General features: G+C 35.8%; 1 protein-coding gene across 4 annotated transcripts; it reads right to left on the bottom strand.

Annotated features, from left to right (window-relative positions):
* Positions 1-18,998: 18,998 nt before the first annotated feature.
* On the bottom strand, positions 18,999-71,415 carry RBM26 (RNA binding motif protein 26). Of its 4 annotated transcripts, none has more exons than XM_040539138.1 (22): positions 70,895-71,415; positions 57,244-57,362; positions 56,571-56,707; positions 55,640-55,728; positions 54,859-55,070; positions 53,064-53,324; positions 51,444-51,683; positions 49,983-50,150; positions 49,497-49,637; positions 48,368-48,479; positions 47,478-47,637; positions 45,985-46,149; positions 43,131-43,262; positions 41,984-42,055; positions 38,734-38,862; positions 36,552-36,626; positions 35,737-35,907; positions 30,431-30,535; positions 28,676-28,885; positions 26,821-26,907; positions 23,241-23,354; positions 18,999-19,818 (listed from the first exon to the last, which is right to left on the bottom strand). In XM_040539138.1, exons 1-22 carry the CDS (start codon positions 70,963-70,965, stop codon positions 19,729-19,731), a joined length of 3,060 nt encoding a protein of 1,019 aa, XP_040395072.1. In that variant the 5' UTR covers positions 70,966-71,415; the 3' UTR covers positions 18,999-19,728. The 4 variants fall into 4 exon arrangements, with proteins under 4 accessions (XP_040395072.1, XP_040395079.1, XP_040395090.1 ...); XM_040539145.1 differs by having other exon boundaries at positions 50,010-50,150; XM_040539156.1 differs by lacking the exon at positions 38,734-38,862 and having other exon boundaries at positions 70,895-71,414.
* Between the last annotated feature and the right edge of the window lie 674 nt (positions 71,416-72,089).

Here is a 72,089-nt window from a genome sequence, read left to right as displayed (position 1 = left end):
TGCCTACTGGGTTGTACGGAAGTAAGAGGCTAGCAAAAATCTGAATCCCCATCCATCAGTATTAATCTCACACTTTACTGAGGCCCCATCCATTTATCTTTCCGACACAAATTAGAAATTCAAGAGTTTTAACAAATGAGCCTGCAAATGTAAACTTATTAGGCCATATATTTTTACTACACACTGTGCAGTGCCCTCCACAAAGCTGTCCCTTCAGAGAGTGTTTTCCTATTTTGTGTTATTGATGGCAGCTAACTAATCACATTTTTAATGTTGTCTTTGGGGAGGGCTGTTTGAGTGAATGTGGAAACTAAACTACCCAGAATAAATCTACCTTATTAAATGCTTGAAATTATGTGTCTTTTACAATAAAGAAACTCTCGAGCATTGTTACATTTGCTAACCTTTTTGCAGAAATCAAAAGACTGGGATTAATTAAAATAATACATCAAAACAGGGTTTTGTACAGTATGTGTCTGCATGTGAGAGAAAGGCCAAGAAAAACTGGTTAATAGGTCTCTTCATCCCTTCTCGCTTTCCCCCCCATCAAAATATCATTTAAAATTGCTTTTAAACTAACCTTTTTTTAGCTAAATATTGTAATTGTTTAGGCTCTCAGAAAATTTGCTAGTGAGTGGATCAAAATGCAAGCCTTGAGACACAGCCCTCCTCCTGCACTCATCACACAAGTTTGTCAAAGCTCCTCTGTGTCTGGAAGATTCCCTGAACAAAGCATTTCAGATTTTACAAAATTAACTTATTTTACTGATAACAAATTCCTGAGAGTTTCTGTTAAGTGTCATATTCAGTTTCCTATCTGTTGTGTTTTTTTTTTTTTTTTCAGGCATAGTTGTTCAAATAAATGTCTTTAAATTTCTAAAATTTTACAGATGACTGAGGAAAGAAGGGACTGATCTGAATGGCATAGGCTTTTCTACAAGATCACATTTAAAACCTTTTAACATGCACAGATAAACATCTTTGACCAATGATATCCATCCTGTTTTATCTCATCTTTCTCAATGTTTAACAAAATGATGTAATTACTTCAAGGATCTTTATTACTTTGCTAAAAGGTGGGCTAAATCATTTTAACCAATGATCAGTAGAAATGCTAATTGTCCTTTTATTGCTCCCTTCCCAGCAGCAAATACAAACATGGGCAGCATCTAGATTCTCATTTTCAAAAATCAGGCATATTATCTCTTTTCAGTATCTGAGCAGTGAAGGACAGCAGTTTGGTTGGATTAGGACCTTTAGAACTGCTCAAAGTAATACATTTCACTAGTGACTCCTCTAGAAAAAGCAGAGATCATTTTCTGGTTTTCAGATATGTTGGAAACGAAAGTTGAGAACTAAATATTGTATTCTTTCCTAAATGGAAGCATGAATTTTAAACCTAGTACCTTATATAAAGAAACGGTGGTAGTTTTGAAAACAAGGCCTGAGATGCCATTCATTTTGCTTTACGTGTGTGACAGCACAGATGTCTACTTCTACACAAGTCACAAATCAAAATCATTTTCCATTTATAGCAGTCACATTAGTTCCATGAAAATCTTTTTATCCTCCAGGCTAACTCGCTACCAGCCCTAAGAGAAAAGAAGCTTTAGCACAGGACAAGAGTGAGCAGTGTGACTTTTATTTCAGTTTTCTTTATTCTTGCTCAAATATTTTAGTTAGTACAATGGACCAGTTAGTCATCACTTTTCTTAAGTAGACTTTAGATTCTACAGGGCTTATTAATTAATAAATTACTTGGGATTATTTTGTATCATCTGTATTTTCATTTTAAACATATGGTTCTGCAGCTGTTGTCCCAAGCAAATTTACTACGTATAGTCATTTTTTTTTAGCTAATTATTTGAAACTGTTTGAATAATTTTTTTTAACACTAATATGTACCAACTGAGAATGCTAGAGATGCCATTATAGTAGAAAAAATATCTAGCAGAATTTCAGAGCAATGTGTATTCTGCCCCTACAATACAACATATATCCTATAAATAGCACTCTAATGCATATGAAATTACAGATACTGTTATGTTGTTGAAACCCTATGTCTTGTGCTATAGAGGAGGTCAGGCAGGATGATCATAATGGTCCCATTTGGCCTTACGATCTATGAATTTCCAAGAGTTATATGTATACTTTAAGTGTACCCTCAGCATGAGTTTCCTTATTATTTAGCAGAAAGGGGGGAAAAGTAACCTTATCCACAGTTATAATGTAATACAGGGGGTCAACACACTTTTTACCCAGAGGATAAATGTTTTCTTTTTATATGTATAAAAAGAGCAGACAATTTAACATCCCTTTCTTTACATATACCCACAGACTATGGACATATGCATGTGTATGCATAACCTGCTAATCCCTTCTGTATGTGCTTATCCATTTGCATTTTGTATTTACCTATAATCAAGAGCTAAATTTATGGGAAGTGGGTCACCTTTGTTTAATAGAACATATAGGGAAGGATGGAACAATTGTCTCTCTTACATGCTGATGAAGTCAGTTGCAATCTAAAGCAAAATAAAAAGCAAGTTAATGGAAGTTTGTTTATTCTAACATCCAACCTAAGAGACTGAACTGAGGAGAAACCTTTATTTACCCAAGCAGACCTGGGAAAATGAGAAAATCCCCATGAATTACATGAAGGTACTTACAGAAGCAGGGGAGATTGTTTTTAATCAAACATCAATAGATATCTAGTTGAAGGATAAATGGAAAGTGTACATTTTATTAGAGCTGAGGGAATATAGCAAAACATTTTCCATTAATACTTGTTCAAAATTTTAAAACACATTTCTTGCCCTTGCTCTGTTGTGTTTCTCTGACATACCTAGCAAAACATTTTATGGGTAAGGATATTGAAGGATACAGAACTTGAAGAAATTTTGCAATATATTTTCTGAAATTATATATCAGGCATTTACAACAATGAAGCATAAGATTTGAGAATGTAATAATAGAATTTCCATGTTCCAATACCATTAAATCAGAAACAAAGCAAGAAACCGCCATCTTGCATTCTTGTTGAAATCTGAGAAAAAGCACAAAATGGAATGGTAACTTCATTTATCTGTAAGCTTAGATCTTCCTATATAAGTGCAGATCACATCAATATGGTGTGAGTCTAAATATTTAACTCAGTTCTACCAGTTCTACCATATCTGTGAGATTTCCAGATCAAATCATTGTATAGTAAGTAGAGATAACAGTTTATCAGTAGATATTAACCTCACTGTTGAATAACAGGGTAACTGAGGAATTTTGATTACTCTCTTAATATGAAGAAAATGGTTTTTGAAAATAGTACTTTCTTTCTTGAATAGATAAAACTTCTGCCTCTTTAGTCACAAAGATAGTTCAGGACATTCCAGCTACCAGGATGTATTCTAAAATTGGGAGAAGCTGGGAAAGAATATTAGATACAATATGGACCATCTAGTTGAAGGTTACTCAGAGTAATCTAAAATTTGTAACAACAACAGTCTGGAAATCTGCTAGCCCTCTTTTTGGTCTGGGTCTTCCTACAGTGATTGTAAGAGCTGCTACTTCATTGACATTTAGAATCAAATCTGTTGGCAATGTGGCTGTAGTTTGTCAAGTAGACAGGGAAGTTTCTTTGTTAGCTAATTTCTTGGATTTTCATTGCTCTTCAGTTTGATGTTGTGGGCCTGACATGCTAATGAACAGTCTCTTTCAAACACTTCTGACTCCGTTGTTTCCAAAACCTTTATTTTGCAAATGTTATTTGTGTATTTAACATAATTCGTTAATAAACTTGAGAAAGAGGGCAGGAGAAGAGGTCAACTTCTGAAAGCTGTTAATGAGGAAGGACATGAAGTAGTATGATGAGAAGGAAAGATGTGAAGAAGAAAAGTGATACTATTTTAGTAATCACAAACAAGGAAAATACATTGAGCATAGAGTACAGCATGAGTTGTTTCTCCAGTTGCATTTTTAAGGACAGTAGAAATCATTGTTAAAAACTGGAAAAAGAACAAAATAATGAGGAAGTAAAGGGCAGTGATCTCCAACACAGTGAGCTGTGAATGTTAATAACTTAAATTTCTTCTGTTAAATACATCAGACCTTGTCTGCCAAAGATCTTCCACAGTTCAGCCTGTTTAGCCTAGTAAAATGAAAGATGCAATGATATATAACAGCTGTTTATGAATGCATCATGGAAGTAAACATAGCGAAGGAAGAAAAACTATTTAAAACACAGGATAGCTAACCAAAGTTAACCTGGATGTGAGTAAGTCTAGGCTACAAATTAGATCCTTATCATCAGCAAAATATGTGCATTTTTTGTGATATCATACTGGAGAAACAGATTAAAATATCCTGCAGTTTTAAGAGGCCTCAATCACTTTTTGAAAGGCATTATGCCACAACTACCACTGCTACCCTGTGAATAGTGCATGACATGAACGTCACTTCAAGGACTTTTCCCCCTTCAACAGATGAAATGAAACTTAAATGCATTTTAAGCAAAATGATCTCATACTTATTTTTAAACAATATTTCAGACATATGTTTAATTTGGTGACTAACCCTTCTATTCATTCCAAAACAATTATTTTGACATCTTAGTTCAGCCAGGAGAAAATGTCAAATATTTGTATATTTGTAAATACCAGCTTTTCTTATCAGGTTGTTTTCAGAGGCTTTCCATGGTCTTTATAGATTTGTATCTATACTATGTTCATGTTACTGTCCAGCTTCTTAAATGTTGACAGTTATGGACATTCAGAGTATAACTAACACAGACACAAAAGGATGATTTGGATATGTAGATGAATTTTTTTTTCCTTTTATTTTTGTTTCTTTTTTCTTTTTTTTTTTTTTCATTTTTGTATAGATAATCACGTGGCTGAACCTCCTCTACCCTCACAATTAAAAAAAAATTAAAAAAAAAAAAAGCAACATGACTTTCAACTGTTTTAATTGGTGACCTTCTGTTATATATTATAAGAAGCAACATGTAAATTATACAGGTAAGTTAAGAGAAGATGATTTGAAATAGAAGCATGGTAGCATTTAAAAGCACGTTTCAAAAGCTATGTCAAAACCCAGAGATTTGAAAAAAAAAAAAAAAAAACATTAATTTGAAGAGTACTTCATTCATAAGATTTCACACTAGTTCAAAACCAGGTATTAATTTGAAATAAATATGGCACATCTGTAATAGGCTGCCACAAATTACCAGAAATTGCCAGAAATAAGAATGTGTTATTTATTATTCCTTCTCAAGAAGAAAATCTTAAGTCTTAATTTTGAAATAATATAAATTCTACCTATATCAAAAGCAAAGACATTTTCAGGGTTTATAGGAGGACAAGATAAAATAGCAAAATGCAAAGGCATGTACCAGTAATAGACTGCAAAATCAATTTAAGAAGTGCAACTGCAGTTGTCTTTCCCAGGTTTTTAATTATGTGTTTGTTTGCCATGGTGGCCTAATTTAGTCAAGTAGATGAGCCAACATTAAAAGCTGGTAGAAGAGGTAAGTAATCCCTAGGGTGGGCTGCTTGTATAGAGAGTTTAAAAGCTACATGTACAGAAGCAGAAGCCAACACAAATTTGAGAAGGGGGTCCACATGATAAACAGTGAAAAGCCAGCAAATCAAATTTTTCACAATTAGTTGAACAACAACTGTGACAGGTTCAGCGCTTAGCATTTTCATTTGTGTGCTCAAATTTGGTTATCCGTCCTCTTTTATGCAAATGTGATGTGACAGGAGAAGCTGGGAGCACTCAAGCAGGCCGATCACTCACAACAGGAGCTAGGTCTGCACAGCTGAGAGGCCTGGATTAAATGGACTGAGTGCTGATGGATAAATGACATAAGCCCCACTGAAAGCCTCATGAAGTGATTTAGAACTTCTTGAAGACGATGCCCAGAACATATATTTTATCCTCAAATTTAAAAATAGAGAGGAGAAAAAACACCAGCTTCTACCAGTAAATAACCACGTTTATAATCTCACTAAATCCAACATAAGTTACAAAAACTATAATAATTGGTTATGCACCACCATCTAACTATATAACTCACTGCAGTGCCTAAAGACCCAAAGACCCAAAAAGCTGATTAAGCAATTAAAGCATTCACTTGACTTTGACAGATGGGAGCATGGCTGAACACATGTTCATGTACGAACACAGAAAATACTTTCACATTGTACGTGCAGGTGATTTGGAAACAAAAAATATCCAGTAAGAGAATTCTATCCTGCTGCAGAAGGTATAATAATCAAGGCGACGAATTGAACTAGAAAGCATACTTACACATGAAAGGCTAAAGGACAATTTAACCACGTATAGCTCCCCCTTGGTCAGTTTATAGGAAACTGCAATTCTGTAAGTAGGTTTTCCAGAAAAAAATATCACAGCTTACTTCTTTGATTACAGCATTGCATTCCTCGCTAGGTTAATTTTCAAGATGGTTGATAATATTGGAGAGTTCAAGAGACCTCCAAACCTTACTAATGATAGGATATTTTAAATATAATGGCCTATTTGCATTTCAACTTTAAGACTTTATTCATTTTCTTTAATGAGACAATAAGGTTTCTTTCAACTCTTTATCTCACAACACCATCCATCATTTATTTTACACTTCCATTAAATCCAATAACTGCCATGGTCTATAAATTTCTGATAGCTAATTGCCATTTATTTGCATGCTGGCAACAGTACGAACAATTGTTTTTTAAAAGTGCTCTTTTTCTCTTTTAGATAGTGACATTGCTAGGGAGGATGGATTCCTTGCAGAATAGTGTTGTTAATTGTCACTGAAGAACAGATCTTCTGCAAGACCTTGGTCTGCCAATGATCCCATTAGCTGCTACTGGTGGAAAAGCTTGTCTTTTAAATGTATTGCACAACTGAGACAACATCTGAATTACTAAAACAAACAAGTCCAGCATATATCATACACACTCGAACTTTATTGTCAGTACTATTAAATTGCCACAGCAGAGAGCTGGATCAGCTATCCCAAGCCAGACACCACTCCCAGTAGTGAAAGAATCATAGAATATCCGAAGTTGGAAGGGACCCATAAGGATCATCAAGTCCAACTTCTGGCACCGCACAGGTCTACCCAAAAGTTTAGACCACGTGACTAAGTGCACAGTCCAAATGCTTCTTAAACTCCAACAGGCTTGGTGCAGTGACTACTTCACTGGGGAGCCTGTTCCAGTGTGCAACCACCCTCTCGGTGAAGAACCTCTTCCTGATGTCCAGCCTAAACTTCCCCTGCCTCAGCCTAACACCATTCCCACAGGTCCTATCACTGGTGATTACAGAGAATAGGTCACCTGCCTCTCCATTCCCCCTCGCGAGGAAGTTGTAGACTGCAATGAGGTCCCCCCTCAGCCTCCTCTTCTCCAGGCTGAACAGGCCCAGTGACCTCAGCCGCCCCTCACGTCTTCCCCTCTAGGCCCTGCACCATCTTCGTCGCCCTCCTCTTGAGGCTCTCCAACAGTTTAATGTCCTTTTCGTACTGTGGTGCCCAGAACTGCACACAGTACTCGAGGTGAGGCTGCACCAGCGCAGAGTAGAGCAGGACAATCACTTCCCTCAACCGACTAGCAATGCCGTGCTTGATGCACCCCAGGATACGGTTGGCCCTCCTTGCTGCCAGGGCACACTGCTGGCTCATATTCAGCTTGCTGTCAACCACAACCCCCAGATCCCTTTCTGCGGGGCTGCTCTCCAGCGTCCCACCACCCAGTCTGTACATATAGCCAGGGTTGCCCCATCCCAGGTGCAGGCTGTTCTGTTTGAAGTGTGTATGAGTTGTTCCATGCCAGTTGCCTTCAGTATCAGCAAAGAGTCCCAGCCATGTTTAATTTACTAATATTAATGTAGACTAAGAGGATGAGTACCAACATTGAGACCTGGAACAAGACACTGAAATAACCTACATCTCCAGTGAGTTCTGCTAAAAGCAGAAGCTCCAAAGTCATGCTGAAATGTGATAACGCAGGATGGGCAGCAGACTAAGCCCCAGCATGACTGGATGACATCAAGGTATTTAGAAGTCACCACAGTCTACCACCTTGCAAAAGCTTCAGACAACGTGCTGCAGGCAGGAACAGTTTGCCTTATAAGAACAGTGATGGACTTTTCTCACTGCTTGTTTGATTGTTGGGGTAGAAGTGGGAGTTGTAAGCAATCATTTGTCCTTTGTTCCATAAACCGTTGGTGTAAAGTTCAGAAGGACCTGAGAGTCCTTCCTCATTTAAAATTTCATTCAGTATCTTTGTAAACATAATTACAGAATTCATGCTCAGGATTCTTAACACATTGTTTTAACCACTAAAAATACTAAACAGAGGGGCTAGAGAAGTCTAGTCATTTTTTGTTTGTACATTTGGAAGGAAATAAACCGTTGAGTTCTTCAAAAGGCAGTGCATACTTTAGCAAACAACACAATACATGACATTTGGGTACATTTTAGAAATTTATATGTGTGTTACAGCAAGCTCTGAGATCTCTGTGAATTGATCACTGGATTCATGCAGATAAAAGAAAATTACTTCTCATTATGACTTTTGGATTCCAACAAAGATGTAAGATTACAATGTACCTTTCCTTTTATTATAATATTTTCATTTTATTCATTTTGATTTTTTTTTAATTACCTGATTTTAGAAAGCAATCATCAAAGCATACGCAATTTCTCTCAGATAAAGATAATACTTGGTATGGCTCCTAAACCGTTAAGTGTTCAAGATCTCTTGCCAATCTTTTCAGAGAGTGAAGGGCAAGACAGGACCATTGATTCTTTGGACACTTGGAGGGATATCTGAAAAGAGTCAGGCAGTGAAATGCTTTGCACAGCAAAAGCGTCCACTTCTAAAGGTTCAGTTGACACAAACTCCTAATAACATGACCCACACCTTTCAGCTTATTCTGCAGCCATGATGACCAAAGAGGACCCTGTACTCCTGTACTACAACAGCTCATCATTATCATTCATTTTTCCATCTGAAATTATGATCTACCTGTTAAGTTGCTAGTGCAACTGCTTCCTAACTTGCTTAATCAGGAAAAAGGGTTAAACGGTTTAAATAACAGCAAAGATCTATTACTTGGCCTGTTTAAAGTAATAGATCTAACTCGGGCAAACAGGTTTGCTAGTATTTTGAAACAGCAAGTGACTGACTGCACAACACACTCCATAGGGTTTCATTATAAACAACAATGAACTTAGAGATCCCTAAGCCATCCAGAAGGAAACATCAAAGTGCGGTTTATCTAAACTGTTAGGTATCTTGGATGTTATTTTAACATTCCAGCTGGAAGCCTCTGTGAAATCACAACTCAGAAAAGCAGTATTTCTTTGCCCCATTTTGTGGATTTAGCAGTATTTCCCAAATCTTTTACAGTTGTTTCTTCTGCAAGAAACTGGGCTGCCTCACAGGTGTGGCAGACAGCAGGTGGATTGCAAGAAATGGAATATGTACATTATGGGTCGTTTGGCCTGCTTCAGAACTTGAAACCTCAGCTTCCATCTCAGCACCTCTTTCTAGCAATACAATATTGGTAGTTTATTGCACCTGCACCCAACAAGCTTCAACAATACCAGCCTTGATGCTGTCTAACCTAATCACAAGTCTTATATATCATTGTACATCCCTGTCCTCACTCAGCGCTCTTCCCACCTGCTTGATTCCCTGACTGGCTCAGGTCCCTAAATGCCACCAGGATTGCCTGTGTTCCCTTCCAGGTTGTCTACGCAGGTCCATTTGTGGAAACAATGTCTTCCTGCTGCAGCCTAGCCTCAAGATAGTTTTACTCAGATGGAAATTTAGGAAGCAAAGTGCAGACACACTGGCTCATTCCTTCAGCTCAGCTTTCCACTGTACCACAGCGAGAAGGAAGAGGAAGCAGCAGCTCGTAAGTACGTTGCTGCTACTGCATTAGCATAGTACTGATGTAAGTCACACAGCCTTTGACTCAAAACCAGTATAAAATCTAAAGTGTCTGACAAAATTCTTCCAAGGCTTCTTACACTTCCTTTGGAAGCAATCCTTAACCATCTGAGAGGCTGCCTTTCACCCACCAGTACTACTGAGGTATATGCTGAAAAGAGCCAGAGTTACCACAGCAGAATCCCCATTTATATAGCTATGAAGGCTACTTTTTACTGACTTCCAACTGGTTACAGAAGGTCAGCTCAAATGCAGGGCAGTGCAGCTTTCAATTGAGGAGGTCATCGTTGAACCACAGCATTGCCTCATGTTTCTGAGGAGCCTCTGCTAGTGCAGTGTTCTCAATGGCCCTTCTCAGCAATTACTCTTCCAATCTTTTGTTTGCTAAAAGCTTTGTTAAATGTTTTATTCTGGATCCTGAAAATCAGGGGTAGAAATGAGTAGGTAGAAAAAAAAAAAAAAGAGTTGAAGCCAAACACATACAATAGAGAACAGCACAGTGGTGCTGCCTTTTTTTTTTTTCCCCCAGTGGAAGTAACTCAGGTTGAATCAAAACTGGGGGAAGAAGAGCTCTACTCATCCCAGCTACTCACTCCCACACCAGTATCCCCCACCACAAATACCTTTTCAGCCACATGGTGAAATAGATTAGGAAGACAATTCACTTATACTACCACATTTTTAAAAGCTCAGCTCCTTGGACACTAATATTAATCACAGAAATACCTATGTCAAGCACAAAAGACAGACAGGAGAAACCAACCAGACTTTTCTTTAATACTGGCATAGAAAAAGAGAACATTTTGTGCAACTTAGTCCTGGCCATGAAAGAGTTACTTCTGCTTTATACTAGAAAATGAGTTTTTGAAAAACACTATAAAGTTCAGCAGTGGGCAGAAATTATTTAACAAAAGAGATTCAAAAGCTAAAAGATAGCTTAGTGTTTGTTAATTCAGGGTGACTCCAGAGAGTAATTCATAAGCTTCTAAATTAATATTTTTAAGGAGGTCATAAAATGTGAACTTTAGTAACTGCTATAGCCAATCAAGATCCCATCAATCCTGCCGTAGACTACTAAAACACTAGTAATTACCTACTCAAATTACTTTAAAAGTTTAACAAAAGCTTATCTACAGATAGTACGTAGCATGATAAATGGTCATCTTAATGGCATTGTAGTGAATGCTACTGGTTAATCTTTTTATTGCTTTAGATTCCAGTTTCTGGAATTTATTCCTCTAATGCAAAGATATCTCTTCAGCGTTTTCCTGGTAAGCTTTCTTCCAAAAAAAATTAGCATTTAGTAAATGTGAAGGAATTAATGAATTTGAAGGGAAAGGCTAGCACAAGAGTAAACACGTCAGTATTTTCCCTACATGTAGCATTACAGTAAATGAGGATGGAAAAGAAAAGGCACTTATCTTAAACATACTTGAAAGGGTTCTTCAACACAGAAACAGAAAAAATAATTTTTAATGATTTTAATGTTATCAAAACATAAATGGAGTGAATAAATATAAGTAATACTGTGGGAAGTTCACCAATACAAAATTACAAGTATGGACAGCATTAACCTGTTACAAGTTCATGTCATTGTTACACTTGTTCTGTGATTTTTCACTATATACCAACAGAAAAAAAAGTGTTCAATTTCACTCTGTTCAACATGGTCAACATGCTTATTTAATTTCTTATAAAAAAATAATTTTATAATTCAGGCCAGGAAGTAAATCTGCTAACCAGCAGCTCATATGTTAACCATCTCTCAGCTTCTTCCACCATAAAGGTTCTTTGCTACTTGATCTCGCATTTTTCATCAATACAATACCCCCACACACAAATTTGGCTATATCACAATGATACATCTAAGTACGCAACATACAGGCTGTTGGTTCTGGGAATGAAGGAGTCCAAACTCTAAAACCAAAGAATGCACATTTTTCAGATTCAAACAGGAACTTTGCAAACTGATAAAATTTTACCATAGCAGCAAAGGAAGAGAAATAGCCTGTAGGACTACCAGGGGTCAGATGCTTGAATATTGGAAACAGATATTCACCAATTATTGACTTAGCAATTTAAACGTAGATAGATTTATTATTTTTTTTCTGAAAGATACTGAATAAAATACTCCTAGTTATAGCAGCAAAAGAACTCTCTGTAAAAAGATTAACCCATTTTAAAGGCTAATTAGTAGATAAGTAGTTATGGTTCCATATCCATCCCATTTAATCACTGGAATAATGTATGGAAGCAAGGTTTTTAGATATGAGCAGGTAACATTTCCCATCACTGCAAGAATTAGTTTGAAAGATGCTCATGACTTCATTACTTAGGTATGAAGTCCACCTTTGAGCATATCTACAGTGCACAGTTCTATACTGCAACAAAGTTTTCTAAACCTGCTCACTTGCAGCCTACTTGGGTATTTCTTTTTTTGTGTTCTCAATAAAACTTGCATTTTAATCTTACAAAACTTTGCTTTATATGTGAATGTTATTGCACATGAGGAAGTTTTGAAAACTGCAGCAATGAGAAAGGTTAAGACTATAGAACTTTGTAAACCAAAAAAATAGTATCTTACCATTTTTCTCTGTTTTCTAGAGTAAAGTATTACCATGGAAAAATATAACTAAAAATTGTATCAAAATATGTATGAACATAGTATGTCTCTCCTACTTGCTGTCAAAGTGTTAGAACTGTCCCATGGAAGATACATTATCTTAAACATTATCTAACACCTCTCTGAGAACAGCAGTGAGTAAATATTAAGCATCTATCAAATCTGAATGCAAACAGGGGATTGTGATGATTGAAACCAAAGTATTCTTTCAATAAGATTTTCTCCTCTGACAATAACTTCTGGTAAGCAAGGCTCCCATCTTTACATGGGCTCAGAGATACGGACTTGGAAGTTTTCCAGGACTTTGTAATGTATACTCCACAGGTGACGATCCAGCTGCCATCTCTTTAGAAAAAATGCAGATGGTGATGTCCACATAGCTGAATTTGTGCATTACTAAGAACATAACAAAATTAGTGATATTAGTACTTTCTAGTACTGTGCTTATCACTGCAATGGAAAAGAAAACACCACATAATAATTCAAATGTGCATCCTGCATATCTTTGGCCTAAATATGATTTCTGTGCATGGGTGTTGCACGTTCCATATTCCAGGTGTAGAGGTGCATGGGGAACAAGCAGCTTCCCAGTTCACCCAGGCATGACAGTGGAGGATATAAGAACTCTCAGGATGAACAAGTATTCCATATTATACGTGAAAAATTGCTTTGTGCAGTTGCACTGCACCAGTTGGTGGAGCTACAGTAGTAATTCTTTGATATATTTACCGTGAGTCTACCATAAAACAAAGATAACTGGTTACAGTGGTGAAATTACTTCACATCATTTTAGACTAGTAATTGCTTTTGCAGTTTATGTAAAAAATGTAATACCATCCCGCCCTGCCCCACCCCTTTGTAACAATTAACTTCTCTGTTCACTTCAGATGCCTTACTCTAGATATAAACCCCAAAGATTTTTATGAAAAGCTTTGACAAACAGAATGTAGCTACCCAAAGTTTTCTATAACTTCAGTTGTAATCTATTAAAAACTAATTCAACTCCCAGAGAAGAATATATGCCTCTTGTAACACAGAAATGTGCCTCTATTTTATCCAGATTTAAACACCTGGAGTCATCTTTTATCATTAGTACCTAAACCCAAAGAGAGATAACTTGTTTCAGTTCACACAAATAGAATTTCTGCTGACATGGTACAGATGGATACAGGTTTCTGCAAGAAATGCAAATATTAGCATGAGAACTGAAACAGGAAAGATATTACAGAAGTGCTGAAATGGGAGCAAATTACTTCGAGTCATTGCCAGTTTCACTTGTGTAGCCATAGTGCCCTCTAGCATTCAAAAGAGGAAATACAGCACGTTATCTCAAGGAAAAGAAAATCCACAAAAGCAGAACTGTCCTTTTTTGAGCAGAGGACAGTTTGCAAACGTGAGAAAGAACATTTCTTCATGTTAAAAACAAGGTGCTTTTAAGGGAAAGGACAATCCTCTCAGATTTTATTCATCAGAGTCCTGCAGAGCTAAGAAGCTCTGTAAAATGTGAGTTCTTGTACCCTACAGGCATTTCTGTGCTTCACAGATCTCACCTACGCTGTATATGCATTAGCAACATGCACATGGTTTTGGCAAAAGTATATGTATTTTTACATGCATAGATCAACATACATATTTGTGAAGTCTTCGTTTTCTCTACAAAGAGAAAACAACTTAGTGCAAACATCTTTATTGCACAAAAGTCTGTGCAAGATGAAGAATAAATTATGACCTTTAAAACCTAAAAAAAACTTTTTTCATTTCCCTAGAGAACAAATTATTTCATGGACAGAAGACAGTCTGCCTTACAGTAAAAATAAAAAAAATAAAAAAATATGAAAAACAAAAAGATCTATTTAGCTGCAGATCATTAGGAAAACATTTTGGAGAAGTTTGTGATTCCCTTTTCCTTTGCATTTAGAAGAACACTAAGCCTAAAAAAGCAGAAATTATGCTGTATTAACTGTGAAATGGTCATCTACACCATTCACATTCTGAGGCCTGTAAATAAAAGTGTGTATTTCAAATAATCTCCATAGCTTATCATGAGGAACTGTAAATACTGGTTTGCTTTTTTTCTTTCCTTTTTAAGAAAAATATATGCTAGGTCATATGAAAATATCTTTTTTGAAGAAAATATTTACCCATCATGTGCACATTACTTAAAATAAAATCTTGAACAAATTGTGTTCGTAACTTTAAAGATGATTTTACCCTCTCTGCATATGAAAGGCCAAAATAAAAGTAAACAACAACAAAAACTCTACTGTAGATGTTTATCACAAAAGGGAGTTTTGAAGAGTACATGCCCCCATTTTTTTTTCTCCCAGTTGCTGACAAAAGGTAAAATCCAGTTCATCAACTCACATAGACAGATTGTTGAAAGGTAAGAAACTGAGTTAGCCTACTGTGCTAACAGAAATTCCACAGATGATCCTGGAATTTAAAATATGTAAATTCTATGATCAGAAACATTAAATAACAACCAGGGTCAGATGAGATAATATTCAAAGACATCTACTGGTCTCAGCATTACAAGCTTACTGTAAGAAGAAAAGAAAATTAATCTTCAACTCATATGGACAAAGAAAAAAGTATTAACACTCAGGTAAACTTCAACAATAACACACACAGGAGGAATTTACAAATAACGATCCATAAGGAAAAAAAAAGAAAAAAAATCTTATGTAGTATGTTCTTGAAATCCTTCTCATTAGCAATCTAAAGGGAATTCAAATAAAGACCAAAATCAGTCTATTTTTGTTACAAGTGTTTTTGATGTCTACAGATTCAAAAAGGTTCAGAATGAAACATGCAAATACATTAAAATAAAAAGTGAAAATTATTTTTAAAACAACCAGTATTCAGACAACAGTATGACAAGCACACTAGGGGATTTACCATGGTCTACATGAATCAACAAAAAACAGCAGTTTGTTTTCAATCGAGAATCAGTTTACAACTATATTGGCTGAATGGAAAAACAGATTTTTATTTTTCTTTGTGAAAACTTGACCAAGAATGCCTTGTTTGTCTGACTTAATGGATTTATTGGAAAGTAATCAAGTGCTGTAATGTTAGTACAGTAAGGAACACCTCAACTCAGGATAGAATGATAAAGAACCATCAAAATTATTCACTTTCATAACTCCATTTCTTTTTTCACTAAAATATCAAATTTCTGCTATTTGTTTCAGTTGTTCTAGTCTTAATTTGTTAACTGTAACTTCATTTTTTAATTGCTATAAAATTTAAGCAGTATAGGATTAAATCCAACCATACCACCTTTAGTTGCAACGCTAGAACAACGCTGAATTACAGTAAATTAGGTGCATAACTGAAGGTCTACACCCCTTTATGTTACTTCGTGTATTGGTACAAAAGTAGTGTAAGACAGTTGGAAAAAAAACCCACAACCCTGCCCCTCCCCACATCTATATTTGGCGACACAACCTAGGTTCAAGATATATCAGTTAAAATATATAGGGGACATAGGAAACTTCCGTTAGAACTACTCTGAGTCAAAAATTCCTGTGCATCTTTTGGTGTTCTTTTATGCTCATGAGACAACTGACAATTACAAATGTGTCCATTCCACCTAAAAAAAAATCCAGTTACCTGGATAATATTTTGGACTCCTTGTCTAGTTAAAGAAAAGAGACTGTTTTCAGAGAATCATTTAGGAAAGAAACCTATTTTAAACGCCTGAAGTTATATGAATATTTTTCCATGGGTGCTTTTTCTATTTACAGAATCACAGAATCATCTAGGTTGGAAGAGACCTCCAAGATCACCTAGTCCAACCTTTTTCTATTTAAGAAAGACTTCCTGTTACTTGGCTGTAAAGTCAGTCATGCACCTTTGTGCTTCAGTAAGAGATAACTTGTATTGCTTCTGTGGGTTTTCCAATTTGAAATAAGTGGTTTTTAAGAGATGGAAAAATAACTACAACACGGCCTATGCATAACGCTTGAAAGAGGCATTCTTGCTGTTTTACTGTTGACAGCCTGAATTACTGACTCCCATTACTTAACATTTTCTGTAATTTACCAAATGTGGTTCACTACTATATTGTCGTTGAACTACATATCAGATCACATCTTATTCAAGTACTTCACACCATCTAGTTGGAAAAGAAAATACCTTCTTAAGTGTTTACCTTTTTTCCAAAGAAATTTGGAAAAGCTTTCTGGGGAAAACCAGGGTAACCCATTCTTGGTGTTTCAGACTAGGAAAATCCATTTGCAGAACTGTTAAAAAGAATACAATGATTTAGCTAAGTACAGTGGAGGCATACTTAAGAATGCATTCAGAAAGATCAACTAAGTAAAGAAAAGAATGAAAATCAGCAGGATGCTTGGTTTGTTCGGTTAAACAAGGGAGGATGCAGCTCCACATAACAAGAGATTTCACTGAATGCTGAACTAATAAAGGTCTGACTGGACTGAATGGAAATGATAAGAGTTGGTTAAGTTAGTAGCAAAAAACGGGAGAGCAAAGCTAGGCTTGGAATACAAGGACAAAGCAAGCCAAAAGGAAAAAAATCAAGGAAATTATAAGGACAGAAATACATACAGCATCAATTTCTATTGCAACCAGGAAACCATTACTTCATGCTGAATGGCATCCTGTCAGATTAGTTTCAACTGAAACAAGCATATAGGTTTGTTTTTAAAGTGGCAGTAAACCAAACTAATATGATCCCGGTGGTTTTCAGTCATTCAAAATGACATAAGATAACAGCAGGGGATAAAACATGACAGCAAGACTTTCCCTAACATCTTTCTTTAGTGGAAGTTTGGGTAAGGAAGGTGCTGAAGACTTTTTCCCCTTACAGGTAGACCAGGTTGCAAACAATTGTTAAGAAAGGAATCTTCCATGCATGCTGAATTGAAAACAAGCAAGGAAGCAAAGAAACAAGGAAGCAAGGAAACAAGGAATAATCATCTTAAAAGTACATGATATAGCAATTTCATATGTTTCATAATAAGCATCCATCTAAAGAATACACTAATATTTATCATTAGCCTGTGCTAGGACTTACTGCCAGTAAAAACGCAAGTTTGAGCAGCAAAGCACACCACACAACCTTTCGGTAGCATGCACAGTTTTTTCCCAGACTGTACCTGTTCTGCAAGACAACACATTAAAAACTTCCACCTTCTGGACTGTCAATCTGGCAGCCTTCAAATGTACTAAATTATTAAAAAAGAAAAGTAGAAAAGCTTGTATTTAATTCAGTGAACTAGAAGTGCTCATTGGATAAAAAGGTTCTTAAAATATTTTATTTTGCCTTAAATTCAGTGTAAAAGGAAATCAATTTCCCAAATACAATTCATTATGGCAAGATTTAGAACTTACTTTAACAAGCATGGCAGTCAATTGTGGTATTTCAATGTGAAACTAAACCTGTACAAAAGTTTTAAGTGCATATTTTTTTCAAGCATGCACATAGGGACACAGAAAAAAGAGCCAGGTTCTAGGCTTCAGAAAACCCTCAAACAACTGAAAAGCAGAGGACAAAAAGTCTACAGTGGAAGGTCTTCTGTCTAGGATACTGCTATTTCTACTGTCCTCTGCTTGTATTATGGAATTAAGAAAAAAAAGGAGGGAGGGATGGGGGAAAGAAGTGCAGGAGAGCAGCTCTCTCTTCTCCCAATAGACAAAACACAAGAACTACAGCAAATATACTGTTAAATGAAATACTATCCCTCTGCATCTATTTGATAGATGTGATAGTGGTATTACAGTGCACTCATTAATGAGTTGATAAAAAAAAAGAACTAATATTTAATAAAGGGCTTTCAAAAAAATACACAACAGCAGAACACCGAGGGGAAAAAGAAACAAGTCCTTTAATGTGAAGAGCTAGGGAGTTCCCCTTCCTAAGTAAAGGAGAAACTTCAGAACTCACACAGCAGAATGCCCTATTACAGCTAATTAAGTATTTCTGCAAAGTAGGAATTCTATTTACATTTCATGTATGTACATTTTCACATAATGAAAACAAACTATAGTATGAATGTAGTATCTGCCAAATACTACTTCTGAAATAGAAAAAAATGTAATTCTAGAAATCAAGGAATAAAAAAAATGCATTAATGTGCATGGTCAAAATTGTTAGTTAATACCTACCAAATATTCCGCTTCTCCTAGTGTGTAAATTACATTCCAGTAGCACATATTTTTGTGGGACCAAGTTTTCTTCTACAGTTGTACAGTGCAAAGGTAGAGAATAAATTCCTAACTGTTGAATCATTGACTTAAACCATTTTTAAAATTCGGAAAACACCCAAAAGCTTTTAGGTGACAGAGTACAGCTGTGTATTAAATGGAACTTCATTTTGAAATATATATATATTTTTTATATTCAACAGTATTTTGAGGTGGTAGTGATTACAGCTCCTTTTGTGAATATGGGGGTGGGGTTGCCATTTGGAATGGTCTTTTTTCTTTTTTTTTTTTTCTTTTTTTTTTCTCATTATGAAGGACCATTGCCTCAGCTTTTTTTGGTTATTGCTTTTTTTTCTTTTTTTTTCTTTTTTTTTTGAAGACCATTCCATTTATTTATTTTTTAACATCTTAAAGTCATAAGGACTTATATGCAAAGCAGTCATACACTTTATCATTAAAACCCATAGGTAAAATACGTACACAAATCCAACAAAAGGCTAGTACATAGTAAAGCCTAAGCATACTACTATGCAATATTATGAATACATAACTTTAGAGACTTCAGTTTAGTACTGTTATCTATTCATTTCTGAAAACATTCACAAAGATTTTAAATGCAAATTTTCGTTCCGTATCTGGAATAGAACAAAAATTATCTATGTTATAACAACTTTTGGTCATTTGTGCTTGACCAATTCGGTAAATTACAAAGAACCCAAAGAATTCTGTAACTTTCTGTAGAACTATGTAATAAAAACATTGCATATGTTCCTAATATGATGTCTTTAGCAATCATTTACTGAAATGTAACTCAAACATCAATCTCTCAAAACGTGTAACTGATCAGCTGCTTTTTAGTCTATATCCGAATTCAACTTCATCACAAAACCCCTTTTAATACAAAGATGCAGAAGTACATTAGGTAATACTAATGCAACACAGGTGCAGTTCTAGCATTGTCATTGATGAGTTGAATCATCTTCTCCATGAACGAGACTCATTGTCCTCCTCCTCTTCATCATCATCTTGAAGCAGCGAGTCATCCACCAAAGACTCTTCCTGAAACTTCAAGAGAAAAATGTGATAACCTCTGTTATGTCAGAAAGTAAGAGATCAAAAGGCAACATACAATCCTCTGCTCCTCTAAGATATAAGAGCAAGCAAATTCATTTTTAATAGTTAAATGGTAATGCTTTCAAAAATATATACTGTATATGTGTATATTTAATATGCATATATTAATATATGGCAAATACACCTTGTTTTTTAGTTTTACTGGACCTCAAAATGACTTTATACTTCAATAGATATTCTGATTCCTCAGCATGTCATCCACACTCAGGCTTTAATGTTCTGATGAAACTTGAGATGCTATACTGAAAATTATTGTTAGGTTTTCCAAGTTAATATTAACTATGCCTCTTTTAATCCCAGAGCTTAATCTACCTATGCTTTAGTATCAAAAAAAATTGAATATGGGATATTTTAATTTTGATAGCTTTATCAAATTTAAATTCAGTATCCTTTAGAAAAATATATTAATATATTTTAAAATACTTTCAGCAACAATGTATTAATATATTTCACAAAACACTGTTTAACAGTTACATAAAGTTAAAAAAAACGAGTTGTTTTTATTTTTACCTACACACAGGCACAGGGGTAAACTTTCCCCTGCCTAAGATCTTTTTTTGATGATTGCACGTAACACAGCAATTTCTGCACTAAGTAAAGGACTAAAACTCAAGTATTTCCTCCCCTAGCAATGTCTCCCAGCTGTTCAGTTACAGATATTTAATTTCTTGCTTGTTCTTCTTGTCCTAGTAATTGTAGGTTTTGCTACAGAATTTCCAAATTCACCAGGAAAACTGAAGGTTGATTTGTCAAGTCTGAGAACATCCCAGAGAGATTCGAGGCCGTAGGCTGAAGAATGCCTAGAACTATGTCTTCCCTCTCTCCACTAGGCTGTTTTACATGTGGGAGAAACTCTTATCTTCATTACTTTTGCCTAAAGAAAATGCATTTTAAATCGCAGCTCTGTCTGCATCTTGTCTCAATATACGCTTGTGTACTGTAAGCTGGAGTAAAACATAGCAGCTTTCTGAGGACTCAGTCTCTTCCTCTGGTGTACAGATGTTCAGCAGGCTAAAATATAGCACTGCTGAAAAGGAGAGCTCTCAAAAAAAAAAAAAGGAAAAAGCAACAACAGCAAAATACGCATCAAGGTCTTTCTTCAAGTCTTAAGCCTCTTTATGATAGTATTCCTTAGGTGAACTAAAATTATCAATAGAGTTTAGACAGAAAAAATGAAACCTTTTTCATGTGTGTACAATAGTGGCTATAAAACAAAGTTACATAAATAGCACGATCAATTGTAAGCACACAGAAACTCGAGATGTCTCATACATAAAAGGAATGCAAGACTGAAACCGAGGCAACTGATTACAGCAACCTCCACAGCCCTGATTTAATCCTGCATAAATTACAAATTTTAATCAATAAAATTACATAAAAAATATTTTATGCAATTGGTTGAACTTCTGCAAATGAACGTGAAGTTCTTGAACTTGTCCATCCAAGACCTGGGATTCCTAACACTACAATACTAACTTAACCAAATGCTAGAAGCAATACAAAGCACACACAAAGAATGACATTTAAATGTAAAAATTCCTGAAGATTGCTGAAAGGAAATCATCATACAAGAAATTTTGTGAATGTCAGGGGGTCTAATTCAGCTGTAGAGAATTCAAATAAAATCCAATCTAATTAAATGACAAATGAAATCAACATTTAAACCATGAAATTATTTCTTAATAGCAACCAAAAAAATTAAAAATCATTACCTCAATTTTAACTTAAATCTTGAAAATTTGCTATGTTTTGGATGGGTCAATCAATTTAGGAGTTACAAAAAACAGCCCCATGCAGTCTTTTCCCTAAAAATTTCCACACCTCGTGACTCGTGACTCCTGTTAAGGAGTACAACCATCACCTAAAATAGATGTATCCCGCTACTACAAACACTTCACAAGTCAAGACAAGAGAATGCCCTTTCCCTCTGCCAGGGCAGCCAGTGCACGTAACATTTTATCATCTTCATTCCCTTCCACTTCCAAATTTCCTACAACCCAGAGGTTCCCTTCCACACTCAGTATCTTCAGATGGGGTTAAAATCTAAATCTCACGATAGATCACATACCAATCAATCTGTACTTTCTTTACTCTGCTGAAGTATTTGTGTATCTTTGCATGCCCTTTCTTTCATTATGTAAAATGACAAAGTCTTAATGAAGGAGTTTCTCAATGAGACCGCCCACTAAGGTAGACTCCTTACAGTAGCAAACATTGCTGTTGATCTTCAGAAGCAATACATCCCTGATGGAGAAGTGACAATATATCTAAGAACCTCTGAACATTACTCAGCATAGCCTCTTGTTCACTCACAGCTCATTACTACTTGACAATGTATGAGGCTTGTATATAGAAGAAGAGCAACATTTATTAAGTCAGAATGCACAAATGCCTGAACTGAACACTCACTCAGTGGTGGAAGCAGACTATTCTACCAGTCTTTAACACGGTAAAAATAAAATGCTATTTTTAGAGACAGAAAGCAGACAGACAAACTACATTTCTTCAGGAAAAAAAAAAGAATGAAAATGAAAAAAATGAAAACTGAATGCCAACAGATGTAAAAAGACTGAATTTGGTTATATCAAAACAATCTTGTGAAGATGCTTTTATGGTAGGTCCACCAAGATATCATAGGAAAACGACATGAAGGAATACAGCTCTGAGTAACTCAAGTGTACTTCAGCTTTTCTATGGAAATCACTTATATACAGTTAATTGGCAGTAAATAAATTTGAAAAAAGGCTGCTTGACTTTTTCCTGAAGTGACACTTTTTTTTTTCCCCATAATTCACAAATGTATGTAAATTTGAACATAAGTTACACCTACCAAAAAATGCAGCCCAACAATTCCTGTATTAACATAGTTATTTGGACAAGGCTTTAATATCTTCCTTGCACCATGATGAAGACTGACACTCAGCAGGGGTACTTTAGATGTCTAAATGAAGTTAGTAGATTATCTAAATTATTACTTCACCTGCATCCTCCAAGACATCTCTCACTGTAAAGGAAAATTAGATTCTGAGATATGATCCTCTAAGAAATTAGTGCTTAAAGGAGATGGTACAAACAACTATGTTTTAGACAAGACCTTTGGTATTTCTCATGCAAATTCAAACCCACGTCTTTCAGTTTCTAGATATACCCTCTAGAAATGGAACATTCCTGCAATTAAAAATAAAGTATTTGGACTGTTGATAGCCTAGAAAACAAGAAAAATTTTAATAGATTACTCCACTATCTGATATTAATACACGAGTCAGGTTCAAGAAGCATGAATCAACAGACCATTTTCTTTTGAAACAGAAGTATTTCATCTTAAGAAATAAAGAATGAAAAAAAAAGCTTACTTCTTCTTCATCAGGTTCAGCTTCTTCTGTTTCAACAGCTGACATACTAGCAACAGGCTTGTTCCATGCCAACTTCAGCTCCTGTCCTTTAAACCGAGATCCATGAATTGCAGCCTAAAATAAGTTTAAACTTCTTAGTTAAATATTTCCTTGTCGAGGGAAATACTAACTTCGCTAATACTTAAATCCCAGACATAAGCCAACAGTCCAGTCTGCTTTTTCTGAAGAAAATCCAAGTTTTAATATGTCCATATTGGATCACTGTTTATAGTCTAAAACAAAACAACTTATTAACTACACATGGAATTCACACATCCTTTCAGTTAGATGATCAAAACATATTAAGAACAAAATAGACCTTGAAAATCAAGTATCATTTGGTGATGTAACATACTGAACCCAATACCTTCCTTATTTTTTTAAAACTATCATGATGTGTTCTTCACCTTTCAAAGACTGACACAAAACTGTTAACACATTACGTACTGGAAGAAACAAGGCATTCCACAAACATAAATGATTTAACATTAAAACAAACAAACAAACAACACCTTTGTGATTACAACTTAATCTACTGGAAAATGTTCCACTTCCTGTAAAGCCTTTGTAATTGAAATGTAAAAATTTTTAACTTATGGGATATTCATGCCGTCGTAAGTGCCAGATGCATTAAGTGGCTGCTTTGGAAATAGTATGTTCAAATTAAAGTAACATGAACTAGCATAAATCAGTGTTAGCAACATTCCGAAATAACCGTCACAGTCACAAAAGATTTATAGTACAATCTGAAAGCACAGCATAATGTGAAATGTAGAAACAATTACATGTTCAATGACATCTGAACATGAATTGTGTGATATTAAAGTCCCCAGGTATAAATTTTAAATCTGTACATATAAATTTATGATAAATTTAAAAGATTCTATGCCTATTAAAATGCAGCTCAGGAGCTTTTTGTCCATGGTCTCATCACAATGTCACACAACTAGAATTTTTAGAACTACTTATACGTGACATTTAGGTCCAGAAACAACTTGTAATCGTTGAAAGAAATTACTACTACATAAAAATGCAACATTTTACAACAGGGAATCCTCCTCTTCCTTCCTTCCAGGCTAGAACATATATGGTCATAAAGCTTAAGCCTTTTTTTCATTTAAGAAGGTAAAATATTAGCTGCATTTACTTCACAATTGGTCACAGCAGATGCTTCTAGTAAGTACATTCTATATTTACAACTTCTTCAATTACTAGTTTTAAAGTCTGCTGTACTAATAAACACACAAATTCCAGTGAAAATATTTAATATATAAGAATATCAAGAAAAATATAGACTTTACTGTATTTGACCTAGCACAGTTTTCATAAAATTTTCCTTTCAAAATGAAGGTGCAATTACACAGTTACATGAAAATGAGAAGTTTTAATGCTAACTGGACTGTGGACATACAACAAATCGATAAAGAAATCTAATCCAATTAAAAACTCCCCACTTTCCAAGATCACATTCCAAACTTCACCTTGAATAAAGCTTGAAAACTTCATCTACTGGACTGGAGAACAATTAAAGAAAAATGTGTTGTTTTTCAAATGCAGCGAAATGTATCATGGAAGAATAACAAATGTACACAATTAACTTCAGCTATTCCACCAACCATGTCTCCCCTCTCCCCTGTAAATACCCTTCTGCATCTTCTGCACTATCCTTTTTTTCACACACTTCATACATAAAAATTTCTTCACTTCATATATAAAAACATATGTATAAAACTTCTGTGTTTGCTTCCAAAACTACTGTTCTCTGTTTTTTGGGGACAGAAATTTAACTAAGGCTGAAATTACTCTCCAGGCCAATTTTTCAGCAACAGTTCTAACAGTAAGACCTGTATTTTGCTGATAAATAATATCTGTTAACTTCCTTGTGAATCATAGTCCATCTGAGAGAAGAAGAGATGTTACTCAGACAGTACATAAAGACAGATAATTTTCCTAGGTCGTCTATTTTAAAGTGTAAGCTACCCTCAATACTTGAGAATATTTTTTATGTAATACTTATAATATTTCTTATATAAGCTACAACTATAATATTAGGTAATACAAAGGTGCAAAATCAAATATCAAATGTTAGGAAGCACCAAAATTAAAAATTTCAACCATAACTCAGTCCACTTGTGAGTATACTAATTATTACAGCTTTTATCTGTGTTTATGTATTTCTTATTCTCCACAAAACTTTTGTTCGCTGTTGAAATGTGTGCCTTCAATACAGTTGTACAGTACTGTTTTTTCTCCTTACCAGTCATTATATACTATGCACACTAATTACATTTTTTGCAGAATAATTTCAATCTCTGTACAGTTAGCACTCAACACTACTACACACAGAATTTTCACAAAACCATATTTCTATGTTTCTTTGGAACACGGATCAAATTATTTCTCAAAATAACGCATCAAATTATTTCTCAAAATTTCTCATTAATTGATTACTACATTATTTCTCATGAAATTATTATATACTGTACCATCTATATCATATATATCATAATCATTATGATACTGTAAGTGTTCAAAACTACTGCACCCCATTGGCTTCATTTGCATTGTAAATGTGAGTATTTCTGTCAATCATGTCAGTGGTCTCTCAAGATAAAGCATACAGAAAGAGAAGAGTCTGGCCAAGTATGAAAATTCTGTTCAAGTAATCGCCACAAGATGAACTTTGTGCAAAAATATAAACTTTGTTCAAAATAGAAATATAAAATGAAATCTTTCTATACAACCATACCGTAAATATGATTCCATTCTTTTTCTTTCGGGAAGCCCTATTACTTTCAGGATACTCCTTCCCAACAGTGATGCAAGGATTTTAAAGAAAACAAAATCATTTGCAGAACAACTATGTTTGGTATTTTGCACAGGTTCATATACTGCCTACACTATTTACTGAATAAGACAGGACTGCTGCTGAACCAAAAGCATAAAGTCCTAATGATCTGTACGCAATGATGCTGAATTACAACATACCTCAATGCTGGATTTTAGTTTCTAAGAGTTACTTCTGTAATTCTATACTTCTATAATTTCATAAAGAAATTTAAAAAAATATATATTGTATAAGATTACTTTTACGCTATCCTAAATTTTCAGGCAAATGTATGAAAACAAATACTAAACAGATTCCAACAATACCAAACAAAATGCATAGGCTCAGTCTGCAGGATGTCAATGAACCTACAGAATACTGTGAGGTCTTCAGGTGAAAACAGTGCGGTGTCCATGCAAAAAAAAACTGGCAATTAAATAAAGACAAACCAGGACATCTAGCTATGAATTCCCACATTTGTCTTGATCTGTTTTACATCCTATATTTTTCCCCGGTTTATTTAAAGCATCTTCATTTCATAAGAATTTCAGTAACATGCTGTTTTGACGGATTTGTTTAATCTGGAATTAAGACTTCTGTGTCAGACTTCTTTTAAAACGTTTTTGAGTAATTAACTATATTAAATTTAATCAGTTATAGAAGTATAAAGCAGTTGAATGTTGCAGAGTATGTTCAACAAAGACCTATACTCACAGCTTCAGCTTCTGCTCTCGTCTTAAAGGTAATCACCGCGTGGAGAGAAGAGTCATCTATCTGGCAATCTTCAATTTCACCATATTGCTTTTAATATGAAGAAGAAAAAAAAATGGTAAAATAGTCCTCCTCCTCTATTCTCCCCCTCTAAAAATGACGTCCTAAACGAAAGGCCCTCTAAAAGCATATAGAATTAGAATAGTGTACCCCTTCACAGCCTCAATGCCATTCAGAGTACTTTGCAAGAAATAATGTTTTTGTTTCCATTTTGAAAACACAAAGTACTGTAGTCTTCGGATTTCCTAACTGTAAATATACAGGAATGAATTAAAATTACAACAGAAAAAAAGTTCTTCTGCTTCAATACTTCTCTCTTGATCAGAAAGTTGAGATCTTGAGATTACTCCCTTAGTCTATTATGATACACTTCTACAAAAATATTTAATAGATACATAGATAGATAGATACAGCAAGTTTCCAATTTAGCTTGATTTCAGCATCTTAAGATCCTGTCCCATACATTCCTGGCAAGGGTCTCTAAGGTTCTTTGATGCTGCCATCAGCATAAGCTGCAATATCCAACACATTTACACAGGTGAAATGCACCACTGAAGTGCAGAGAGATGTGATATTTTAACAGTTGTTTTTAAGCTTTGCAAAACAGAAATTCTGCTCAGTACATTTCCACGGAATTTGGAGCAAGTTTAAAAACAACAAATGCCAAACTTGTAAAACAAAATGATTAACTTTTTTTTTCAGTGTTAGTAGAATAATACTGTGAATAAAATTGTATTTGTTGACACTAATAAGTTTGTTAATATTTTTGTTGTAAATTTAACAATCCCTGTAATAAAATCACCTAAGTAGAAGGAAACACTAAGTCTCGAGGAAAATTATAGCCATAAACAGATGCCATACAGCAAGTTTTTAACAGTGACAGATTCTCCATTTTCAGTTTTATAATTCTTTGCAGTCACTATTAGAACAGTACACAGTGAAATGGAAAATATGAAAGGGCGCTACGGAAATTTACTTTAGCAATACCATTTTGAAGACTCAATCACGATATAAGACTGTGGATTAAAAATAAGTTTATTTATTTTGCTCGTCATACAGACTGGACTCACAATGTCTTATGGTTGACCAAGCGGAATGTACTGCTTAATTTTAAAGTTAGATGTTCTTAGTTTTACACCAAAAATTTACAAAATCTTTGTTTAAATGTTCAGTCTGTCATTAGAAAGTTGTGTATCTACACATGTAGACATATATAGTTCCTGGAAACACGAGACCTAAAAAAATAATACAGTAGTGTTGGTGGGTTACTTTTCTTAACTCTTGTTCTTTTCAAAAGCTGCTTACTCAGCTGCCAGACAGGAAATATTAAGTGCAATGACTGAAGTAGAATTTACCAGACTCAGTGGCTCTTCAATTTCTAACTTCAAACACAACCACTCAAATTAAATATTGGAAAACAAACAAAAGAAAACACCAAGGTGATGTGTGTTTGCTAGGGAAGGAAGGTGACAGCACTTACTTACACGTTACTTATGTCAGTGCTGACATTCTCAGCATTCATTCCCCAAAATAAGCTAATATTCTTTTATTATAAGCTTTTTTTTTTTTTAAATGGAAGATAAAGGAGTTTTATTTCTTTCTGTTCAATTATCAATTTATTATACTTGCTTAAAAAACACTGCTTAAATTTTGATTTTTTTTTAAAATCATGAACAGGTATATCACATTATAGATTCAGTCCTAAATAATATTTCCAGATGAATTAAATCAAGAAAAAAAAAGTCATTGGAAAGAAGAATGTCATCCAAAGAACAGAAGAAGTGAAATTACAACATACCGCAAAATGAGGAAGAAGATCTTCTCTATCACTTTCTGTAAATGCAGAGATTTCTAATGCCCTAGGTCGATGATCCACAACCGCATGCACAGGAACTCCTCTGCCTCTACCCCGTCCACGTATTCCTCTACCTCTGCTACGTGATGCACCCCGACCTCTTGCATGAACCCCTCTACCACGAACTGAAGAAAGAATCCCTCGTTTGGCAGCCTAAGATATTTATACATAACATAGTGATTTTTTTTTTAACAAACACATTCACAGAGCAGCTTACAGGTTTTAAAATAAGACGTTAACAAAAGTACTACTTTTTAGTAACAGACCAAAAACAGGACAGGAACAGAAAAAAGAACAAAGTATTCAAAAAAAAAAAAGGATGTCAGAAGAGCCCTCATCTGTAAGGACAATTCCTCAAAGGAGATTAGACTGTAGTGTAACATCTGAAATTTCTTGATGTGGTGACTAAGAATTTTCTCTTAACTCACAGACAGGACTTTCATTCTGACAAGAAAATATGGAGCATAGTAGTTTTTGGCCACAGGACTGTGAGGTATGAAAGAGAGGCTCTACTAAGCACCTCCAAGGACAAAGTATTCTCTAAAAATTTGGGTCTACACAGTCACTAATTTCCATTCCTACAACACCTGCGCTTCCATTTTTAAAGAACAGTCATGCATTCTCTAGAAGTCAAAATGCTGGTGACGGTATCTCCATCAGCCATTTAAAAATAAGTTGCAAATAACATTCTACAGTGTTTGTTTATAACTAAACCACTAATAACACTATTTGAATGCATGCCAACGATATCATTCATGAGGAGATGATGTTCTTTATTAATGAAATCATTCAGAACACCTATGAAATACTGTTAACTCCAGCTTCTGTTATTTCTCTACTCAGCTGGCTTAGCTTATTAACAAACCTATTTTCACAAGAACCAAAGCTGCGTAACAACTTACTTTTGAAGCAAGATTTTAATGCAACCTAGCTGTATATATATGCACGGTGTTCATATGTAGTTACACATAAAACATGACAAAACTTCATTAATAGGGATTTAAGCAACACACTAGTCTGCTTCAGAGTAAAAAAAAAAAAAAGGTAGGAGCATCATGCAACTAAGTAGCTACTACAAAATCATATATTCAAGACAGTACAATATAATACCAAGTAACTTCCAATAGTATTCTGAGATCCTTAGAATAAGACACAAAGAATCTTGCATAGACTTCCAAGTTTTTGTAGAAACAATTCCTTTAACAAAAAGCATATTTCTGTACACAGAACACTTTTTGAGACATTGTAATTATTTTGTTAAGTCCACCTTTCCTTGAAACTAATGTTGTAATAACACTGCTTTCTGGCACTTTGGTCTTTTTGGTTATTAAGAGGATGTTGACATTCAAGAAGAACAGAACAAGCTGTGTTTTTTATTCTTTTGTACCAAACACAGCACCACCTATAGACAACAATTTCATGATCCATGTTCTCAAGGAAGTACTACTACCCTAAGTCTGTAAAATGCCATGTCATCTTAAAAGTTACAGAATTTAAATAGATTAGAGATCAAAATTAAAGATAGCACTAATTCTCTAGTTAAGGAGAGCTCAGAAATGTCTTATATATTATTGCTAAATGTCTCCATTTATAACTGCAACTTAATATCGCACTGAAGAAAAAGTTTGATGTAACACATAAGCTAACAAATATATTTTCATTAAAAGTTATTTGCTACAGAACAAGAGACAAACATACTTCCAGCTGCAGTTCTGTGTATTTTCGTCTTAATTCAGTAACTTCCTCCCCAGCTTGCATCTTCTTGTATAAATCCAGTTCAGTATCTAGTAACTCTTTCTGCATCTAAGAAATTGTTACAGCAAATTATTAGTTCGGCAGTTTACATCCGCTTGTGAGGAAACAATTTTCTGATGAAACTCAAGAATCTATTACTACACTCCTATCAGCAGGCTATTTCAGAAATATACAGTGAGTTAAGGATTGGCCAGTGCTGGCCTTCAGGTAAGGTAGAAGTCTGCCACAGCACTTCTATCTGGAAAAAAAAATCCTAGAAACTCTAAGGAAAGAGAATTTGAAAACTACAGCAGGTAGTGGAATTTTAAATTTAACTAAGTTGTGGCTTATTAATTTAGATCATAGCTGTAACTTCAGAAGTATACTGCTTAAAATGCTAGGTTTCCACTTTAAAAAATAAGCCAAGCACAAAGCTTAGGAACGACTTGGCAAGGTAAAATTTCAACGTGTAGTATTATGTTACTGAGCTTGGTGATGTCAAAGCCATCTAGTCTACTGTGCAAAGCCAAAGCCAATAGAATTTGTTCTAAACTACAGATACACAAAATAGAAAATGCAAAATTAAATGATAGTGATGATGAGATAAAAGGGATTCTACAAAAATTTAAAAAAGCAGATTTATGAATGAATACACAATCTATAATCAGTAATGACAAAAAGCTTCTAAGATTATCGCAAGCACAGATGGTAGCTCTGTTCAGACCACAGTAAAAAAAAGCACAGTAAAAAGATCTCTGCTAACAAAAAGCTGGACTCTGATACATCTAGAATTGCCCTCCAGCATTTGGTACTTTAGAAAGAATTATTTAAAAGTTCAAAAATATGTATGAAACTGAAAGGTGTCTCTGAATCCAAATTTAGATGTGTTCACGGTAACCACAGAGGTGCAGGTCATGGTACAGGTGCAGGAAAGAGCTTTTATCTGACCATGAAAATTTTATTTTAAGTTCCAAACCGTAAAGGGTTTGGGGTTGGTTGTTCTGTTGTTGTTTTGTTTTGTTTTTAATGGAAAAAGCAGCAGCCAAATGTTCTAATGACATCACAAATGAAGGAGAAAATTATAGATGACTATGAAATAGTTTTACATTTACACCCGTTGATTCAAAACCACAGCATGTAATGTATTCAGAGGCTGGTTGTCAAGAGATGAAGGTTTCGCAGTTGTGACAGTTGGAAACCAAGTATCACCACTGAATGATAAAGAAGGGGATTTTTTGTTTCTTTTTTTTTTTTCCTGGAAGCTTTAAAAGAAAAAAAGCTGGGTTATTCAACTGGCAACTTCAACCTGAACCCCTTTCATCCCCATTTTTCACCATCTAGAGCAACCACAAAAAATCATCTCCTGTATAATGGTTTTCAAAGTTTTCAAAACTGGAAACTGTTTCTCTCCAATCCCACTGCGTTATACTAAATAAATGACATGACAAAACAATCACTTCTGAAATTTCTTAATGACCAGTAGCTAGAACTCACGAAGTAGTCAGTGACCCTGGTGTCATAAAGTCTCTAGACTTTTGAGGTTTATTTTTAGTTCTCTTAATGAAGACTCCCCTTTTTATAGAGCTGTGCCTGGTCTCAAGAAGATAATGCCTCCTTCAAGACATAGCAGGAGGCAGCAAATGTTTCTACACTCGGGAGAAAGGGATTTTGTAATCTGCATGAACTGGAACAGACAAAAATATGTAAAGATAACGACACACCTGCATGGGCCTCACATACATAACTATTCCTGCAAGTTTGCAGGGACTTCTGAACTGCCCAGGATTTAACAGCTAATAAAATGCAAGAGAACCTTGTGCAAAGCCTTTCAGAAAATTGTCAAAGTAATATATTTTAACTGAAGGATGGTCTTAATTACTCCCTTTCACAAAATTCAGATGTTTTTTTCTCTTTTAAATGTTACCAAAACAATGCTCATAGTTAATACACTATCTCCCTAAGAAGAAAGCTATCAATAACATCAGCTTTTTTACAGTATAGACGTTCTGTCCAATATGAAATGCATTTAAACTGTTTCTTCACTTTCCATATTACAAAATAAATAAAACAATGCCTGAAGAATTGCTTAAAAACTCTAATTCAAGTTAGTGTATCATCTCACTTTTACTGCATAAAAACTAAAGTCACATGAGGAACTGGTGGACCAGGTTGCCAACTAAATAGACTAAATGGACTGAAGTGATCCCAAGATCAACATAACGGGTTGAAGAGGGATAACCTCAAGCTTCCACATATCAATACGTATAAATAAAGGAGGGCCTACAGAACAGTATTGTAGGGGAAGACCTCTATTTTTGAGGGAAATCAGTGCTTTTCTAAAGAACCCGTACACTGATACAAGTGACAGGGAACACAGAGGAGGAATTAGATGTCCGCACAGTTCCAAGGCTACAATCTCATAGAGACTACAGAAGCACTGCAGGGACACACAACTGGAGTGCTGCAGTGGATGGATACTGGCTCTTCAGGAAGGCCAGGCCTGGGAGAAACAGGAGTTGCCCTCTGCGTGTGAGGGAAGTGTGAATGCATGTAGCTCTGCCTACAGACAGATGATGAGCCAGCTGAAAGTTTATCAGATGGCAGACCAATGTGGGAGACACTGCAGTGGGTGTCTAAAACACACCATCTTATCAGGTAGAAGCAGTAAATGAGGCCTTCTTTAGGCAACTGGAAGCCACCTCATGGTCCTTGCTAAAGCTGCAAGGGCAGGTTGATTTTCAAGAATCATATCCCCCACCTTCCAAAACATGCAGGAAATAAACAGCAGGAGGCCTGTATGAATGAATAAGGAACTCCTAACAAAAATCTAAAAACGAAGTGTAGGAGAGGTGGAAGCAGGCTCAGACCACAGAGAAGCAATACAGACAGACTGCCTGAGCATGCAGGTACTATTCTGGAAAGCCAAAGCCCACCTGGTAAGGAACAAAAAAAAGCTTTTGTAGGTCTATCAGCAACAAAAGGAAGACTATGCTATGAAAAATACAGACCCACTACTACTGAATGCGGAAGGGGACCTGGTAGCAAAAGATGTGGGAGCAGCCAAGGTACTCAATGTCACCTTCTCCTCAAGTCTTTACTCATAAGACTTATCTTTGTTAGAAGAGTTTCAAGTCAGCAAACATTTAAGCAAACTGGACATACACAAATCCCTGAGACCTTATAGATGTGATGGTTAGTACCAAGGGAGCTCACTGATATCACTGCAAGGCCAATCTTAATTATCTTTGAAAGGTCATGGCATTTGGGGGCGGTTCCTCAGAACTGAGAAAAAGCAAATGTCACTCTGACCTTCAAGTAGGGCAAGGAAGATCTAGGGAAGTACATACTGGTCAGTCTCATCACGATACCTGAGAGGATAATGGAGCAAATAATCTGGGAAACCATTCCCAAGCATACTAGGAACAAGAAAGTGACTGGGGAAAAAAATCAAAAGCAACTTTGAAAATATTGCCAATTCCTAGGACTTTTATGGCTCAAATTCACTCTACAGGAAGTTAACTTCTTTCATCTACGACCTCTAAGAAATACTTTCCTCACCAGACAGCATCAATTTTCTCCGAAAACATCAGAAAAATCTCTCATTTACAAAAAAAGATTAGTTTAAATAGCAGTGTCTGAATACTGGTGTTACTAACTCTTGTTCCCCCCCTAAAACAGTTATTTATTCCACTGCAACTGTAGTCATTCTAAGAGGTATAAACCAACTCCCAGTAATCACACTCTATGTCCATTTTCAGGATATGGATGCACTGCTTCCAACTTTTTCCTGACTGACAAACAAGGAAAGAAGTTACAGTGAGTACATACAGGTCATTTCAGTACTTCTTTAGTTTTTTTTTCCGTAGCTGTACATCACTGTAATTTATTCTGCAATTACTTTCAATGCCCATATTTCTAAGTAAAATTAAGCATTAGAAATGTTCTGTCAAAATGAAAACTAATGACCTGTTTAAACTAAATCTGGGTTGTAACGTTGCACCAGCTTTTTACAACAGAATCCCAAACTTTAGTACAGATGATTAAGCATTCAGAAGATCTAAGAACCGAATGAAAATAGCAAGAAAAGATCAAGTGTTTTTGTGTGCTCGAAAATACACTGCATAAAAATCTAGCCCCTTATTGTTACGTACTTCCTCACTCAATAAAGCAAGAAAAGCCTGTAATATGTTTAACATGCCTCTTAAAAACTCCTTAAAAATTTATTATTTCTCGAAGTCTCGCTGAACTCTTTATCATGTTGTCATCTGTTTAGGAACAAATACTTCCACAAAAAGAGTAATACTGTATTTAAAAAAGGTAATGTAATTGCATCTTTAAGCAGAGTCAAGAAACAGGTTATAGCAATATATTAGCAATAATTATAGCACAGAAGAGAAACTCCTCTCAACAGGTTCAACCCAAACATGGATAGCTAAATCAAAGGAATACCAACCAGTATAATCTTCTATCTAAAACATTTTGCAAACATTTCAATTTCAGCAATGTAAAAAGAACAAACAAACAAGAAATATGTACCAGTTCAGTAGTCAACTAGCTTCATGAAGGAGTTGGTTTGGGTATTTAACCTGACCAGTGGATATCTGTGTTGCACAATGATAAGCCTTTTGCGTAAGAAATACTATTTTCGTTGTTTCTATTAACAATGTACAAAATGAACAGACTAAAAAGACTGGATAAGGCAAAAGACAATCATAGGATTTCTGTTTTGGTATCTTCCAGATGATCACAGAATCATAGAGGTCTTTTCCAACCTAAATGATTCTAATATCATCTAGTTCTAGCACTGCCAAGTCCACCATCAATCCATGTCACTAAGCAATACATCTACAAGTTTCTTGAATACCTCCCAGGACGGCGACTCAACTACCTCCCTGGTCAGCCTGTTCCAATACTTCACAACCCTTCCACTAAAGAAGTTTTTCCTAATATCCAACCTAAACCTTCCCTGACACAACTAAAGGCCGTTTCCTCATCATTACTTGGTGCTTGGGAGAAGAGACCAGCCCCCACCTTGCTATAGCCTCCTATAGTATCTGCGTAGCAGTGGGTAAAACTTCTAGACAACAGCACTGGTTTTAAATTAACTATGCTCCTTTAAAGAGAGAGAGCAAAAACAATCTCACTTCATAGAAGACTTCAAAATTAAAACAGCATACTTTTAAATACCTCTGATGTGGCTGCATATTTTCGTTCTGGTGACGTAAACATGTAAATTCATTTTATTAGAAAGCTGACCAAAACTTGAGTACCTGAGTCTTAGTTTTCATGCTCTTTAGAGGAGTCCCTCCTCCTGATGATACACCCTTTAATTCATCCTTTAACTTGGTAATGCTATTAGTCAATATTTCCAGTGTTTTCATGATTTCTGCTTTATCTTCTGACTTCATGGCTTTATTTTTCTCCAGCTTCGAAATCAGCATCTGTCCAATTAAAAAAAAAATTTACTTTTAAACTACACCTACAGATCTGTTTTCCTGTACTCACCACAGCTAATGGAAAAATAGAATACTGCATTTCCCTTGCTATGATCTTCAAAACTCAATAAGAAAGGCTTTTAACAGCTTATATTCAGATAATTTAATCTCTGGTTAATTAATTTGCTAATGAACATCTAGCATCTCTCTTTTATTTGGACAGACTTGCTGAACATATTGAAATTATTCCAATATTTGAATTCAACCTAACTGACATTTTGGCCTTCTTCCCCTCCCAAGCTTGAGTGCAGTCATGCGTACTTTTCAGTAACAACCTCTCTTGCTCTTGCCAAGCATAGAACTCTCTGACTTGCACTTGTTCGCCAAAAGCACACATTTTGCACCTAAAGTTTTTAATTTCAAATAAAAAAAAGCATCTAAATTGTAGGTGCTTCGAGTTTAAGTGAAGTAACATGACAAGTTTGATTAAAACTCTAAACTTAAAAAAATTAGCATGTTTCCCCTTGAATTAGCATCAGCACATTATTTTAAGTCAGTTTGGCAGCTCTTGCCAACAAATTCTGAAATATTTTCAAGTGAACTGAGTTCTACAACTGAACTGCTGGCCTTGTATAGTGCTAACAGTTTACCTTTTGTGTTTCAATGTGCTTCTCCAAGATTTCTTGCTTCTTTTTTCTCACATCTTGTTGAAGTCGTAACGCTTCCTAAAAACATTTAAAAAATTACAGAAAGTTTGTAGATTTTGAAAAACAATTTCAGAAGCATAATACACCATATCTGATAGCTGTAAAATAGTAACTTACAATATCAGGAGAAAACTAATAACAAAGTCAAAGTCCCGAAAGGAAATATTTATGTTTTGGAAATCAAAGCATCATGAGATCATTCACTAATGTGGTTATCTTTATTTGCGTATGTGCTGGAAAGACCTCATTACTTACATAAAATATAATCTTAGCACAACTCCACCAAAAGCTGAAAGGCAAAATAACACACCACCACAAGAGGTAAAGCATACAAGATTTCATACTTGCACAGATGTGATCTTGAAAGCTACTGTAAATCAAGTCCATCAATTAAACACACTCTCCAGTACCGTTCCAGGCCAGAAACAAAATACGTTCTATTTTCTAAAATTGAAATGTTACCCACAGAAAATCATCTCTTTTGTGTCTGCTAAAAACAGAATCTTGGCATTCCAATAAGCAAATCATAATCAACTGAAACTGATTAATTTGTGACATATTGCACTCAGAAGGAAATGTAGGAGGAGATGGCCACAGCTGCTGCACTCAGCTCAATGCTTCTGAAGAGAGAGCAATTGCTCTCAGATACAGAATGTAAAAGGTCTTAGGCACCAGGATAGTTGCAGAAAGCAATAAAGAGCTTTAACAATAACATATTTAACAGGATAAAAATGGCAGAAGATGATTTTGATCACCAATCAACTGGTATCAGACTGCAAGTGGATTACCATATACAAAGTGTAAAGGCACAAAAGCCATAAAAAAAGAAATAGTAGTAAGGTTTGTACATGTCTTTCCAAATACTGGCAAATTCTGCTGCGTGAAATGTTAGGTTTGCAATATAGTGTGCAATCTTTTTTCCACAGGGAAAGGAAAGATAAGACATGGGAATGAATTCTAAGAAAAACCAGGGTGACAAGAAGGAAGAAGGGAATGAGTCCCACAAAACCATGTTTTTCCACAAGTGCTAGTATATCATAATTTCTGAAGACAGGAAAAGAGCAGAAGAGAAAAGAACCTATCATTTAGCATGTCTTCAGTGTTTTCTCTCAAAAAAAAAAACTGTTATGATGAGTCATTAATTTCATTCCAAGTTTCTCAGCATTTCATAAGCACTCAGTTTCTTACCTTGAAAGGTAAAGGCTCTAATTCTGAAAAACATGTTTTGGGGGACAAATATGAAATAAAATCTCCAAATTAGAAGTGATTTCTTTGAAGTCTGGACCAATGCCACAACTGACATGCAGCCACAATCTGCTATTTCAAATTATATTAGACATTAGATATAGAAGTTTACCAATAAGCTTAGTAGTATAATGGTTATACTATTTTCAATGCTTATGTCTGAACCTAACTTAATGTTCAACTCTTAATTTGTGATTTGAAGCCAGTGAGGTAAATGTCCTATATTTAGTTTTTAGGAAGGGCAAGAATAAACCTAAAAAAAGGAGCTTTACTGGGCTCTTTGAAAATTCTAAGCAAGCTATACTACAACTAAGTGACCCATTGAAGGCCAAACACATTTCTGTTGCACTTCCTCTTCAAAATGAGGAATTCTAGTACTACGCAGAAACAGAAACGGATGCAAGAGAACTACAGCTTGGAAACAATAAAATGCAGTCATACAGTTCTCAGCTCTATCGGATGAAGAAACAATACTGGTCACTGCAAGTACAAAGTATACTGAGGAAAAAAGGCCAGTTTAATGAGAATTAAGGCCAGTTCCAATAAGGCTTAAGAGAGAAGAACAGTGACTACTAAGCTGCCTTGTCACTCACAATAGACAATTCATGCCTCAACATGGAGATTCTGTTTCCAGTAAAAAGTGCTTTGCACTTTGAACTACTGAAGAGCTTTACATCTGCTTAAGCTGCCTGAACTTACACTGAAATAATAATAAAACAAATACTGAATTTTCTTGTCCTTTGAAAAAAAAGTTATAGTAAATTTTATCTTGTAGCTAGTTTCATCTATGCTCTTGAGATGAATATATATAGTGCACTCTCTCTAGTGGTCACAAATTCCCAATCTAGGTCCATTTTATAAAGAAGCATATTTAATTTACCTGTTTTTTCTTCTGTGCTTCATTAGAGTCTAGCACGGAAGTGGAAACAACAGGCAAAGATTTCTGTGCTGCCTTCAAAGCAGCAGGGTTGTACACAGTTTTTGTCAAGCCAGTAGAAGTGGATAAAACCTATAGAAGGAAATCATTTTATTTTTTTTTTGCCAGTGAACTTCAGTGCTTTTTTTTCTTTAAAAAAAACATGACTGCTTAAAAAATGTATGTCTTTTCTTTTGTCTGTTTTGATAATACGAATATAAAAATTTGGCATAACAATTTTATTTGGAATTGCTGAAGTCAACCAACTTTTAAAGAGGCAGCATCACATCAAATATATAAGAATTATAAACATCAGATTATAAATCCTTTCCATTTCATATGTACTTCCAAGTTTAAAATATGTAAAATTTAAGGTATTTGAGCATAATTAAGAAAAACAGAAGACTGATTTGCCCAACAATAACTCAAGTTTTTTCTTTTTTATTTTGAAGTTTAAAATACAATTTTCCATAGCTGCATGAATTTTCTAGGCAAAATTTCAACATAATTGTAGAAACTAAAGTCCAAAGTAGACAAAATAGTTCCTTCTCATATGCAGCTCGTGCAAAATACAGCTTGCACAATCAACAAGAGGTGAGAGGTATAGGGAAGTCTTGAACATCATACAGGAAAGGAAAAGACTCCTACGTCTCTCTTTCCAGTGTTTGTAAGGAGATACAGATATTTCTCCATGACCTACTGAGAGCATAGTTGCCTGCTATACAACCTCTCTAACATACACTTCTCTTCAATACCTGAGGACTTGGAACGTTCTGTTTCTAATCACACTCTTTTAAAGTACATCTTGGCCATATTAGTACTGAAAAAATCCATGACTAACTGCTGGAGATGATATAGCCATGATCTTGGCTGCCTTGTGAGCAAATCACAACAATTATGCAATTGGTATCATCTCCAGAAGTTAAAAAATAGTTTATATACATGGAAAATTAGAAGATGCATGCACAGTCTACTGGTCACCATGCACTCCATAAACTAAGACACAATGCCCAACAACAGGAGAAAAAAAGGGACAGGCACAAAACTTTAGAAAGACACAAAAGATCAAAACATCATAAGAGTAACAGGAACACTTCATATAAAATATCTGCACTTCATTGTGCTATTGATACTATTTCTTCCCATAGATATTTTCCAGAGTAGGCGGTGCAGATGGAAAAACAAAAAAAAAAAGCATGTTATGGGATCTAAAAAAAAGCTGATATAAAATGCTTTAAGCAGGCCATCAAAAAGGAGATGGAGTTAATTGTATTTATTAACTTACTGAAGCATGTCAATGTATGTACATCCCAACTATGTAGTTCCTTTTACAAAGTAGCTTTAAGACAGGCCACATCACAAAGAGAGGATTGAGTAAAGAACAAATATATCGACACATCCCTTTCGCCCTGAAATTTCCTCATGTCTGAACGAACCACACTTATTCATCTCAAATAATAATGAGAGATGCTGCAGCAGATGTACCTGCATTAACTAATACAGAAGAGCAAGAAGCAACACGCTACTGGTCTTGTAAGTCTTTTAATGTTATTCAAGAGAGAACAGTGAAACTTTTCACAAGTTCATAAACTGCAAGTCCCTATCCAGATCTTAAAAGGCACCACGATGAGTGTTTCATCTCCATTTCCTCCTGCTCTTTGGGAGGCAAACCAACCTACTTTCTTACTGTAAAGTTCTTGCCATTCCCTGCACTTAGTCAGAAGCAGAAAAACATCTAGGACATGATATCTATGCTTTTGACAGCTGTAAACCTACTAAGTTCTAATGGACGTAGAGCACTATCAGAACAAACTAAGCAAAGCATTGCCTTGCAAAGGGAGAAGTATTAGGTCAAAACAAGTTTCAGAACCCTAATAAAAATGCCAAAGGAAACTGCTGCTTCACAATCAATCCACTGAACAGTCCAGCAGCTTATCAAAATCAGTCTGTACTGTAAGACAACACAGTGGAAAAACCTTTTGTAGCATGAATTTGCTCTTTGTAGAAGGGTGTTTCAGCATAACTCAGCTGTTGCAGAAAGATAAAAAAGTATTCCCACTTAAACTGAAGCAGACTTCCTATTTCTAAAGTAGACATACGATATACATGTAAAATGTAGTTCAGGTATACATAGTATTATGTATTTTAATAATTTAGGGCAACAAGAATGCAATAGAACATAGCCAGGAAGCCAAGATAACTATATTTAGGTTGACTGCTTGGCTTGGAAATGAGTCAGAGACATCTGTATTTAAAACTCAACAGTGAATTGTTACTTTTGTGTGCAAAGCATAGCACTGTAACTTTGCAATGAGTTTTACTATCATCATTAATGGATGCACTGTAAGATAGGGGGAAATGCACTGGATTAATTTCAGGCAAAGCCAATTCAGAACAGAAAAGGTATATAACTAGGCAGATGAATCTTGTTACTGGGTAAAACTTGCTGCCTTTCTCCCAGAAGTTGCCTCAAATGAATGTTATGAATACCAAGGAAGACCATGACCTAAGGTGCTAAAAAGATTGAAAACATGCCTTATAAACTTTAGTAGTAAAGTAGTAAACTTCATCAACAACTGTTATGAAAATTGCTACTACTGGACAAAATATATAACTCTTAACTACCATTCAGATGCACCTCTCCCACCTTACCTCTCTTAGTCCTTTCTGGTTAATTTTCACTTTCATCTTTTCGTAAGTACTACAAAATTGTAAGACCAATTAAGACAAAAAATGTTTACAGCATCACCTTTTAAGGGACACAAAAGCCTAAAAGCAGTTGTTTGGAGATTTTTTTGTGTGTGTACTTTTTTTTTGTGTGTTGTGGTTTTTTTTTTTGAAAAAGACTTTAAAAAGATTCATATGCAGTACCAACATTTATATATTTTTTGAAATGAATTTTGGCATTGTTCTAACAACTCAGGATCCTAGAACATTTCTAATTATTTTCATGACTGAATAAATGGAATCTATCATATTAAAACAAAAAACACAGAATAGCAGCTTCTCTCCTAGCATGTTTTATTCTTATTGTAATCATTTAGCTATCAGCTAATCAGAGTTTCTATATAATACACTCCATAAAACTAAGCTTTAACAAATGACTGTATTCATTACTTATGAAACAAACTGAATATTGACACAAGGGATTTTATAATAAAAATAATTCTTTGGGAGTTAAATGTGAGAGGAAGGGGATATGAGATTCTCTTACCTTTTCAGTTGCAGGAGTAACTGGCTTTGACACAAAACCCAGTCTATCCTTCACAGATAATTTAGTCACATTCTAAGAAAACAACACAAAATTAACTTTCAGGTATGTTTAACATTACGAATATAATAACTTAGTTTCCTGTATAATTCCAAATGTTAGGGATTTAAAAAAAAAAAAGATTGACGTAATAAAATCATAGATTACTGAGCAACATTATAAGCAAAATAATATCAAAGCTGTTGAAAAATGAATTTTGGATATATAGGACTTCAACAGCTAATATATTCCTATGTGTTGTAAATATATTAGAGAAAAGAAAGATACAGCCAAATGTGGAATCATACTTTATGTTGTTGCATGTTTTTATTTTTTAAAGAAATCCACAATATGCTAATAGATTATTTCCAAGACAGACCCTTTTAAATACACTTCACTTTTTGTGTTCTACAAGCTGCTATTTACAGGCATCATTTGCAGGAAGCTGTGCTTTGAATTTAAAATCAGAAATTCAAACCTTTTGAATTTAAAAGGTGCAGCCTTCTTCCTTTTCAGAAGGAAAACTAAAGTAGTGACACACTGTTATTTATGAGATACTTCCAACACAATCAAAATGTAAAGGCTATTTCATATGTGAGTAACATGCCAGATTTTGTCATGATTTGGACTGACATTACAACTATCTTCTTTCTTAAGGGTGATGTACACATACTGAGAACACTTTCAGATGCTGACCATTAGTCTCAAACAGGTTGAGATGTTTAATATATGTGGAATTTAAAAAGGGTAGCATTTAGTTTTTTAGTAGAAATCAACTTTACTTTGAAATCTGAAAATTGACATTTAGCATAACATTAACAAAACATTTTCAGAGTCTTTTGTTTTTTGAACTAAGTAAAAAGTTATGATAAAAAGAATTAAGTACCACACTTGGGTAAAAAAAAGACACATATCATTGCACTTAGGAAAAACTAATATCAGAACATCACTCAGTCAAATTAGATGTACTTAATAGCAGTAAATGCTTATTTGCACTGTATGATTAACTATAATTGATACATTTCTTGGCATATATTTATACACTATGGAACCTAATACAGAAAGAAAAATGTCTGTCTTTTTTTTTTTTTTTTTTTCAGATCATACGTACCTGAGTGACTTCCGTATTGGCACTCTGTGCTTCTGTAGGTTCAATGTTACTTGCAGGTACTGGACCTAATCGCTCCTTGACTGATTGTTTCACTACCGGTAAGCTAGGTTGCTGAACTAAGGGTTGTATTACCTGTAACACCCCCCACCCCAAGAAAAGCACATCGTAATATTAATAACAAAAGTCTACTACATATACAGTTCAAAAAATACACACGATTCCTGTAATGGCATTTATATTTACACTTTCCAATCATTCAATAGCTTTTCACTTGACTACAAAAATAAACACTTCATGAGATTTAGGATGTTACTTTGACTGTGAAGTGCATACAGCTGTAACATTTATTTGGCACATGCAGCTCACAGATCAAACAATCTTGGATCTGATTCCATTAATTATGTCTAATTAGACTATCTTAATTTCCATCCAAAACTGAACTGAATAAAAACTGGCATCCGTGATTCCTTTCACAAATCAATCTTTCATCAAACACCTAGAGAATGGCAGAATACAAACTTGTATCATAAAGATTCTCACTTCTTACACTGATATATCCCTTTTCATCTCTTACGTATTTAACTTGCACAAAAGAGAAAAAGAAGGAAGAATATGGAGACATGCACTAGTGGGACTTAGGAATCAGAAAACAGAAGCTAATCTTCAAAACTACCACTGATACCCTGACAGCTAACACTTTTTTTTCTTTGACAAAAACTCTACTTAAGCCAAAAAAAAACCAACCCTATGCTTCTAAGTTTCTAAGCAAACTTGCCATTGTATTTATGGGAAAAAAAAAAAACAAACAGAAGTGGAAGAAACCCTCAAGAGCTCACCTAATCTGTTCCTCCATTCCAGAAGTCAGCTATACATAAAGCATTTGCAGTACTATAAAATACTATAGTACTATAAATTGAAATACTATAAAAACTGTAAAATTGAAATACTATAAAAAGTACTATAGTACTTGAAGCACTGTAAGAAAAGTGTTTCCATACTAATGGTAGCTATAACAACAAATATTAATTTAAATAAAAAGGAAAGTAAATATTCACACCCCGTAGAGGTTTAAGAACTAAAAATACCTGTTTACTCATTCAATGATTTGATAATTTTTGTACATAAGGGTAGAAGAAAATGAAAGCATTACATTTAAAACTTTAATTTCCTGTTTAAATTTTGTTACTGACCACTTGCCCCCATAGTAGACTTCAAGTTGTAGTTTCCTGACATGAGACAAAAGGTTGTTCTTTGTGAAGCAGGAACCTTTATTACTGTCACCTGACCTTGGGATTCAATCTCAATCTACTGAAGTTTACATATCAAAGGTGGTGTGCTGTGAAACTAACAACATAACTAAAATCCCTAAGACTATTTAACATGTTTCGCAAAATCACAGATATAAAGATCTGGTATCTGGTTGTAAATACACAGTTAATACTCCCAGGCGGATAGCATAATCATCAAATAAACTGATGGCAATGACTATTCAAGCTATTCTACTCTAGAGAGCCAATGTCTGTATTCGTGCAAATGACATACTCCACTGCCCTCTTCTGGCTGATCTGATGTAAATCAAGCTTAGAAAATAATGTCGAGTACTGCAGGTTCAGATCAGGGATACTTATAAATTTGAATCCAAAATCAAACCTAAGGGATGGTAACAGGATAGTTACTGAGGTGGGTGTCTTCACCTACAAAAATGGGGTTTTAGTAAGCAGAATATTTGTTACAAAAGGAGACAAAGGAAACTGTTACCTAAAACACCCTACAGCAGGATTGATCTGGAAAACTGGGCCATTTTTTCTCAATGATGACGACATACACCATCAAGAAAAGGGAAGGAATTAAAAACCCAGAGCAACAGTTGAAAGAATCCTCTAATACTGGTTATTATATTACTTAGTTATTATATCAGCATATATAAATACAATAATATTTCTTCTACAAAGTCTTTGTCATGTTTTCTCAGTGTAGACTGTTCCACAGTGACAACAAATCTAATCAGGGAGGATACGTAAGTATTTAGAGGGAACTGCTATGCCAGAAGCTAACTGATAAAACTCTCTATCCAATAACCTACATGACTTGGGAGAATCCAAGCATCTTTTTATGTTTCAGTGGAACCACGAGGCCTGCTAACAAATCCAATTTAGCTTGCCACAGTCTATGAATTTAAGCTCCGTAACAGTAGTTACTATTTTGTATTCTTAAAAATTTGCCAATGCTACGATGTGCTTGACAACTACCAATAGGTGCTCCAAAAATGTAAAATGTCCCCTTCTGTTCCCACAAAATTAGAGTAATGTAGCTCTCCCTCTTACAGTGGAATTTGCACTTCCTCTCCGTGCGTGTGTCTGAGTGTGTGAACATATCTATCTTTGGGTAAAACCAACTCTACTGCAACCTTCTACAGCAGTATGGAAGCCCAACAGGAAAGGAAGAAGACAACTAGAAAAAGCAGAACCTTTTGGAAGAAAATGGAGATCATATTTCAAGAAAATGACCATAAATAAATATAACTGTCTTATGTTCACCAGAAGGAAAAAAAAAAAAAAAGTAGTTAAAGCAAAATAGAAGTTATTCAAGCAGATGGTAGCATCAAGATAATAGAGCATAATTCCCCAGAAGTCAGAGAAGTACTTTCATTTAGTATCTTCAGTCCTACCTTGCTAATCTTGAACCTTGTATATGAAGTAAAAAAAATCTACAATTATGGAGTAACTTTTGGAAAGGAATGACATCAAATATTCCTTATTTTAAAAGCATTTAGCTCACTTTCTATAAACATTTAAAAACAATGTTTAAAAGAATGTATTTTACGTAAAACTCTAGACAGACTTAGATCCTCTACCTTCTGCGTGGTAGTTTGTATTTGTGGTGCGCTGCCTTCTCGATGCCAATAAACTTTGATAAAGCGATTATTTAATACCGCTTCTGTACTCGATATAGCTTTCTTTGCTTCCTCATGTGTGGCAAATTGAATAAGGGCACCTTCTGGATCACCTTGATATGCAACCTAAGATTTAAAACAAAAACAGAACTTACTGTATGTAGGATTTTCATCTGTGTCACAGCTACTACAAAACCACCAGTTTCAGAATGATTTAAGACTAGTACGGATCAGCAAATGAGTATTTCCCATTCATGATTCTGTTTGAAAAGCTTGGTGTTAAGAAGCAACCTTGAGATTAAGCTAATCAACTTTAATAGTTAAAAACCACTGAAGTAGAACACCTAAACAGCAAAATAGGATTCCTAGTTGCAAATATGTGTAGCTCTTTGAAAGACAAGAGGAAGCATCACTGAAATAAAGGCAACTACTATAAACAAACACAGGAGTTGATTAATAATTTCCCTATCTATTATCAGAGCTAAACAACATAGTTCATTTTGGTTTTCCTCCTTTGGATATGAACATATTACCTTAGAAATCTTCAAAGAACAAAATTACACCTTTTGAAAGATAAGCACAGCTTGTAATCTCTGTCCTGTCATGTCTCTCCCCCTCTTCTCACTCCTTTCTTAATGGCTTAAGAAACATTTAAGAGCAATTAAGACAAATTTCAATTCCCTCGGTGTTTAGATGGGAACAGAACATTCATTCTCTACTGTATCAGTGCACAAGAAATACTCTATAACATCTCTTCATTCCATCTCTCAGTGCAAACAGGAAAGCATACATGAAAACACTAGTATCTGGAATTTCTTGTTGCTGATAACAAAGCACGATGAAAGATCAGGCTGAGTAACTTAGGTGCTAGGTACGAAATACTGACGTTGCACACAGCCTGCAATATGCAATACATCAATCGAGCTTAACTCAGTTTTGGTTCTTCACATCTCTTTTGTACCTTTCTCTAATTGTTTGCTTATTTCTGTTTATAAATGTTTTTTTAAAAGTGGGTCACTCAGATGTACTAGGAAGTAAGTGTAAGGGATAAACCACCATTATGGAACTGGTAAGTAATCATATAAACAGGGACTGTTTTCTAGATGAGAAACACGGTTCTCTATATTTACAATTTACCTCAAAAAAATAGAGGATTTATAACACAAGATCCAGATATGTGGAAAGGGCAGAAGAAAAAAATTAAACAATTTTAAGTGTTTTAAATAAATTATTGAAAAATTGTATCATTTTTTTCAAAATCTAATCAAGGGCTGAAACATTTCATTTCTGCTTCTTCAAACGACAATTTCATTAAAAATAGGGAGATCACGTTTAAGAAACAGGATAGGAAAATAGTAAGAACAGTTTCAGGAAACCAGCTGCAAGGCATTCTTTTAGTAATTACCTCCAGCATTAAGCCAAAGCCTACTTGCCTTCTCTTTGTTGCGTCTTACCTGCAAGTTGACTAAGTTTCCAAATTTACTGAAGTGCTCATTAAGTTTGCTGATATTGTTAAGTTCTGGGGGAACTTTCCTCAATTCAAGTTTTGTATTTTCATTTCCAAATTGCATTTTCTTCTGGAAACCTGGACTGTTTGTTCTGTTAAAATTTTGCCTGCAACAAATGAAAAACAAGCCAGAAATCCATAGCAAGCTAGCAAACGAAGTTAAATTTTATTCTCACAGACAGGATTGTGTGTGTCACACACAGATTGGCAGACTTAAAAAAAAAAAAAAAAAAAGCACACAATTTTAGAAAAGTGTTGAAGAGGAGTGCGATACACAGGCACCATACCTAGAGTTTCACCCACCCATATTCTCACCGTACCTCAGAGCATAAATCTCTAAGATAATTGACAATAATCTGCTTGTGTAAAGCAACTTCTCAACTTAATCTCCCCACCAACATCTCAAGTACCTACTATTTCAAAGCCTTCCTCAGTCCCAGCAGTCTCTTAAAATCCCTTCCAACTTTTTGTCACCCCAGGTATATCTGGACACTAAGCAACGCACTCCACATTTTATGCCAGTAACATACCTGGCAACTGGATCAAAACTGGCAACAATAAAATTAAGAACTAATTCAGTCAACCCTAGTAAGTATCACGCTGCAGGTCACTGTTTCTTAGTTCATTTCAGCTCTCCATGACTGGATCACAGTATCACCCAAAGCAACTCTAGCTATCTCTACTAGAGCCTTTGACTCACCTCTATATTATGTCTTATTTTACTAGTCAGCTTAGTCATACTTTAACTTGCTTGCAATTTATATACTTCTCAGATCAGAGAAAAGAGCTCAACTGAACTGCAACTATTAAGCCAACCTTGTGTTAATGATCACTCACTTGTCAAACCAAGTCTTCTTTGTAGGAACTCCGCTATCCCCTGCACCAATTGTTCTTTTCCTGGATTCAGCGTCTACCACTATTCTCATACTGCTTTTATTAGGAGGTTTTTCTGTAAACAGATGAAAAAGTTCTATGTTAATTTTTGCATTTTCTGTGCATTTGACCGCAGAACAGTATTCTGCTCACAATGGATTTGCACTGAAAAATGTAACTTTATTTTGAAATGACCATGATCCTTGTTCAATCAAACTGGATCAAATTTTGAATGCAGACTTCTCTGCTTAATCTGAACTATCAACAAATGCTATAATCAATAAAAATAGCTAATAGCTTTCATTTTGTCACAGTAACATCATACAAAAGGAAAACAAAAGAAGTGTTAACAGAAGGCTTCTACCTCAAAGTGACTACACTCATTCCGTCCCGTAGAATATTCTGAAGTTCACAGTTTTTGCTAACACCTCCATTCTACCATTAAATGGCACACACAAAAATGTTAATGATAGAAAAGGTATGGTGCTCCAGAGCACTGACACCTAGGAGCAAGACAGAGGGGAGGAAGGGAAGGCACTGTCTCTTGTTGAAGAACAGAACCATGCTGGGAGACTCCTCACGGAAAACACATCAACAAAAACGTAAGATTAAATGCAACTACATACCAATTCAAATAAACCAACATTCAAAAAAAAAAATCTATTTTTATTTCTCTTCTCATTTTGTATGCTGCTAGTTCTCAGGGCTATGGGAACTATGAGGTTAAGATTCCTTCCGTGGAACAGTCTGATACAAGATAAAAATGACTGCCTCCTCTCCATAGCAAAAAAAAAAACCCTCTAAGATTGCTAGAAAAACATTTTCTATATGGGAGATACATAAAGTGATCAGTTACTGCGGCAAAGTGCATAATCTGTAGGATTTTCTAGTAAAAAAAAATTCATTTTACCTGCAAAAATACACAAACAGAGCAAGAATGAACATAATTCCCTGCTCAATAAAACTTCTTTTCATGCCAAAAGATTTTCAAAAATGCAACAATCTCCAGTATTACATTCTCTGAGAAGTTCCTCAGTTTACATTGATGTAAGAAATGAAGCTAAACAAAGTAAATATAGCTTGGAGAGCATACCTCTGGGTGGCAAATCCATATCACCTGATGTGAGTCCTATCAAATTTGGTCTTTGGGCATGTACTCTGTGTCTATACATAGGTCTTGAAGTGTTTGTTATACTTGGAGCTTCTGGATTGTAGCCATCTGTGTCATACGTTTCTAGTAAAAAAATAAATTGTCTAATTAAAATAAATTGCAGTTAAAAACCAAGGTTGCAAATATTTTATTTCATCTAATTAAAAAAACAGTCACAATGGAACAGTCTGTTGTATAACAACTATAAAACTGCCGTGCCATGTTTTTGATTACATATATGACAATGCAAATATTATTCCAGTCAAGATTTACTTTTTACATGCAAATTTTACTTCTGCCTTAAATTGTAAAAAAAACAAAAATTATTGTCACAGTCTAAGTGATACGCATTTATTCTCCCAAACTACTAAATTATAATCTCTAAAAAGTACAGTATAGTATGAATCAATGTTATTCTATTTAGCAAACCTTGTGGGCAAAGCCTCAGTACTACACCTGCTGTAAAAAGAGAGGGTGGAGCAGGAGGCGGCTGGTGATGAATACCCGTTGTAACAACAGTAGGAACTGAGCTAGTCGCTGAATTTGGGGGAGCATCCATGCCAGCAGGCTGCAATGGAGGAAGAGGAGGGGGTGGTCCTGTCAAAAACAAAGAACAACAATGCATTCATATATTATCCACTAAACAAACATTTGCCCTCTGGCAAATGGCTCAAAACTTAGATTACAGAGACAAATGTTTGAACAGTTTAACATTTTTCCAAATAATGTGCATCAATAAGCCAAAATTTCACCACTAACCCAGTACTTATCTTCACCTTTTAAAAGGTGTTGTAACAAAAATATTCTATGATGACAGTAATGAACACAATCCATTTGTTTTTTAATACAAACATCCGAAGAAAAAACACATTACTCAAGTGGAAAGCCAAAGGGTTCTTTCCTAAAATTTGTCTTTCTTATTTATTTAAGCAAAAGATAATGTGACACTTCCAAAGCTGAACAGTCAAACCCGGCCTTCAAATTAATCACTGGTAAAAAAATATTCTGCAAAATCACATATCTGGACTTCCCAGATGCATCTGGAAATACTACCTGAAGCAGAACTGATCACCCCAGCAAGACAGGTACTATCTATGCTAAGTGAAATAAATAAATTCAGTTCTTACTTAAAGATACTGCTAACTGGAAATGAAAAGTTTAAGAAACTTTCAAGCAATATTAAACACCAATTACTCTTGAGTAATTTTACCAAGTGGGGCATTTAATTTTTTTTAAAAAAAAAAAAGGAATAGTCACATTAAACTGACACACCAGGCAATTTTTAAACCACATCAGGCATCTGATTAATAAATTGCTATTTTAAAAACAGGAGTGAGGACACAAGTCTTCATCAAGTCATTTCTAATGCTTGCATCTTTCCAATGACAGAGTAAGCAAACTGGCAACTTTTCTTTGTTGCTTTACAAGTTTAGGTTTCAAAATTAATCACAAATGACATTTTCAGGTGTAAATTTGATGTGGTCATGAATTCTTATTAATTTTAGTATTACAAATGAAGTGCCAAGTATCTGTCGCTTTAGGGTTTTCCCTTCTTCTCTAGCATCTAGCAGTAGTCATTTTCATGATGCTTTTCCTAGTAAATCCAAGGAGTTGGGTTTTGCCATACCATGCCATGATTTTCCTTAAACACAATTAAAATATTATTTCATATTCAAGATTCATGTTTTATATGCAGATTTTACAATCGACACTGCAACAATTACCATTAAAAAAAGATTATTTGGGGGTATATGCCAACCTAACTTTGAAAACACAGTAAAATATATATTTTTTTTAAATATAGTTAGCTTTCTTAAGCTTTTTGTACTGTATACAAGTAACATTGATTTCTTTCTATCCAAAAACGTTTTTTAATCTTTTCTTAGCTACCTGTTACAGGTGGAAGGCTAGGTGGCAAGGGGCCTGGTGGTGGTACTGGAGGTCTAAGGTTAACAGGAGGAGGACTCAGAATTGGTGGAGGGGGAGGAAGTCCAGGAGGAGGTGGTCCTTCGACAACAGGGGGTTGTGCTGGAAAAGGCAGAATGCCAGGAAGATTCACATCTTCTACCACTACTGGATCGCTTCCATGATCAAAAGGGCACATGTCTCCTCTCATACAGAAACCCTTTTCTGAAACATCAAAAACAAAAAGAATCATTGTTAGTACTTGAGGGCTGTATGTATTAACTCTTCTTCAGGAAAAGTTACAGAACACAGAAACTGAAAAGTTACAGAAAAATAAAAATTCCTCAGAAGGTCAACTAGAAAATGTTAAAAGTGCTGATAGGAAGAACAGTATGCTGGAACTAGCTACCCACTAAAGAGAGAAATGAGCTTATAAATTCAAAATACACAGTCATAAGAAAAGCAACTGCAAGAGACATCTACAGAGAGATTTTAGTGATAGTCAGAAATGTATCAATAAAAAAAAGTAAAGATGTGAGAATAGCTATGTCATAGTTTTCCAACACAGTACCATTTGCTTCATAACCAGAAACTGGAAATAACTGCTACGTGAGATGAACTTTCAAAGATGCAAAATTCCAGCATTCCACCTGGAGATTTTACTTCAAAAGTGTACTTACTTGCCCACACATCCTTTTCCTTTCTAAAAATTCTATAGAACTAGGAAACTATGACACAACATTCTACAGCTCAGCTTGCAGTGGAAGAGAATTTCCAAACAACTACACTTTCGCAATTGTACTTGACAGTCCTGTTACTTATACCTGCAAAGCTATTCTTTATTAGTATAATTCTGCCAACACCTGAGACTTTAGTCTCCCATCCTCTTTTTAAAAAAAGATGTTATTATTCTAAAGGGGGTCCTGAATATATACTGTCCTAGATCTTAGGTTCATTGTGGTATACAGTAGAAGAAAGCCTCAGGAAAAAAAAGAAAAAACTTTAGGGGGAAATTAAATTCTGTTGATTTAACAAGTTGACTGGCTAGACTTAGTTACATTACAGCAAACAGCAACAGCCTCTTCCACTGATTTCAGCATAAGACATGCAAAATGACAGCATATAAATAAGCACAAAACCCGCTCAATTTTAAGAAATACCTATTCTGTAAAAATGGGCAAGTCTGAGAAGGTGCAGCTCTACACCCTTCTGGTTAAAAAATAATCTCTCTTAAATAGGATGGAATAAAAGCAAAAATGGTGAAGACAATAAGGTCATAATTATGGTCAAAACAATGAAATACATCTTCTCCAAGCCAAGTAGTAAGACAAGAAAATTGGGTAGAAGTCCACTAGTATTTCTGTAAAACAAATATACTATTTCAATATATATAAACCTAATAGCTAAAAAAAACCTATACAGACACTAATAAAGATGTCTAAAATGCAAGTGGATCAAAAAATGAGATAAATTTGCATTCAATAATTGTGTTACACATAAAAAATACAGTATTAGGGAAGAACAGGGAAAGAAAGAATGACCTTAATCTTTCCAGAAAGATGTCTGTCACTTCTGCAGGAAGCAATTAAAAAAACACAGACTTACCATCATAATCTCTACAGCGTTTCTTTGGCAGCGGAGGTCTTCCATAGGAGTTGTGGTCCAGCTGCTCTTCATGGAACTCTGACCAGCTTTCAGTAGTGTTATTTCCATGATGAGCAGGAGCAATAACAGTAATAGTGCTGCTCAGTGTAGGGACAGGATAGTGGCCAGACGAAATATTTGTCACAGAAGAAACTGGAGTATAGTTGTTCTCTAATGGATCTGTTCTATCCATATCATATTTTGGCTTTCCCAAATCCCTTTCTGGAAAAAAAAATTAAAAATTAAAAAAAAATGTGTAAGTACCTGTGTAAGTAACTACTGGAGTATTTTAGCAACAGCTAAACCCGTAATACAACAGAAACCCCTCAAGCGGAGTAGATCTTCTGTATTATATACATATATTCTAAGAACTTCATATGTCAAGTTATCCTGAATAAAGGAAAACAACATCCAAGAAAAAAAATAACCATCAAATGAAAACACTAGCAACACTATCAAGATAATATTATGTAACTTTAACATTTCAAGACACTGTTATTGTTGTATTTTTATGCTGTTAATCTTCATTTTGTCTGCATCCAACTGTATAGATTTGATCAAACAAAGCTTTGCCATCACTGGAGAAATAACACTTGACAAGTGAGGAATGCTCCTGGCCATATACAGCAGCAGCAGCATGATTTTTTATTCTGAATACATACAAACTGTTCTCTTAATTTGCTAAGATCACCACCAATTAAACAGTAAGCATCCACATTAAGACAGAAGAGTTCTGTCATGAGATGAATTGGTAGACTCAAACAACATCGTATTAACGATACATTAATAAATATGTCTTAAAAATGGCAGACAAGTATGGGTAAAACAGGCTTTTCCCTACGTCCTTAGTATCTTACTGTAGAAACTTTTTCTATCTGTAAAATACTACCATTGTAGTAGCTGTAAAATATTCCTTAAATTAAGATTTAATCACATTGCAGTCTTTTAGTTAAACTGCTGCATGCTATTGAATTTAATCACTCCTAAGTGGTTTGGAAAAATATCTGCTTGCTTTTCAGGACCTTTGCATTCCCACTTGTAAGGCCAAGTTAGTAAGGCCCATTCTTCACAAACAGAAAAAATAAAAAGGAGATCTAAACTATATTATTTTTACCTCTGTATTCTTTAAGTCAGGATAACAAGATTATAAAATGACTCAGTGCTCTTTCTCAGTTTATCAGTAACAACTGCAGAGGTGAAACAAAACAGTTTTGTTTTTGAAGAAGCTTAATCTGAAAAGCAAAACTACTGTATTGAAGCCCTAAGTCCTGTAGCAGTGTGTGTTAATGCACATACTTACTACAGTAATTTCAACTCCTTCCCAAAGGAGGGGCCAACACAAAAAGAACAGAGCTCTACTGTTCTGTTTGACAAACAATTTACTGCCAAACAGGTAATTTCTGCCAATCCTACCTTTGTAGATGGGTATTAATTTCTGTATATTCCCAAACGAGATTCCGAGTTTCTTAAAACTTAATGAAATGCCATTAACTCAGATTTTTCTGCCTCTCTTACAACTTTGTTTAGAAGCAGCCAACACAGTCAAAGGTATTAGAGAAGAATGGTGGGAAAGAGGGGAAAACAAGAACCGAAAAAATAATCACATAAGCCTCATTTCCACAGAAAACCAAACTAAAATTGAACAAAAACTATAACAGTAATGGAAATTTTGGTACACCTTGAAGAGAGTGTTTAAGTCTAACGTCTACATTTTGTAAGCAACATTCACCGTATTTTAGAGACCAACTGTTGGTACCTCTGCTTCGTGTTCTGCTCCTGCTTCTGCTCCGGTCTCGATCCCTGTCCCGCAATCTCTCTTTACTCCAACTTCTACTTCGACTCCTGCTGTAGCTCCGACTTCTCCCTCTTCTTCTGTTGTATCGATCCCTATAGGAATCTCTTCTGGGAGGATTTCGGTCATAATCTCTCTTTCGAGAACGTTCATCTTTCTTCCTTTCATCGCGGCTTCTAAACATGCAATTTTGCTAGTTGTTACTTACAAGAATTAAAAATCTCAAAAAATGGTAACGGTAAATAAGTTAAAAGATACAAAATGAATTTAACTATGGTCCTTCGTTTCTTCTCAGACTATGAAAATACTTTTATTTAGTTTATGAATTTTATCATCCAGAAATCTTTTAAATTGTAAAGTATTGTCTCTGCCCCAAAATGCACCTTCTGCCAGTTGGAAATAACAAAAAGGTAAGGGTTATTGATTGAACAAACGTCTTCTAAATTCAAATTACCTCTATTCTATCTCATTAGTGAACAATAAGTGTTGTAATATAAATTAACATTAAAAAATAAACATAAAAGTCAAGTGTAATAGTTGTACACAACTTAGAGACAGTTTACACAGTCACTTATATACTCACATTTTAACTACATTTGCGTAAAAGCAACAAAGATCTTACTTTTAGACTTAATAGGTGACTATAAGGAAAAGAAATATTTAATTGAGTAGCACTATAAACATATAAAAATCCAAATCTATCTAATTATTGATACAATACAAGAGATCAAGCAAACTTTATTACCTGGTATCTCTGTAGCGAGAACTTGACTGAGGAGGGCTGTGATTTAGCCTTCTAGAAAACTTTTTCTCTCGTTCTTCCTCTTTAACTATCTGAATTTTAAATATATACATCGAAACATGAGTACACTGTACTGAAGACTTCTGCACATCCAAATAAACAAAAATCTCAAATGCTAAACAAAGTCAGCAGTAACAACTGAACCAAAACAAGATTTTTACTTCTAATGCAATGAGGGAATCTTTGAAACATATTAAAATCTAATTTCTGAGAACATTCAGGGAAGTGGTTGGGAGAAAATAAAGTAGCAAAAGAAACCCTTACTATGCTGCACTGAAAACGCATCAGCTTTTGATACAATTGGACATATCCATATTGAGGTGAAGCAACAGATCTGGAGGGATATGAATGTTCAACGACTGGCACAACAAGGTCTTTTCCTCTTTGACAGGTTAGCAGGCTCAGATCATGCTTAAATACTCATACAACCACATCTAAGCTGCTGTTGCGAAGGGCCAAACATACTCTTTTCCAGCTTGTAGAACCAACTAGAATCACCAGTACCAGGGTAAGGATTGAGCAGCTCAAGGAATGACAACTGCCATTAGGAAGGGAAAATTTAAAGGGCAACATAATTAGAGCAGCCTCCAGAGCAAAGAACTAAGGCAGGTTGTATCATACTTCCCACAATACTCAAGAACTTTCTTTGCATTTGCCTAGTAGAACCATTGTGGTTTACCTATGAAATTATGTTACAAAAAATTGTGCAGCAGTACTCAACATACAAGGGAAAAACTTTCTGACATTTTAAAGCTGTCATTCAAGATTTGGGACTACTATTAATAAACAAATAAACATTATGAAATTGAACGATGTAAGTAAACTGTGGGAATGAGGGAAGAAGACATACATTTAAAATAAACTCAGTGCTTACCTCTTCTTTTTTTGTCTCTTTTTCCTGGTGCTGAAAAAACTCTACTTTCAGGCTTCCTGACGATGGTTGCTCTGGTGGAGGTAGATAGCTTTTTGTATTCACAGCATCAAACAATTTTTCCACAAATATCTGAGTTTCTAAAAGTAAAAGAAGTATAAAAATAAGTATCCAACATTCAAAACTTCAGTTAATATTTGTTTTTAGAAAAAAAAATCACCAGAAAGTTAAAACAATGAATAGTACTTTAGTATTTTTTTAATACTCTTCTTTTATGTTTTGTATTTCAGAAGGAGCTTTACAGAGTCAAGAAATGTCAATAACAACAGCTTTTCATAAAGGCTTTAGATCCCTGAGTTTTTAATGTCTTTTAATCAACTATCTGGAATAATACTTTCGGAATACATACAGAACTTCACTGCTTTTAATTCAGGTAATAATTCTAACCATCTTCAATTTTCTTTCAGGAATACCAGTAGACAGAAAACATACTTAATAAAACTTACATATTGTGCTATACACCTGTTTAAAATATATATATCTATTTATGCAAATTGAATTACATAATTCCAAGTAATAAAGCTTATAAAGAGATAAACACAGGATTGTACATTAAAAGATTGTTTGAATTTAACAGGGCAAACTTTCACTCAGGCTTAACAGCTAAATACCATACCTTTTTGAAGAAATACATCCAACTGATCAACACACAATGCCTTTAGTTCCTTCTCACTTTTATCCTTCTTTACCAAAGCCAGAACATATTTAGCTAGGGCAGATGGATCTGCATCGCATCTGCAAATAGAGAACAAATAAAACGCAGAATCCATTAAATTACAGAAGTGAATGTCTATAACTGGTATGACCGATACCATATACAGGACCCAAACCTTTCCTAGCAAAGTAATTGAAAAACACCCACGGGTATTTTCTAAGACTCAGTCCAGATATGAAAAATCACAAAGTATCACATTTTTCTCCAGAGAGATGATTCTCTACAAGTGAGATTTCCAAAGAGTATTCCACAGAGTACTTTAGAACAAACTAGGAAGAACAATTTAGAGTGAAACAGCTTCAACTGCTTAACAGTCTTAAAAATAGAAAAACTACAACAAATACTTCCATAATTTCTCAATGATGAAATCAGTGAAACATTGTAACACTGAGTGACTGATGGAAAAAGAAGTCGATCTATAGAATTATAAATGAATGAAGTGATACAGCAGAAGTGAGTGATACTACAAAAAAAGAAAAAAAACAGGGAAAATTTAACACTTGCATGCTAGTGATGTGATACAGACAGCTAGCTTGTTTGGGTGATCAGCAAAATTAATAATGGTGTTTTAAAAAACTAGAAGAGGAAATAAAATTGCACTGATGTGTCCTAACTGTACGTTCTCCCTATCAAAAATAACTGCAAAACAAGTAAAATTAAAGTATGGTCAGGGAGTTGCTCTGAATATGAGTATCATACGAATACTGACTGCTACAGCGAATTATGTCCACAATGACTGAACAGAACAGCAACTCCAAGTCTCTTCCACGTTAAAACAAATGAAATTTCAACACTGAAGCTTAATGAAAAGTCTTAATGTTGATAATTTAACTGACACATATATTAGATGCTGGAAACAAATCCTTCGCAACTTCATGCTACTTAATTCACTTTCCCAAAGAAGCTATCTCTTGCACTTCACCCAACATCCTCCGCACAAATATATCCACTAAGCAAAGGAAGCAGATCTGTCAGCACATATCCATCCTTAGGAGATCCTCTGGATACCCTGGGCCCAGCATGGAGTACTCTGAAGTTAAAGGTCAAAGCCTCAAACATAACTCAGCATCCTCCAGAAAGCAGGCAGTAACAGAATTTCATGCTGTAAAAGCAACCTGAGCTGCTAGGGGACATAGCACAATTTTCTGTATTAGTCTGCATTACTCATAGATACAGGAGATGGGAGTTCACAATCAGCCTAAACTCCAGAAGAACTGCACACACTAAACCAACAAAATGCAGCTGCATACTGTTAATCAAAGAAAAAGCTGCACACTGACTCAAAAACTCTTCCAGAATCTTTGCCTTCCAACTATCACATCTGGTTTGCCCCTGCTCAGATTTAGTAATTCTTTACCCAGCAAAAAAATGCTGTCCAGGCACAAAGTCATCTTGAAAACAGGCACAGAGCCTTGTAGGCTGAGAATGACAGAACTACATGCCTCCTGCTGATCCGCTGCTAGCGCCGAGCACATCGTTTCACCTGGAGGCCTATGTCAAGCAGATCCATCAGGCATGTAGGCTGCAGCGAGGGTTGTCGTCCCACACAGCCCCCACAGGCCTAAATTCTAGCACTTCTCCACTTACGAATGGCTGAATTTGCAAAATTAATATTCAATTGTTCCTTAATCTGACTCTAATGTCACCACAGAAGCTATGCATTCTTCTCCCAGTTTAAAGCTGAATCATGCCTCAGAAAATTACTGTGCCATTTTCATACTGCATATCAACAGTCACGAAAGGAAAACAATTTTGGGAGGAAGGGACAATTTTCACATGACAATCCATAAATTTCTTCTTCTCCTCCTTTCTATACTTCACAAAAATCAGATAAAACACTACAATCTTTTTTTTTTATTATTATTTTCAATTTCCCCAGATTTGTTTTTATACAGTAATACAAAGTCAGATATCAGTTAAAAATCTGCTACAACTCATTTAGATGACACACGAATGCACCCAAAATTATTTAGTGGAAAAAAAAAAATGGTCTAGAAAGTAAAAACCCACGGATGTCTAATGTTAGCTACTGCAGTTTATTTTATTTAATTCTCCAGCTACTACAGTAGCAACTATAAGATATTAAATATTAAATTTACTTTAAATTTATTTTCCTCTCATAAGCAGAGCAGAAAATATAAAACCTTGTCTGGAAAGCCATCTAGATTCCAAAAAGTTTAAAACATGGCACACAGCAGTTTAAAAGTAACAATTAGTGCTTTTCTCCCCTACCCTCCAAGGCTATTATCTACCCAACAACGATCTCAGAATTTCATTCCATCCACTCAACTCCAAGAAAACATCCTCAATAAAAACGTACATGAATGTGCTTTTCATTTCAAAAAGACAGAATCACATTCTCCTGTGGCACTGTCTTTGCATTTATCATTCCATATGTGATATTACCACACACCAAAGATGCAAAACAAATTTACTGAACTCTATTATCACTATACAATATGTAATTGCAGAAATTCCCCAATACACAGCAGAAAGAACTTACACGCTTTCAAGTTAAAACTACTTATTTTGGCTACTTGACGCATTTTATTTTTTTAAGAAATACTAACACAGAGGAATTATTTCAAATTGATGCCCATTAAGTGACAATGACTATAATGTATTGTGCAGTTGAGATGGCAAAAACGTTTTTGTCGACTAACAGAATGAGATTTTGTGATTTTTTTCCACTTTTAATATAAAACTGCAAATGATCTTTATGCTGAGAAGCTGACTTCTTGATGTATGGACTTGAAACAGAAGCCACTTCTTCTATGACTGTTCAAAGCTTAAAAAAAAATGATTGGTTTTCTCCACATTGTCGTGAAGACCATGCTTGTTTCTGTATTAGCATTTAGATATATTTAATGAGTTCATAGTATGATCTTCCACTGGTTTTGGGAGTCTTGTACAATGTTGCTTTCTTAAGATGATGGAAAAATCAAACTGCTAGCAACATAAGTGGCAGAAGAGAGCAACAAGAGGCCTCATTGCATTACAAAAGATGTTTAAATTTACCAAACTGTGAATCCAGGAGGTCAGTCTGACATTTTCTGCTCTTTACAGCTATTCGAGTTCTGGATGTTACCTTTCATGTTTTTGTTTGGGGGAGGGTTGCTTCACATCTATTTTTTCACTCTGAGAGAATTCTGACATATTGTGTATAAATTCTCCATCCTCCACTTACTTCAGTCAGAATCTACTGAGTTTGATGACAGGGGGCTTGCTGGTACCCAAGTTCTTACGTTCTCTAGTTCAACACTATATTCTTAAAGAATATTAGCCTCTTTGCGTGTGAATAGTAGGCAATATAGTTGCAGTACATCTGCTGTGCACGCATGGATGTTTCATGCATTTTGAGCTAGCTTTATCACATTTTGTAAGCCTGACTTGTATTTTATACTCTTATAGTTGACAATGTTTTATTAAGTGGTGTCACTTTGAAGAAAACAGGAAAGGCCCCCACGCTGAGACAACAGCAAAATACACTGTAGCACAAGGATTCTTCACACTGTATATAGCATATTGTCTTCTTGCAGATTAAAAAGATCAATAGTGTGAGGAACGTAATTGACTATCTAGAAAAATTAGAAAAATGAGGCTACCACCTATGCATTTCAAATAGCTTAAGCACCATTTCAGAATTCAAAATAAATTTATATTTCAATTATAGCATTCACTGAATAATATATATTTTCAATGGTTAGATATAGGTTTGAATCCTTAGCTTAACCTGAATATGATGCACACACCACAGACCTAAACAGAAATTAAATATGTGCATTAAAAGTATTTTTGAGTTTAGATTTAAATTCATTCTTATGCTAAAATTTGGTTACTAGAAAAAAACATCAAAATGCATTTATATGCATAAAATAACATTTCTCAACTTCAAATCCTCTATCTACATTCCTTCAAGTTTTTGTAGGGCGGTGCTACATGCCTCGATGATCACATAAATTTCTATTTTTTTTTTAATCAAGCAAGCAAAAACCAGTTGGTATAATCATCTGAACCGATTTTCACTGTAGAAGAACATCCCAATGCCTGCTACAATTAAACACCACAGCACATTTTCTTTCGCCCACTTACTAGATATATGATCTTAACCAGAAATGCTAAATGTTTTTACTTCTAGTATTGCTTTCTTTACAGGGTTTGTACTATATTAGTCAAAAATGCTGTCTCTACTGCTCTATGCTAGACAAGGGAAATTACTCTGGAAATCCTGCTTTAATAAACACTATATAACATACAGGTAGAGATGGAAGAATACTCTTGCTAGAGCTCTACATGTTCTTCAGGGAATGATCTGGATACCTCTAATTGCTAACCACTGGAGAAAAGCTTCAAAAAGGAAAGTAATGGCCAATCAAATACTCTGCTTAACTGCAGGAGCAAGAGCTCGTAACTACAACAAAACTCAAGGAAAAATTCAAAATCCCTCTTTGAAAATCCATTGCTTCCAATCTCATCTGCTTTTGCAGAGATTATTTCAATTCACCATTTCAAATAAAGAAAAAGCAGAAAAGGAATACTGAAGATGTAAAAGCATTTTTAAGCCATAAAAAGATGTAAGTAATGAATGTTTGAGGATGTACAAGTAACTTGGTTGAAGAGGACTCACTTCTCTGTACAGTCTTTTTCCTCTTCTAAATTATTTTTAATTTCAAAGTAAATGTTAATACTTTGCAATTCTTTAAGCACCATTCAACCAGCCAGTTTCCAGTATTCAGATTTACATATTTTAAGATATAAAATACTAAATACGTTCTGAGAACCCACTTTAATTTTCATAAACACATTCAATTACAAGCATCAAATCAAATTAATCTAAAAATTCAGTGGATGTGAAATACATATGGAAGTTGTTTGCCAAGAAGTTTCACTGGTGTAGCTGTACACACAAAACCTCTTACCAACAGCAAAGCTTATACTGACTTGAAAAGACTTTGGCAAAATAGCTAAAAGCAATTCAACAAGGCAGATAAGCTAAACCAGCAAAATACCTTTGTACATAAATATTGCATAAGAATCATTTTCTAAGACATTGCATGGAAATACAGTAAGTATCTTCCAAGTTTTAAGAGTGAACAAACACAAACTTTGACAACAGTATGCTAAGGATACATTTTATCAGGTTAGTGCCTATGAAGGTATTTAAAGGATCAGCAAATACTGAAAGATACAACATTCTGTTTGAGTATTTTAAATATAGGAGTTTGAGTATTTTAAATATAAGAGGAAGACAGATCTGAAAGTCTCTGTTGGGCTCAGTACCTAAGTATCAATTGAGAACTTCAGGTATGTCTCCCCGACAGGGCCCTGAATTCTCCATCAAGAGAGAGATCCCAAATACTGTACATAAGGCCACTAGGACTCCTGTTACAGTTCTTTCATCAAACTGAAGGGAAAACAAAACCAACAACAAAAAACACCACACAAGTGATAAATTCTTAAAAAAAGAGAAGAAAAAATTGCAAGGAACTGAAAAGTGGTAAAAGAGTCAAGAATAAAAAAATGATAGTTATGAGGTTGATGAGAGCATATATGAATATTTCACATATTTAAATATCTTATTAATGTTACCTGTCCTACTACAATCTGATTTCCCCATATAACGTTGTGGAATTATTACCAGAGTTGATTTAGAAATTAAACTGATATTCACATTTTAAAGGAAAGGTACAACAGTGAAGATGCAGAGTGGGGTGTAGCTGCACTACCTAAACATTCCCTAGGCCTCCATTCTTAGGTGTTGGCCACACTAGAAGAATTTGGTGTGCTGACTCTAAGAGGAACTGTATGGAGGGTGGAGCAGAGTGGAGACACCGCAGCCAGGCTCTGTGATAAAATGGGAACTTGAAGCTACATCGGAACCAACAAGCTGCATATTTGCTGGGCCAACGGCCTGTGATGTTTTTGACAAAATGCTATCCTTTTGGTGAATTTCTCATTATAATATTGTAATACCAAAACACACCTCCATCCCAAAGGCTACTCGCCTCCAAGGTCTAACCACACCTCACTGGGATTGTGTTTTAAATTTTTCTGTCTATACCTTTAAAAGCAAAGTGAGAAAATTTCGGGCCTAAGGTATGTATAACTAGAGTCACTCAAGCTCCACCTAAAAGACAGAAAACTATATAAATTAGGTTAAGGGAGAAAGGGTGTTAGAGAAGATACCATCGTGTAAGGGAAGACACCTTCTGATTTCTGGGATCAGTTGACAGGCTGAGCCCTCCCCTCATTAGGGCACCTTTGGGTAAGATTCAAACACTTGGTTATGCCAACTGCCCCCAGGAAACTTAGAAATCTCTATAGAGTCGCTTTACATCTTTTAACGCATTTGTAGCCAGGCAGTGTTATTCATACTCTTGGTATTTGCATGTGCTTTGCAGACAGTGAATTTATCACTGGCAATCCAAAGAACCTGTGTATGTACCTGCTGCTTTAATAAACTGCACTAGTCATTAATCTAGCCATGGTAGGTCTCATTGAACACGACCAAACTCTGTAAGTGTGGCCGTGGAACGCTGACTAGACTGAGGGTGTGCTACGTTATTTGTGAATCTGTGATCGTGATAGTTCAGGGCCCTGAACAAGACTGGACTTATAACGATGCATTGGACATCACTCCCAATTACTTTAACCTTTAACATAACAGATGTCTTCCAACCTGACAAAGCACAGAGGAAGTAGAGATGCATATTCTTGGTATCCTATGTATATACCAAGCTGAAGCCTTTTAAAATAGAAAGCAATTAGCTTGAGGAAAGGTCTGAAGTATCTAAAAATCAGACATTTTCCTCTCGGGGGGTACTACAGATGGACACAACACATTTGCAGCGCTATAAAGTTCTTCATGTTGCAATTCATCATTTAAGTCAGTTCTCAATAAACCACGAAGCCAGTCTGAGATGCAACTTCAAAGGTGTAATAATTTCTGATTTTTTCTCTGGATGTAATAGCCACAAAATTTGGTGCAGACCTGGTACTACCATGCTGCAGTAAACACTTTAGAAATCATTTTAGTAAGAGAAAAATCGTTTATTTTGTTAAAAAAATCTAACAAGCATGGCAAAACAAACTGGTTTACATTTTACAGTTAATGGACAACAGATTAATCATTGCATAGAAAGTGAATTTTTGGCAGCTTTTCACACCTTTCCTATGAAGGGAAGTTTAGTATTTCAGTGTCTACCCTCTGGTGACAATACTTGGTCCTTCCATGCAAACTCCTAAAGGGAAACATACCTAGGAAGTGTTGAACTATAGGGCACTTAACCATTTTACTGTCGGGGGGGGGAAGGGAAAAAGAAATCCCAAACTGAAACTGTCCAATTGTAAACTGACAGTTTTCACACAATGAATTGTTACTCAACTTGGAGGGAAAAAAATGGTTGGTGGAGGGAGAGGAACAAGGACAGAACAGAAACTTCTATCAAGCCTCCTTGTAATCCAAATGCTGGTCAGTCATTTCCAATCTTTTTCATTGCTTTCCTTCAATCTAATGCCAAGAACCTCAATCTGAAGTTAACTAAGTTAACTTTGGAGATGGCTTGTGCACACCCAACTTCTTTTTTAAGAGGTAAAAGAAACTATATGATTTTTTTTGTTAGATTCTTTTTTAAATGACTGTACCTTTAAGTTAATGTACAAAAATGAATGTACAAAAAGATACTGCAAGTCCTGAAACTAGTTTCTTAACAAATTTAAACTACCACAACAAATTGCAACCACAAAAGCATGCCTGAAATCCTCCAGGCAGTGAATGGTCTTTCTGTAAAGAAAAGTACATGTAGCTGCATGTTATTTGTCTCACTCTGATCCTCAGAATTCACAACCTAAACTCCATGGTCTAGTTTTGTTGCCTGAAGATTAATATTTATACTCCTCTAGGATACTGTTCAGTCCTTGACATTAACCAAAGCGGGCATGGCTATGTTTGAGGGCTGAGAGACATGTTTTGTATTTACAGGGCTGAGTGTGTGCAGAAAAATTAGTATGCTGCTCACTGGACAAAGTAGCAAGTCTAACACAGGCAGCTGTACCATTTGGTTGTGTTGCTACTACTTAAGATACTATATTCCACAATCTGTGGAAAGCTGCAGCGCTCAAAAATTAAAATGAATGACAGACTCATTCAGCAAGGTCTGAATTTTATCTTGAGACAGTACTATAGATGGGAAGGTCAACTCTTGTAATGCTCACTTTCAGTAACTCTTTACAAGTGTAGATATACTTAAGGAATGCAACAGACTCCGATGCTCTAACACAAGTTACTGATGTCATTACAACACTTTGAAGTTACGATACCCTAATCTTACAAGTTCATACAGGTGCAACCTGCAACCAACAGCTTAAAAAGCCACCTCAGGATTCAAAACAGCTTTCAAGAGGCAGAACAGCCACCAGCTTGCTGGTCATCCAACACGTGTTCAATGTGGAAAGCAAAAATCACTGCTGTATCTCCAGGGCCTGCAAGGCAGCCAAGGGGTTCTATTTTGCTGGTGATGAGTAAGAATAAGAAAGGTTCGATATAACAAGAATAGTTTTCCCATCTTTTATCTTTTAATTTCAACTACTCCTTCCTGTAATACCAATATTGTCATTCTATCACAGTACCTTTCCAAATAAGCATAACCCCATCAGCACCGGAGGTTAGGAAGGTTCAGCTCCAAATACGGCAGCTCTCCATGAGCCAGGGAAGCCAATGAGAGTTTAAATGGATGCATTAGAATAACTTCGCCAGCAGTGAAAGTGCTACAACAATGCTGTGTATTTGTGACTTATAACAGTTATAAATACTTTAATGTAAAGTGTTAATAAATACTTTAAGGCGTTAATAGAGGAAGTTAAATGAAGATATACACTGCTTTTGAACTTCTTAGGAAGTTTCTTTGGAAATTAAAGTGAAACGTCCTGATAGGCTGATGAGTATTACCAGATGGATGGTAAGCAACATGTACAAGGAAAGGAACACCGAGGTTTTTCATTTTGTCTTCTTTCAGTGTCTTGGGTTATCACTGTATTTATTCCTTATACCACTGTTCAACCTCCTTTACTCACCACTTTTCTTAAGTTAGTGGGTGAAGAGAACTAACCAGTAGCCAATTAATAATTAAGCAAAGATCCAAACACACAAAAAATACAAAGATCTAACAGAGAAAGGTTGAAAAACATGGCAAACAAACAGAATAGCGAAGGCACAGCTGAATACCAGCTTGTTTCCCATAAAATATTCCAGTAACAAATAAACTATTCTTTAACAATTTGGATTTTATTCCCTCTGTTAAAGTAGTTACAATGCAATGATCATTTATAGAATTAAATGATGCAAAAAAACCTTCCAATTCAAATGAGGTATGCTTAAATACTGCATAAACATTGTTTTACATTTTTTTCCATCTTTCTTTCAAGTCTGACTTTGTAACTGAGCAGACCTCAAATGTGAATATAATAAAGACAAAAAATAGATATGGGAACCTTAATCAACTTTTAAGTAAAACACAATGGGCCAGCAAAAGATTTTAATTAAATGTATTTTACACAAAGTAATTAAAAATAAGAAAATTTTTCATTGTGAAGAATTAGGGCAAGGGGGAGAATGTTACCATGTCTTATAAGGCAAAACAGAGTGCAGCATTTGGACAGAATTTTTTTTTCACACTCTAATTAAAGAAAAAAATGAAAAAGACCTGCCTACTTAGAACTCTGCCAAGCCAGATCCTGTCATCCAAGCAAGCATATATACACAGTTTACATAGGATCTGGAATGCACTTGCAGAAAAGGAATCCATCACAATAGATACGGCTCAGCGAAGACTTTGCTAGTACAGAAATTAGAGGTGACAGGCATGAGGTTATATTCCAAGTTTACAATTACTTTCAAACACTCTACAGGAGCCATACCATGGACAAGAAGTAGTTATATAACAACAGAAACTTAAGCATACCACAACCTGCAAGAAACAAAGACAATTGTTGACACAAGTACCTTCTTTACAGAGCTGGCCTTAGCGAAGCATACTAGATAGCTCCAGTCAATCGCTTAGCAGCCACCACACAGAAGTACTTCTGGTACTTTGTTTACACTGGTACTACATTCATATATGTGTATCTATAATAGCTGCGTGCACATTTTATGATTCTCTGAGAACCAAAGTCAGCTTTTCAAAGAGGTATTCCCCAAACGACAAAAGCAGCCTCTGCTTTGGAGAACTGTAGAAAGTTACTGGAGAACTACCACCCCTCAAGTCGAGCACAACAGCACTTGCAGTTTCTGCCTTACTGCAACACAACCAAACTGTCAAGAGTGTTTGTATGGAAGGTCACCGAGGCTATGATGGAGACATTAGAGAAGTCCAGAAAGTTTAACAGAGAGAGAGAAGCATGAACAAAAAAATTCCCAAAACTAAACCCTCTGTCATCCCCCTCTTCCAAACTTTCTTGTTTATAACAGTATTCACCAAAGGCCTCATATGAGAGTAAGCCAACAACTAAAAAAGGCCCAGCCTATACAAACATATACAACGCTGGTTTCATTATATTTAAAAGCTGACATTCCTGCTAATTCGTTGTAAAAAGTTTAAAAGGTAAAACTTTCTGATAAAAGGAAACAACCATCATGGATATTGACATTTTCTAGTTCTGAAATACATATTTCAGAAACATACATGTTACAGCCTTTGGGACAAGTTTTACATCTTGATCAAAAACTGCTAGATACTTTGAAATGGGCAACTTGGAAAATAATAATTACCTAGCCTAGATATCTACCACGCAAATATAAACCTATACAAAGGTGTCTATAAAATTTATTTTCTTCTTAAGAAGATTTCTCCCCTTGCAACCACCAAGAAAACAGCTCCAAAAGATCTAATATGGTGATATATTTCTTAGTGTAGTTAGGAAATCCAGCTGCCTATCTTGCAGCTAAAGGTTTCTGAAAGAGCCACAAGATGAAAACATTTGTCATTTTTGTTTCATTAAAAGGAAAAAAAAAATATTTTCAAACTACGGTAACACCACCAGGTGCCCAGCACTTAGGGCCTCATTGTACTAGTACAGAACTAACACTTCCAGAGAAGTAACTGCATACTAAAATTTTCATATGGCCAGAAGCTATGACTGTAGGTATACATTTCAGATACCTGAGATCAGAAGAATCTCCAAGAGTATTTGACTGGTAGGAAAAGACAATACTTCTCCGCTAAATCCAGGGTTTAATGGGATAATGCAATTATATAGGACACTGCACAAAACCGAGTGACAGTTGAGTTTATCAGTTCCTGCCGGCTTTTTTCCTCCCAGAATTAAAAATTTAGAGAACTCAACATCCTCCAGGTCAGCAATTCCCTACCCCACAACATATTTTCCAGCATGAGAACCACACTTGAACTGCTCACACATTACATTTAAGAGAAAAACGTTGGTGCCTGAAAAACTGATCTCAAAACCTGAAAAACACGATTTCACTCTAACTGCTGTTACTACCAGACAGCAGATCAATATTTAGACAGAGGAACATCAAACAACCTACCTGGGCTTGTTACCAGGATAAGAAATTACAACTATACATCACTAATGAACAGAGCCTGGGGAGAAGATGGAGGAACTAATCTGACCTCTAACTAAATAATATCTGACAAATTTTTGCTAGTTTTTAAGATTATGAATAGGAAATGTATAAACAAGTACAAACTTCAGCTCCTGATATGTAATATGCAAGTGCAGAAAAGCAGACTAAATGCATTTGGATATAGATCTGCAAAATTAAAATAACCTGACACATTTACTCAAGAAAGGGATTTTGAAGTCAACTGAAGCCCTAATGCAAATGTCAACAGTGGAATTCCAGTTTCAGATTTCACAGAATTTGACAATGCTCATGAATTGTTTGTGACTAACGTATCAATCCCCAACAGCTTCTTGAGAAGTAAGCGAGCAAGATTCAACATTTCAAACTATCAGCACATATTTTGGAAACTACGAGGTTTTCCAAAGTTAAATATTACCTGTTACAAACCTCTCAAAGAGCATGCTCTTAATATTGATATCAAAGTGCTGATTACCATTAACAGAATATTCCTACAAGAAAGTGTTCAGATACTAATCGGGAACATTCTGCATTTGAAGATTAATCATGGTAATAGATCAGCTGGATCTATTACCACAGAACAGAGTATGCATTCTTGTTTTAGTAACACCTTACAGTTAGGCTAAAGGAAGATTATTAGTTCACCTTCTTCACAAGAAAAATTAAAAAAAATATATATCTTACCACAGTCTTAAGGGTCAAGCGTTTTGTGTAAATGCACGCAGAGAAATTTATTGCAGGCCTAATTCAAAGTCCACTGGAATTAATCTCAAGAGTCATCAATTTCAGTTTTGTTTGGATTAGGTCTCATGGAAAAATGAACCACCTTCCTGCAAAAAGCCCAAGTGAAGCTCTCCTAAAAGTGCCCCAGAATTTTAGTTCCTGAGCCTTATTCAAGTTATTTCAACATGAGCCATACAAATTGTATGTGTACATACATATACTTAACTCATGTTTATGAAAGCCATAAACCAAATTTCCCCATCCCCCCTCCTCCATTCATTACTGTCAGAGTAAAACCAACAGGGGCCATGCATCTCAGAAGAAAACTTAATACCAGAATTAACTTACAAGCTCTAGTTCTACTGACTCAAATCAAGCTCTAGAAACTTAACATAGCTCTGTTAGAATTGTGTTTTGTAATGGTAAGTCAAGAGTATGTTTTGATCTGAAATGTCTACAGACACTATACTTCCAGAAAATGAAACCTTTTAAACTGAGTTCAGGTATTGATGCTATTAAAACATCATCCAGAGAAGGAAGATGTGTACTACACAGATTATTTGCAGCAGAGTCCTAATTACTCACGTGGATGTTATGTTCAGAGGCCCAGCAGGTACTCACAAATAGGCAAATTTTTCTCTGGGGCTCCTACTCCCAAGAGCTCTTCAGAACTGATGCAACAGGGAGGAAAACACCAGAGTGCCAAATACTCAAAACGACTATGAACGATGGGTGAAGTGCTAGGGGGCAGACCCCAAAAACGCAAAATATCTATACTAGAAGACATGAGCCCTCTCAGAGAAGGTCACCGCACAGGGTGGCGGGCCGTGGCCATTACCCCGGTCTCTCCGGGGGGAGCTGCGCGGGCTGCACACGCGTTACCTCCTGCTTACTCCAGGCTACAAAGGGAGCGAGCACGGGCGCTGCCGATGAACGTGGTCGCTAGGGGGAGAAGCTGCATCCTTAAGAAAAAGACGGTCCTACCTACCTCCCAGACGAGGACTGTGCCGGGAGAAGCGGGGGCACGGCACAGCCCCAGGCCCCCACGGAGAGGGAAAAGGGGCGGCGGGGAAGGGGGGCAGCAGGAGGTCACCTCCTGGGGTGCTCTCCCCTCCCCTGAGGATCCCCGTTTTTTTTCCAAAGGAGGATTTTATTTGAGGCGGTGGGAGGGAGGGGGAGAGGGGTAGGATGGGGGCGAGAGAGAGGGTAAGGGTCGCGGCTACTCACATGGGCTCCAAGGTTTTGCTGAGCCAGGATTTCAGCGCCTCGAAGTTTTCTATGATCATTTTAACCACCATCCAGAGCGGCCCGGGCCCCCCGTCTCCCCGGCAGCAGCAGCACCACCACCACGGACAAACAACGACGGCGGCGGGGCCCGTGCCGTCCCACCGGCCGGGACCCCGGCTGCCGCCGCGCCTCCCCCCTCGCCCCCCGAGGCCGAACCCGGTCCTGAGGCCGCCTCTCCCGGTTCGGCAGGGGCCCGAGGCCCAGCGCCACGAAGGGGGCGGAACCAGCCGAGCGGCGGCGGTTGCTCTCCGCTGCTTCGCCGGCAACCGCGGCCCGGCGGCCCCGCGAATCCCTTCCCCTTTTTCTTCCCCTTCCTCCTCCTCCTCCTCCTCTTCCTCGGAGGCGGCCGGCGGGCACGACGAGCCCCGAAACGCACCGCGCCGCGCCCGCCCCCCCCGCGCCCCTCAGCCGCAGAGCGAGGCGGAACGCTCGAACGAGCAGGTAAGATGGCGGCGCGGCGCTGTCGCGAGGAGAACGGGTCTCGCGAGGGCTGGGCGGCGCGCGGGGACGGGCGGGAGGCGGGGCGAGGCCGCCGCGCAAGGCCCGTCCGTCAGAGCGGCCCCCGGGCCTGGTGTCTCGTGTCGCCTCCCGGGGGGGAGGCGGCTGGGGGCCGATGGCGCTGTCAGGGCGACCTGGGGAAAAAGGAAGGGAGGAGTTCGGTTCTCGCTTCCCCGCGGCAGAAAATTTCATAAGTGTTTACAGCTGGAAAATTAAAAAAAAAGAAAAAGTAAAAATGTCTTTAAAAAAAATAAAGTTCTCAGCATTTTCCTGACCAGATCTTCATATCCCATGTTTTTATATTGGTTAGAGTAGAAATTTCTTTAAAAAAAAAAAAAAGTTCTCAGCATTTTCCTCACCAATTCATCACATTCATGTTTTTATTACTGTTCAAAACCTCGAGGGAGGGAGAGAGGTATTTTACACCCACCGGTGTCCATCTCCTGGATAAAAACACCAGCGTGGTCATAGAATCATTAGGGTTGGAAAAGACCTCCAAGATCATCTGGTCCAACCACCCCCCTACCACCAATGTCACTCACTGCACCATGTCCCTAAGTATCGCATCCAACCTTTCCTTAAACACCCCCAGGGACGGTGACACCACCACCTCCCGATCACAGTGTAAACCCTGCCA

Source organism: Cygnus olor, chromosome 1 (genome assembly GCF_009769625.2).
Source record: "Cygnus olor isolate bCygOlo1 chromosome 1, bCygOlo1.pri.v2, whole genome shotgun sequence".
NCBI lineage: Eukaryota > Metazoa > Chordata > Aves > Anseriformes > Anatidae > Cygnus > Cygnus olor.
This window is presented reverse-complemented; position numbering and strand designations above follow the sequence as displayed.

Excerpts from the sequence above, each read along its gene's own strand:
- RBM26 (XM_040539138.1), bottom strand. The coding sequence starts at position 70,965 with ATGGTGGTTAAAATGATCATAGAAAACTTCGAGGCGCTGAAATCCTGG. Across the intron at positions 56,708-57,243 it reads GGATGTATTTCTTCAAAAAG|AAACTCAGATATTTGTGGAA; the intron begins GTATGGTATTTA and ends TTTTACTTTTAG. Across the intron at positions 23,355-26,820 it reads CGAGAGCAGAAGCTGAAGCT|GCTGCAATTCATGGATCTCG; the intron begins GTGAGTATAGGT and ends AACTTATTTTAG.